The sequence below is a fragment of the Haemaphysalis longicornis genome, unplaced genomic scaffold, assembly GCF_048455015.1.
Source record: "Haemaphysalis longicornis isolate Haplotype H1 unplaced genomic scaffold, Haemaphysalis longicornis Haplotype H1 scaffold_6, whole genome shotgun sequence".
NCBI lineage: Eukaryota > Metazoa > Arthropoda > Arachnida > Ixodida > Ixodidae > Haemaphysalis > Haemaphysalis longicornis.
In genome coordinates, this window is record NW_027526407.1 from 128,633,790 (window position 1) to 128,693,628 (window position 59,839).

General features: G+C 45.5%; 1 protein-coding gene across 1 annotated transcript; it reads left to right on the forward strand.

Moving 5' to 3' along the window:
* Positions 1–15,660: 15,660 nt before the first annotated feature.
* Positions 15,661–51,501, forward strand: LOC144143247 (juvenile hormone acid O-methyltransferase-like). Its single transcript, XM_077675029.1, has 4 exons — positions 15,661–16,195; positions 17,931–18,086; positions 21,185–21,270; positions 51,226–51,501. Exons 1-4 carry the CDS (start codon positions 15,661–15,663, stop codon positions 51,499–51,501), a joined length of 1,053 nt encoding a protein of 350 aa, XP_077531155.1.
* The last annotated feature ends 8,338 nt before the right edge of the window (positions 51,502–59,839 follow it).

Genomic DNA, 59,839 nt, shown 5'->3' on the forward strand with positions numbered 1-59,839 from the left:
AACTTCCCAACTGAGCTACAAAGAGCTAAAGTGACTGTCATACACAAAAGGAAAACCGCAATGCACTATTGAATTATAGGCCAATTTCTATATCGCCAATTTTTTCTAAAGCACTTGAAAATCTCATTCACACGCATTTTACAGCCTTTACCGAGAAACGCAATTTATTAAAAGAATCTCAATATGGGTTCCGAAAAGGTAATTCCAGCGATATTGCTCTTTTAGACCAAGAAGAATTTATAATCAACAATATTGAACAGAAAGAACTTGTGCTGGGAATCTTCATCGACTTCTCAAAAGCGTTTGATTTACTTAACCGCACGTTGCTCTTACAGAAATTACAATGTTACCGAATCCTTGGGACAGCACTTGAAATCATGACGGAACATTGCGCTCACCGTAACCAATATGTAACAATCAATAACCGTGCATCATTAACTAAGCCGGTACTGTATGAAATCCTTCAGGGACGCATACTGGGGACTTATCTATTTAACATATATATCAACGATATAGTGCAAATCGATCAGTCAGTGAAATTTGGTATCTAAGTAGGCGACACCAGCTTATTTCTCACTGATAGTGATTGCAAAAAACTGTTTGAGCGAGGCCACAAAATTTTGGTAAAAGTAGCTGTGCGGTCCTCCGCAAATGGCCTACGTATAAATACAGAAAAAAAGCGGTAATTTTTAGGGTGAAAGTCAAGGGCATAACACCCGATGCACTCTTTATGAAAGGGAGTAGAATCGAGGGAGTAGACAGGATCAAAACGCTAGGTGTAACTTTATCTGAACATTTGCTTTGGGATTTCCAGATTGATCATGTAATGACAAAGCTAGCCCTTACCGTTGACATTTTCTATCGAAGTCGGGACTTGCTTCCTACAAAAAACAAGGTTCTATTATATATTTCACTGTTCTAGTCTTACATATGTGTTTTGTTCCTCGTGTGGGGCACCAGAACTTCTTCAAACATTGCCAAACTCGCACGCCTTCAAAATAAATCAGTTCGCATAATTTCAAATTCCCCTTTCGACAGTTCTTCCGGTCCTCTCCTTAAAAAAGTCAACCTAATTAGTGTAGACAATATTTATGATTACAGCCTGAGCACGGCTTTAAAAAGTGAGGCAAAGCGTAGCGAGAAATTTCTTCTAGTTTTGCGCAATTAATTCTCAATGTACCTGTGTACAACAGTAGACATACTGAACATTGGACAAGTCGCTGTTGCCGAACCAACTATGGCAATCAAATGTCACACACTCACCCCAAACTTCTAAATCAATTTATTCAACGTGGTGTTGACTGTCCCATTCCTGTTTATTTAGCGACGTTTGTTGTAACAACATCTTCTTATTAATATTTTACCGAATGTTACAGGAAAACACTGCCTTATTGAAATTGCACTGTAATAATTATACGCAAACCCTGCAGGATGTATACCGCCAGACTTCCCATACACCCGTACGGGGTGAGAGCTCGTGAAGCTGTCCACAGCAACGTCTTCTCTCGCCTCGTAATGTCTTATAAAGAACATAAAATAAACGTCTATTCTATTCTATTCAATTTTATTGAAGCCATGCGCATTATGATCACAAAGTGCGCTGAACCAACGTGCGCTAAGCGCCCAATAAATTTAATATTTCTTTGAGCTCTTTTAGATGCTAAGCATCTCATGCTCGGGGCTGTGTCCTTAATTTCAATAGTTCTTTGAGCTCTTTTAGATGCGAAGCATCTCATGCACGGGGCTGTGTCCCTCCCCCCCTTGTTGTCGTTGTTGTCCGCCGTCCGCACTCTATTGCGCATGCACATCTCTTCAGCTCCGTCATTGTTTGGCCTGACGCCAGCGCAGTCCACTATAAAAAGAAATAGTTAGGCGGTGCCCGGTTTCGGTCCCACAACTCTCTGGCCGCAACGGGAGGTACGTGGTGCTCTTCCCTCTGTGCTAGAAACTGAGACGGCAGCATGTGCTACGAACGCGCCTTATGTCCTTCACTCAAGAAAACTACGTCAAGAAGCTACTGATACAACGAAGGCACGCGAATCTGAACGTCAACGGAAACACGAACTGAAAACTTTAGAGGAGTATGTTGAACTTCCCGTGGGAAGCTGTGGCGGGAAGCGCCGCGCGCCTTGCAGCTCAACCAGAGAAGAGGACGAAGAGGACTGGCAGGCAGCGGGGTAGGAGCGTGAGCACGCAATAAAGAAAGACGAAAACCAGGAGGTGTTCGATCAGGTAACGCGGGTGTCGGTCTCTTCGCCGTTTGTACATTTCTCTACATTTCTCTACATTTCTCTGTCTCCACATGGGTGTTCACACTATGTTCCCATTCGTGCTCCGATAAATGAAACAACATAACGGAAACACAATGGAACCTAGACGGAGCCCCCATGATGCTTCGCATCCTCCTCATAGTCCCCCACGGGAAGATGGTGTAATTTTTTATGTGCGGATCATTCACATTCTGGGCTGTACAAATGAAAATACATAGAAATGTACCTGGAGTCTATTTGTATGACTGATTGGAAATTTTTGTCCGAACGTGGACAGCGTCAAGGTTGAAACTACGGAGCAATCTGAAAGGGACAGACTGCTTTTTCGCAACTGTTACACCACCAGAGGCCGATCCCAAATGATGCGTCTTTTATAAACATGTACAAAAAGAACTGCGGAATATTCCAGTTTAAATTTTGTGTTTAGGCCGATAACACTCGGTCGCCTTTGACGAAAGATATTTGACACATTATTCAAGAGCTCCTGTGTCTTGTAGTGTGCGTTGTTGAATTTTCAGAATTTTAGTTATTAAAAGGTTGGCTTTGTGCGGGTTGTTTTGTAACGTGAGCATCGCTCACGCTATAATTTGGTAAACCGCAAACAAAAGTGGCGTTTCCTTGCTATCTGTTGCTTGATAATATAAACATTATCCTAGATTGGAAGCCCATTGAAACCTGCAATTAAAATGCCTAAAGGCTGGGCGTGGGGAAACACCTGTAATCAAAACTTTTTGCTGCCTGTAAGAGGGAGTGTCTACAGCCTGAGGTACCTATTGTGCTTGCGATGGCCAGGCGGCAGCTCTAACATTGACTTTTTAGCGGTAATGCATTGAAATGGTACCCACAAATAAAAATTATACAGGGTCCCTGATAGAGTTTTTTGAACTTTTTTCTAAATAATAAATGCTTTCAGAATTGTCAACCAGCACATCCGATACTTAGGTTGCGGAGTCATTAGGTACGTCAGCCAAAACGTGAGACTCTATGGCCAAGAGACAACTTAGAATCTTGCGCAAGCGTTAATTCTCTGGGTCTTGGTCTTGGCTTTCATTTACGTGATTACCCTGGTGAAGCCGCCATTAACCGGCTTTTTTTTCAGTTGCAGCGATAAACCCATTCAATTTCCGCTTCAAAAAAAGCCCCAAAACCAAACCAGAAACGGAAGGCGTGTCTGCGTCGTCGAAGTTCCACTACGTACTTGTGATAACTATAGCATAAGTAATGCATCCACACGTGAGGGAAAGAGTGAAAGCATTAATTGGAAGTGGTGCATAGTCTTTTTATTCTTAAGGCCAGAGTAGGGTATTTTTATGCCGGAGTATTGGCCTAACATACCCACTGAAGTTCATTGGGCGGTAAAAATGACAGCCATTGTATGAAGGTTACCTTTCTGAATACGTTTCTCTTGATGATGGCTTGCTGTAGGCGGTCAATTAAGCGATGATGATATCATCAACGATGCCCTTGGTACCACGTACCAGGCGTGCAATGAAAGGGACCCGTGCGATGTCGTACTCAGGGCGCGTTGTAGAGTAGATGCTGCGGATGCTCGGGCTACTCTCAAAAAACGCCGTGATTATGCTTCAGGCAATATTCCTACTGTGCCCAAATTTTCCCACAATCTAAATATTGTGTATACCGCCGAGATGTCCGCCAAACGACAAACTGGCCACACCGACTTAGCAAAAAGGCCACTGCAACACCCTGCTTGGCAATTTTGGAGTGGTCGGGAGCAAAGCTAAGAAGTGGCTTCCCTGAACGTTGTGAAGACATCCCAATATATGATAGTTTTCAAATGTGAGTAGTACGTCAAGGCATTGCAAGCTGTTCCCAATGGGAACCTAAGAGGTGAAATTTAATCCATTCACTCGGGTGCAGAAAGCATCCAATACGTTTTCTCTAACCATTGTTAAGTTGGGGCGAGTTATCAACTCCAAATATACATCTCCGTACCTAAAAACTTTGATGTCGAAATTTCCGATCTCCCTAATGAGTTCCTTATCCACAGAGGCCAGGAATATTTGGTTTAAGCAGGTGCTACCCTGGATCCAATGCAAACCTACTTTTTTGTAAATACCTTTTCCGTCAAAGCCTAAAACAGTGCTAAGTAAAACTCACCAGTAGTAAAAATGACTCTGTTGACTACAGGAAGTGTTAGAAAAGGCCACTTCGTCATTTTTTTGTTGTGATACATGTTTGGACGCACTTCATCAACTAGGCATGGGGCATTGCATTGTAGAGTGCCTCTACGTCTGCGCTTAACCCCGAACATACTTTGGTGTTCACGACAGACAAGTAAGAAACCACTCCCTCCGAGCTGGTTATCAAGAAAGGGTCGTCTAAAAAAATGAATCCAACATGCATCGCCGGAAACCCTGCAACCATGAGCTGCCACATATGGCGCTCTAATACGATAGCTTGGGGATTATGCCCGGATTTTGTGTTTTCGCAGACGAGAACACATCGAGCGCCCTATCGTTTGGCTTCAGAACTTCACATGCCAAATCCCGCAAGTTATATTTCTTCAGCAGCTCTAACGCTCGTTTTTTTTTTGTTTTTTCAGGAGTGAGCTTCACCTAATTGAAGCATATGTCTAGTGCTTGCAACACTTCGCTTAGAACATATCATCAGGAAGCACTACGAAATGGCCTTCCTTGTCCGATTGCACGACACGGGGGCTGTTTTCGAACAAGTGGCATGCAACGTCTCCAACTTTAGGTTTTGACTGTAGGGCTCTGCTTTAAATTGCACACAAAATCCACACATTCAACAATACATCTCTCCACGTCTTTCTGTGGGGCACGCCTTGCGACGTCTCCGATGAGGGCCAGTTTCACCACAGCGCTAAGGGAAGGCTCGACACCGTAGTGGGGTCCTAATTTTAGGACATTTTGCTGTCGTTCCTACATTGCAGTTTAGTAAAGCATGTTGTTGGGCTAGTTGGTGCCGCATCATGAAAGTGGAAAAAAACTGCGCGTAAAAGACAGGATCGCGACAAGTAGACAGGACTGCGCTTGTCCTGTCTACTTGTCACGGTCCTGTCTTTTACGCGCAGTTTTGTCCACTTTCATGCTACATTCCAGTGTAACCTGGAATCAACAACTTTCCTTCTGCAGCCATTTTCTTCTTTTTGCGTAGTAAGAATGGAGGAACACTGTTTTACAGTGCTTCTGTAATATAGTCAGCTTGTGCTGTCCACACACGGAACAGTTTGTAGGACTTCTTTTCACCGCTGTTCCTCACACAAGCCACACGTAGACTGTCCTTGAAGTGCCCCTGTTGGTTCCAGTACTCCGGTTGAAGGGTATTTGATTTTTCTTCCGTGACCTTCGAAAGAAAGCAGCGAACCAGTCGCCATCTCTACTTCAACAGGAGTAACTTCAACCAGAGTCACTTCGACAGGAGTCTACACAGAGCGACGGCGGCGCACTCTTTTTCGAGCTCGCACCGCAATTTTCATGTTCAGCCGGTAAAAGGCTTGTCTATCACAGAACGTTCGTACTCTCAGCCCTATCCTGCCTCGCCGGAGTGGGATTTGAATAAAACTACTGCGGAATTCTGAAGTCTCAGCCGTTCGCTTTTGCCTCCGACATGTTTGGAACGAGTATGTTTCAGCAGTTTTCGGATGTAGCTGGTTGAAGTTGAAATCGCTGTTATAGACAAGCGTTTTACCGGCGGTACGTGACAATGACAGTGTATGACGATAATGCCTTTTGTTACGTATTTCGTCACCGATAAACTTGTGGCATGCTACGCGTAGCGTTGCCGAGAAAGTGACATATTGGAGTACAACTTGGGCATTTCAGTGATACTGTGTGAGTGGAAACAGTGGAGGTGGTCAGGATTTCCATTTCGTTACTACGTCTCTGACTCGCGTCAAGTAAATGGCAGTAAGGTGGTACGTGCATTTGTGAAGTACCAATAAAAGTTAATAAATGTTATGCCCAGCGCTTCCGTAATTTTGACTATCTGCTGTAAAGCTATCAAGGTCATAGTAGATCGTTTATTTGTCGTGTATGATGGCGACGGCGCGGATACGGCGGCTCACAGAAGGCGGTACCAGGGTGTGTTCAGATAAGGACAGCCAAAGTGGTGCCATGACCATTTTTTGTTTGAGATGAAACTTTAATATTGTGTAGAGCACTGCATTCCCACCGTGGAACTGGCATTAGTTTAGTGAGTAACGACATAGTTGATTTATTAAAAAAATTTTTTAAAACGCGATCGGGTCGGGCTACTTTCCACATTGCTCGATGTGGCATTTTGGGGACCCGTAAAACGAAGCGAAATTTTTTACAAATTTTCATAATTTTTTAAACAAATATTTGCAAACTTTTCTGCTGGATTCATGAACATTGAATTTGCAATATTTATATTTCTTGAGAAAATATTTCTCAAACTTAGTAGCGAGAGCAATGTCGTTCAAAAGTGGCACTTCTAAAAAAACATTTTTTTACACATCACCCTAAAGTCTAAGCTGTCTAGTTTTTTATACGTGTTTACGAGGGGCTGCTGAAAACCTCATACTCTTCTCAATGCTCTACAAAAAAATGTATGAAAATACCGCTTCGTGAAATGCGACAAAAAATGAAAATTTGGACAAAAGGTCCACCTTTCGACGTCATTTAAAAATCATGTATATCAATTTTTGCGATATTTACACAAAATGGCACTCAATTACTCAGTATTCTAGAAAGCTAAACATTTGTTGCATTATGTTTGTTCTAACTCGGAAAAATGAGGTCACATTCAACACATTTTTTTAATGTCCGATCAACGGTTGAGTAGCAGATCGCAGTGAAAAAAGACAAATAATTATGGCCGTTTTTTACATTTTAGAAAAATAAAGCGCCTGATACAAAGAAAACTGATCATGGTATTCATCATTACCCATTGTTCAACTTGTTAGTTGCGGTAGGTATGAAAATAATTGTGAGGAAGCCAGTTGTAGTGAAGAAGTGAAGGGTGGATATCACTTCGTCCACAACAATCAGCCCACGCTGCCGCCGGCGAAGTTGGCCTTGAAGCGGGTCGCACAGCCACTGCACCGTCTTCCTCGAGAGGCGGAATGCTTTTGCAGGCTTAGAACGGGTCAACATCAGTTCGTGCTTTCCTGCTCTGCTGGTAAGCTGGCAAGCGGGGGATGAGTGCTATATTCATAACAGAACTGCCAAAATCGTCTGCTTGAAATGGTCTGCTCTGAGAATCCACGGTACAGTACAGTAGCTCCGCTGTGCTTGCTTTGCAATCCTTCCGGTTATTCTCTTTTAGCCAAGTAGGGCTCCCTAAAAACGAACTCTTTCAAATGGCCACCAAATGCACCAAACTGTATGGTACAGCTCCAAGCAATAGCTTCGGCGAGTCAACGCACACAATTAATCGATTCGCTATTTGCTCGCAGTTACTTTTTACGCATCAAATTTGTTTGGAGTTGTACTATATATTATTTCGAATGGAAGCAATTAGAAGCGCTTTTTCTAACGATACGTAAGCTCTAACATATACGCATTTTTCTCGAAACTATCTGCAGTGCTGGCTTGCACCTCCCGGTAAATTGTTTCTTGTTCACATCGCAGAATCGGCAAACTTCTGTCGCTACCAGGCTACCTATAATGCGATGAACATAGGCGTTCCGACGTGTGCGCATTCTTCCGCGACAGTTTGAAATTTTGTTTTGCACGACCCGGTCTTTTACGACAGCAGGGCCAGCGCCTTGCGGCGGGTCGCCGCTTTTCCTGTTTTTCGCAAGTAATTATCTGACGACCGTATTCGGTTTCATTCAGTGCACTACAAATTATCGGACACTGAACAAATTGAAGAGGTATAAAGCGAAAACACGCAAAGAAAACGACTAACGAATGTGCCGTGTTAATTTGGCTGCTACGGAAGCTTGGCGAAACCTTTCTTTGTCGTGTCGACGTAACGTTAACGGATCGATAGGATAGTCAGCGGGGGAGAAATTTAAATTCAAATTCAAATTCATCTTTATTTTCAAGAAAAAGATTGTCTGGATGGTCGCCAGGGCTAACAGCTGAAAACGAACAGCTTGACTGGGCCCAGGAGACCGTTTCGAGGCCGCGGTATAACAGAAACAAAACATGATAATACTCAAAGTGAGTGCTGCATCAAAAATAGCAAAATTACAAAAAAATATCTGTATAACACCATTATACAGTAATACATAAAGCTACTTACTCACGCTTTACAATGCAACTTACAACAATTGCAGGGATCAAAACAACAGATACGAGAGATTACCCTACAACAACTTACAACAGATCTAAAGAGTTTCGTTTTTAGATTTAAACAAAGATGGCTGCGTAACAAAAGCAAACAAATACAATTGACCATAGGTATTAACACCAGTTTCCGTCATACACACCTGCAACGCAAATCGACACAAATGCTAGTATAAAGTAATACCAGGTAACCGCACAATAAGATTCCATTTACAGCGTGCAGATAAAAAACAGTGACCATATCATAAAATACGTTGGAGTCTAGATGATGCGTTTCTTTTCCAAAAAAAAAACAACAACAACGAAACAACCCATTAATAAGAGAATCTCAAAGGCGAACGAGTCGCAACACAATTTTACCTTTCATTTACATAGAACTACCCGTCACACAAGTCGCCTGTTTCATTTATCGCGTAGCGATATCGGCAGAAACCAGACATACAAACAGAGGTAGACTAATTTTAAAGCTGTATGAAATACGACTCCAATTCCTTGCGGTTTAGGCCTAAAAGCTGAGGGAATTTGTTGAGGTAGTAAGGAATGTTATACGCTAACGCTTGATATTTGTAAAACGTTCGAAACTGAGGGATGGCCCAAGTGTCATTACTTCTGGTATTGACAAGAATATTTCTATGTTGTAGTGAAGCCAAGCCTGTTATCCGGTTGATCACCAAATCAGAAGAAAAAAATAGGAGCTTTATTAGGCGATATTGATACATATTTTTAACATTAATAATTCGAAATAGTTGAAATAAACCTGATGTACTGGCCTGAGGTTCCATATTTCCTATATGTCGAATAATCCTTTTTTGCAAAACTAAAAGCTTATTGAGGTTTGTATGTGTAGTTGTCGACCAGACCAATGAACAGTAGTTTAAATGTGAGCTAAATAGGGCGTTATATATGTTAATTTCTTATTTCTGCGAAAAACAGAAACGACAGCGGGATAAAACACCCGTAATTGAGGATAGTTTCTTAGACAGGTAATTTATATGAGCGTCCCAACTTAAGTGTGAGGAAAAATATACACCAAGAATTTTGAATTCGGAAACAACCTCAACGTCGTTGCAATCTAGGCGGAGGGTTCTAGTTAACATGATATTTTTATTTCTAGCTGTAAAAATAACCGCTTTAGTTTTTGAAGGATTAATTTTGTTTGAAGGATTAATTTAGTTTTTGAAGAAAAGATGGAAGTAAATGTAAGTCGAGAACATAATTCTCGTTATAGCCTAGTCAGTTATCCCAGACGTAGGAAAGGAGAATCAGGCAAAAACAACAGAGCTCAAGAAAGGAGACATGTCGGAGCAGAGCGCAAACAGGTATTTCCAGCAATACGGCTGTAAACGTGCGGTCTCCGTGATCGTCACTGGAGTCTTTTGTGCCACGGCTGTTGCACTCAGCAATAGTTCCTGGAGAAGCGCTGTTGCCGCGGGCGCCAAAGCGTGGATCCAGGGTGCGCTGGTGCTTAGCGAAGGCACAGGTCGATCGCTGCGGGATTCCGCCAAAGGATTGGCTGGTGATGCGTCCACATGGAGGCAAGAGAGCTCAGGAGAAGCCTTGTTTTCCACCGCCACCTAGGGAGAAATGTTGAGGAAGTTACGCGATTTATTACAGTTATCAAAGAAGGCCGCCTCCACGTCCTAGCGAGGGTGCCGAAGGCCGTCCCACGGAGGCCCTACGGCACTGCGCGGCCCACTCGGTAGCCAAAGGTCGCCAGAAGGAGCGAAAGAGGAGCAGGTTGCGCCTGCTCGGAAAATACAAGCAAAACATTTGGCGCCGTTTGCACTAGTGATGCAAAGCTAGAGATTTTGCCAAGCTGACGGCCCCTGTTCTTTCGTTTAGAAATCCGGTGGTTTCACCTGACATGGATTCCCGAACTTGGCCCTGAAAGTTCTCAATAACTGGCAGGCCCCGATCGTTTTAGGCGCATACTTTGAGTTCTCACACAATGTGGAGCGCGATAGCACGACTTAGCAAGCGCTAGAACCGACGGCAACGCACTTTGCAACTTGGGCGTCTCTAGCGCGAACTTGTGTGTGCTACCGACATCAGGCGCCAACGCAGGTGACCTGCCGAAGAAAAGAGCCCGGGAGATCTGCCGCCACAAACGCTGGGCAGAGTGTTCTCGAAGGTAAAGTTGGACGATGCTGGGCAGTCATCACGAAGCGCACGCTCACTCGGGCTTGTTCTTTTTTTAAAGCTCGTCTTGCAAGCTCATACGCAAGCCTGAATGATTCTGGCTGCTCATCACGAGAGGCACGCTTGCGTGAGCTGGGTATTTTCTTCGCTCGTTTTTTTCTCGTTTTTGTCACGTGGTTTGTCACGTGGCGCAAGCACACGCGCAAGTTAGGACTACCCGGGCTGCTCGTTAGGAGACATACGCTTACGTGTACTCGGTATTTTTTTGGCATTTTTAAAGTCATATACCGAGCAACGAAGGGCTTAAAAAGCTCTCTCTCCGAATATGGCGTTTCCAGCTTGAGTAGAGGTGACGCCAAAGATTGTCTAAGCTTTTTCTCCGCCCTGTGCATTATGGAGGCTGCAATCGACGCGCCGTCAGGCCATCCCTGCCCAGGATTGAGTTGTGACTTTAATACCCCGGCAGCGCCAGTCTTGGCTTTGTTCCCCGGAACCTTCACGTGACTTGCTGGCGCACTGTCGAGTTCTGTCCAACTATCTTGAGCTATGAGGCTACATCATCTATTCAGCCCTATTGCGCCATTACTTCATTGGTAATTAGAGCTGCGTGTCTTGATTTGTTTGCGGGGATTGTGCAATTTGTTATGCTACTGGCGCCAGATTTAAATATTTTATCGTAGCCTTCATTTCATGCGCTTCTCTTCGTGCGACGTTTTCTTGGATATATTACTGGGGGATTGCCGCTGACTCATGATAGCGCCCCGGCCACATTGTGGTGGGATGACGGAGAAGACCAGAGATTTAGAGTATTATTCATGGCGCAAGTAGACAATAATAAGACGAAGAGGAAGAGCTGCTTAAGAGTGTCTGTTGTGGTGATTGACTTATGAGAGACAACAAAACCATGCCCTGCACTTGGTTGGAAAAGCTGCGTGCACTTCAGCTAGCCGTGAAGTGTATACAAGCTTTTTTTGCTGTGTCAACACAACATTACCGTAAGTTAGAAATAATGTGTCACTGCTTTGCGACATGTAATTATCACGGCAGTGCCAGCCAGGCAGTTCCTGTGCGATGGAAATATTTATTTGGACATGCGCATAGGCTCCGCTCGGCGCATAAACAAACCTTAAAGATACTAAACCAATCTTTTTTACGGGAAAACGTATAGAAAATTTTCAGTACATTACCCATGAAATAAAAAGAATAACGTTGAATTCCTGGAGGTCGATTCCAGCCCGTATGCGTTAGAACCAGTGACGGTCAACGTCAGGCCACCGTTGCAGAACCGCCTGGTTGATATAACGGATGATAAAGTTTGCAGTATTGCTCAAATTTAACCGCTAGCCAGCGGTACGTATAACTGGAAGTGGCGGGATCGCACTTGATTTGAAAGGAAATGTTGCCACCACTTTAAACTATTTTTAAAATCACAGTAGCTTTCCGAATTATGTAAACGATCCGGATGTATTGCGATACACCGGTACGCACGACATGCGCATGACGCTAGCTGAAGAAGGAGGGAGCCTTGTGACGGTAATTGAAAGACTTCTGGCTTGTTTAGTTCCACGGCTGCTCAGCCCCAACGAAATCACTCGTATGTCCTGTCACTTGCTTAGCTAAGGCGTTCTAGGCTGAAGCTTAGCATAGGGGTTCAAATCGAGCTGTGACGGTATTTTGATGAAATAAACTATCCTAAACATTTGACAACGTGAGGTTTCCAGCTAGTTGGTACTCAATAGTGCAAATTTAAAGAGCAACAAATTTAGACCGAAGACGAATGATACAATGACAAGCGCTTGTCCTCGTGTCGTTCGTCTTCTGTCTAAATTTGTTGCGCTTTAAATTTGCACTAAACATTTGGCTACGAGCTTCAGGTTCAGAGGTAGCATACAATATTTTGTGCTGCTAAATACATGCTTAGCTGATGCATCGCCACAGAAACAAGAAGGGGGTAGAGGAGAAAAGGCTTAGAAGGGAATATTGAATTCCGTGCTCTATTATTCGTCGGCTATTTGCGAGGCACGCGTGGTCATCCGTGAACGCTCGAAATGCAAAGCGGTTCGGGTCTTCCTTGAAGGAAGAAGTTATCGTTGCATTCCATTAAGGGTCCTCGCTAAATCCCGGGTATAAATGCTTGTATGTACTACATCTCGCGTGATACTATGAAGAGCTCTTATAGAACTAACGAACCGCTTTTTGTCATGCACATACACCCTCTCCCAAAGAAAGGGCAGCAGTTAAAACACATTGAAGCGAAAAAGTTTTATTCCAGGGGTCATTGACCAATTGAAAGGGGATTTTTTTTAATCTACCAGCCTTGCGGGTGCTGCAAAACAAATTCTGGCACCACGATAGTGACCCGTGCGTCAACATACTTTCAACTGTACGTGGGATAAAAGAGGTCTTCAGAAACTTGTCCCCAGCTAATAGAATAATAAAGTGCTCTCTTTTTTACTAATATGTTATACGGTTTGAGAATCGCAAACAAACCAAAACAGAGCCTAAACTGACGAACAGTAGTGTTACGTTTAAAGACTACATGACGGAACCTTTGAGATTTCAAGAAGTTCAGTTCGAAATTAATTTTTTTTCCGCCATTTCCCATAAAATGTCTTATGGTGACACCACAATCTAAAACGCTGGCAGATATATTAGCGGGACAACAACCTGTCGATAATGAGCTTTTGCCTGTATGCATAAAAAACTGAATCGTTTGTTTTCTTGCTATTTTGCCGTCAGTTGTTTATTAGGCACGTGTAGTTATTCGGAAGCATTTGACCTAAAAAGCACATCCGTTTTCTTTTTGAGCATATAATATTGTTCTATTACAACAGAAATCATTGTTCAACGCCCTGAGAGTGGTCGTGCGTGCATATATTCAGTCATGGTAGATTTATCTCCCGTTTAGAGCTTCGGCGTAAGGAAACGTTTCCTATGGAAATGAGCGTTTTGGCTTTTCTGCTACAGGCGAAAAGCCAAAACGCTCGTGTGTTCGAGATTTCAGCGCGCGTAAAGAACCTCAGATATTCAAAATAAATTCGGAGCCCTCAACTACTGCGTGCGACATCACCTGTGTAGCGTTGGCACGTGAAGCCTCACAATAAATCAAAGAAACGTTCTGAAGGCGTCTTTTTTTCGGAAAACACGCCCTGTCAAATCTATTGTTTTGTTTTATAGAGCTTCCGGTTTGAAAAACGGCTGCATGGACTGTGTCCTCTAGTACAGAAGGTATATATCGAACGAAAAAAAGCAGTTACAATGCCTATCCGCACAAACAACCTTGCTCTGAACAGCGCGTGTTCTACGTGGGAAGCGGCAACACATGCGAAAGGAGATGAAAAGCTAAATCAGCTACATTTCAAAAACAGCAAACCTACTGCCAACCTTCATTCCCTCGGCCCCAAGCACAACGGAGGCGGAGGCCCCAAACTAAGGTGTAGATTTCAGAGTGCATCTTCTTGCGACTGTTCGCCTTCGATACCAAACGACTCACCGAACTATTATTACCGCGAGGGAATAACATTCATTAGACAGTTGGTAAGCTTGCAAATGTATTTTTTTCCAACAATTACACCATAGTTGTAGTAACCTAATAGTCCTCATTCGTGTGTTCTTGTCTCTCTCTACGCTGGGTTTTCTTATTAAAGAAGTTGGTCTCAGGGTCCATAGTTAGGAATTGTGAGTACCAATGCTAGTTTTTTCTGCAGCAACTTGTTTAGCTGCGATTACTTTACGTAGAGGGCACGCTGTTAATAACCACCAATTATTGCGTTTCTCCAATTACGTTTCTTCATTATATAAGCGTCTTCGCTGCATGTTCTACAGAGACGGCTGGGACAGCAAGGTGTACCCTATGTCATTCCGGCTATGGTGCTCTCAAATCGCTGTGGGATGTTCGCGGACTATTATTACAGTTTGAAAGATTATCTTGCGCTAGCTATATGCAGCCCATGATTATTTTGGGAATATCTCCCGGATTGTAAGAAATTATTCATCCCGTTTCACTGCTTTGAAAGGGTTAAAAATGACCCATATCTTGAAGTTCAGCCGTTGTGTATAGAAAATGCTTGTTCGATGCCATTTCATGCCCGCAAATGTTCGCTTCTAACAGAAAATTACAGGTATGTTTTGTACAGAAGCAAACAATCTCTGACACCTCCAATATCATACACTAAAACTAGGGCCCCACAACTAGACCTCTATTAGGGCATGCGGCTGATTTCTGTTCATGGAAAGGCAGATTTTGGTAGTAAGAGCAACCTAATGGGGTTAATGGTTTCTCACAAGGAAACGACATATACCTTTGTGTCGGTTTCTGTACCCTTCATTAAGAAACGTGGCGTAAACATGGAGCTCATACTATTTGATTGTGTGGATATTAGGGTAAAGCTAGTGGAATGAAAAGATAAACAAGAGAATAAAATACAATGTTCCAGTATATTTATACTAAAACTGCCTTTCTGACAAACGAAACTTTCAATGAAATACTCAGGAACATGGAAAGGACGGATAAATTTGTAATGCGACGAGGAAAGCTCCTGACATAATTTATCTTTTAGCATTCCATGTTACAAAAAATACCTTCCTAATGTCTGCTGACACGACCACTTTTTAGGCGTTGTTTATTGTCTTCAGAGCTGTTGCCAAAATACATCGGATAAAAGCGTTAAGGGGTGCTGATCAAAAAAATATTTTACCCGTGAAGGTAGCGTTAGGACGTTTGCAGGTTTAAAGCTCTTACTTTAGGTTTACAAAAGCCATTTTTATATCACCCAGATGTAGGTACGAAATAAAAAAAAAAACTTCTCAAAATATTTCTTTCCGGAATATTAATACGCATACAAATGTAGGAAAGAATATGAGCAAAATGTGGCACCAGACATTTCAGAAAGCACACCCGAGCTATCTAAAGAACTGAACATGTCTGGTATTAGATTATCCCGTTGTTTTACTGAAAATTTCTGTCAACAGTTTTGCAGCTGTTCAAGTCCGCTGAGACGACCCCGAGAAGAATGACGAGTAGCAGTACGGTGAACAATCCGAGATACAACTCGCGCCTATACGCGGAGAGCAACAGTTGGCAGCGAGCGCTGAATCTCAAGGCCATAGATCTTCTACAAATGGCTTTCAGCCCAAAGGCGACCAAACGGCTACAGTTCTTAGATTTGGGCTGCGGCACAGGCGACTTCACGCGAGATTTCCTTCTGCCGCGTTGTCTCCCTTGCCGCAGAATAGTCGCCGTTGACTCTTCAGAGGATATGTTGTCATATGCACGGCAGAACAGCGCACACACTAACATTGAATTCGACTTTCTGAACATCAGTGAAGACGTAGGGAACTTCGTACAGAAGTACGGCGCCTTCGACCGTGTCTACTCTTTCTTCTGTCTAAACTGGGTCAGTGATCAAAGGGAGGCAATGAAGAACGTCTCCAGACTACTTGCTCCTTCAGGCGAGTGTCTTCTGCTGTTCCCGGCATGGTCACCAACGAAGATGTTTTGGAGAAAATTGGCCCAAATGGACCGCTGGAACAAGTTCTATGAAGTAAGTTTTAAAATCGGTAACGCTTTGTGGTGTACATAAACCCGAAAATCTTTGGTTGCTCGGACGGCTTTTCGGTGTGTACCTTCAAGAATCCACGGTGGGAAAAGTTAACAAAGTGTTTGTACCAAAAGATCGTGTAGAAAAAAATCATTGGATGCCCCTAAATCTGGAAAAATGTTAGCAGAGTTTTGGATTGGGCTATTTGACAGCGTTATTCCCTGACTTCGCGCATTGCAAAAAAACAGGCAAGGACACTGGGAGGAAGTGAGTGTTTGTGCTTCTCGTCTCCCTGTGGCCTTGGCTGTTTTTTGCGCTACACGAAGTCTGGAAACATGGCACATACGTGTCCACATTACTGATCCACAAATTACCGTATTTAGTTCATTTTAGGCGCCTCATTTTTTTTAAATACCTAAGCTGAAGTTGCTTGCTTTCGAAAAATATAAAATGACCCATCCACACACGCACACATGCACATAAATTTTGCGGTGATATCTACACGAGTCAGGCACAAGGGGATGATTTATACAGGCTACATTGAATTGTAGGTACGGAAAGTGAATTCACTGCTTTCTTCTGATAATCAGTCACTCTCACTCCCACTCTTGTGTGTTGCAGGGCTAATGGCAGAGCACAGCGCCGCGGTCAGCTGCCTAGGGAACGCGCTTTTCCTCACAGAAAAGGGTGTGCTTCGATTCGCATGAAAACTGTTCTTTCAATTTGTTGCTGAAATTACGGGAGGGTGCTTAGAATAAACGGAAGGGGAGCTCAGAATCTTTAAAACTGGGAATTAGCATTTGTCAGGGAAAAAGTTTTTACATTACTGGTAGTGGAAGGGTTGCTTTAACATAAAACTTGTATGGGCTTTATTTTGGTGATGTCCCCTAAAAAGCGCCGAAATCAATCTTTTGACACAAAAACAAAAAAAGGCACGTTCCTAAGCCTGAACCTCATGGCCGCTTTCTAAGTACAGTGGAAGGTATCAATGGATCGTGCTTGCGCACTGGAACAGAGAAAAATTGAATGGCTTTACCAAACCGCCTCCGTATTTGACGAGTAGACAGCGTGAGAGGTGCGCTGGGAGGGGGGATGGAAGATGGCGGAGAAGGGACGCGTTTACGTGACAGGTGCGGCAGCAGGATACCGCCTGTCGATGACATGTGCAGTGAAGCGAGTAAATACGTGGTTCATTTTTAACTATTTTGACTAGTTTAACAAGTTTAAATAGTTTAACTAGTTTTAACTGGTTCGCCCCGAGGATTTACCCAGCGACGTAAACTGTACAAATGCGACGACGAGACAGCTGGCGGGTTTTGGTAGGTATGCAGCGAAAACAAAACTTCGCTCTTGATTCTGTTGATATGCTTGTATTATAAAGCAAAAGTGAGCATATATTGGCCTTACAGGCCAAATAAACTTTGATAGCAACGCTAACTGTCGAACAGCTTCCCTTATCTTCAAGCCGGTTCACGTAAGAACTTTTAAATGGAGTGCCTAGTTGCTGTAAAGTTTATAGCAGGACGTCCGGATCCGGCTCTTTGCAAAAAAAAAAAACAAGGAGGTTCACATCAAAAACCAATTCTCCGCATTGTTTGCACCATTGCACCTGCAAAAGAAGCTAGGAAAAATATCTAGGACAACTAGTATCTCAGGGTTTACAGTCTGTGCCTGCATAAAAGTTCCTTGAACGGTGACATATCTGGTTGTGAGCTGCTTTTTGCCCCTTTTTTGTATTTTAGCTTTCGAAGGATATACACCCACAAGCCAGGATCTGGACAACGATAAAGAAAGGTTGTCGTACCTGGGAGACCTTGTAAATGGTGCTGGATTGGTTGCCAGGACTTGCGAAATGCTTTACGTGCAGCATGACTACGATGATTTAGATGAATTTATTGGTGAGTGCAACGCGTATTAAGGTGCATAAGCGTCGAGTTAAACAGTTCAGAGGTCATCACATGAAATAAGTTTATTAGTGTAAATTGTTTTATTCGTATTTATGCACATACCGTTCGTTTTGTAGGAAATTGTGGGTACCCTTTAATTTACGGTTGGTTTTGATATGCATATACACATTTTTGAAGGATATTGAAAACTGGTGTACTCTTTATTGGTTGCCCATTGCAGGTCCAGGTTGGTTGAAGCATAGGGATCGGTTTAACCACTACCACGACGAATAAGGAAGTCTTTCGAAGTAAACTTATTGGGCCATGTCTGGGATACAAATGCATCCCGATGAAGCAGCAGATTTTGTTATCTTAATTAGGGTTTTATTCAAATTAACAAGACAAGATTAAAACAGCTGCGGACGTGAACGTATTTGCATCGAGTTCATCTTTTCTTGTAGATTATACAGAGATTGTTTTAAACACTGAGTTGTTTCAGATAGCTGGTTTTGGAAAGAAATTTTACAGCACAAGTTACAGAACTAATGCTTTACAGCATTAATACTCTACAGCCCTACCTATTTTTACAGCACTTGTTGGAAGAAACTATTCCAATTACTTTTTTAATGATAATTAAGTTGTGCAGAAAGCGTGAAAATGTAATTTATGTTGGATGTTCCACTAAAATATGTTTTGTGGTAGCTGTCTCGGTGGGTTCTGAAAAACTGACTCAGGGTATCCAATGAACAACTCATGGTCGTGGATGTGTACTTACTGTCGATGCTCTGGGTAAACGTTTTCAAGTAATAGGCTGAAATATCGTAGGAAATAGTTGTTGTTGCACTGAAACTGCTCGTTTATCGCAGAAGTAAACAAAAATTCTGTCTGGAATAATACTGCCAGGTACGCACAGCGCTCGAAGCGTAGTTGCTTTGAAGGGATGATATTTTTTATGCATAACCATCTGGCGAAATTGAGCATCACACGCCCACTTTTAACCTCCAACTTTGAAACTCAACCGTGAGGCCGCCAGAGATCAAAATAAATAAATACTACAAATTTTTACTGTTTAATAGTTCAAAAGTAAGTGAAATGTCACGTGGGTATTATTTCTCTGCGTCCATAATTTAAATAAATGGGGTTAAGTCCTCCAAATAAATATAGAGGGTGAAGGTGTAACTCATTAAACAACTCATATTTTCACCACCCAGATATAAGGTCCAGATGTAAGGGCATTGCCCAAACAAAATTTAAATCCTTCAATCACGCCAATTATACTTATGGCTTCTGCTTTGGGTCAACGAAACTGAAGTGGTGTAAAATTAATAAAAAAATAATTTACAGCCAATGGTCGAACTACCTTTAATAAAGGGACAGACAACCAATTTTTGTCGAGTATATATTCTTTATCCCAAATAAAAGGGCATTACATAAAGCACCTTGGCGAGAAAGGGTCTTGCTGATAATGCCCTATAACTTTGTAAATCGAAATTTTTAAATCTACGAGCCGTACGTGTCCCTCCCAAAATAATACTGGCAACCATGACATAGAGTAGCTAGGCAAACTACTTTTGTCTGTATGCGAAATGAAAAACAATATTTAAAAACTTGTCCCCAGCTAAAAAAGTTTGAATCACACGTTTTCCTGTTCCTTTATGTGTTTGTTTAGTGCAACGGTATTTTTGGCACGAATGCGCAATCTGTTGGGATAGACGATAGATAGAATCTTCCTTCACGTTGTGGAGGTGGGAAGTTCGATTCTCCCCGGGCGCGACGTTTTTTATAAGCTGCCGTTGGCGTATTTGGAAGCTGAAATCAAATATTTTGGGAGAAAAAACGCCCCGGACTCCGGCAGAATCGTCAAAGTTCCTTCACTGGGTCTGTTTACTGAACGCTGCCGTTCATTCTGGGCATGGAGGCTCAGTTAGCCACACTGAGAGCCACCCAGCGACGGCGGGCGGTATGTCTTTAAAATTTCACGATAATGTTTTGAAATACATATGCGATTTAACCTTGTAAAATACTTGTGTTAAAAGGTTTTCAAGACGTCGAATAATCGTTTCAGCAGTTACAGTAGGTGCTAGGTTTGCAGGTCACGTGACAGGAACACATACTGTAGTGTCAAGTTTTGACACCACGAACCACCAGCCTTTCGATTTCAGGAAGTTTGCTGCCAAATAAAAATTATTTCCGCCAATTTGTTTCAAAATTGCTTGTGGTTACCGGGCTATGCAAAACGCTGGCTTTCATAGGAGCTACAGAATATATACGCGACAAAAATCGGTTGTCTGTCCCTTTAACCTTTAGTTATGGAAGAGCTTGAGCAAGGTCTGCTTATTTGCCTACTTGACACACGGCTTTGTTCTTCTCATAAGAAGCTTCCTGCAGCTATGGGAAAATACCTGTAAATTTCTGATCTTTTTTCCCAAAGACGGGCCGTAAAATTCCTGTTCTTAAGCACCATTTTCTTGTATTCTGCCTCAATTATATAGGTTGGGCGCATCTTTGTTGGCATCAATCGAAAGTTTGTGAGTGAGACTGGACACAGTGCGCTGTACGTCCTCGCTTTAACAATACTACACAAATGTGCTGAACTTAATAGTCGCACACCTGACGTCGTCCTGAGAGATACTTTGACAAATGTGTTTTCTAAAAGCTTTCCGGCTCCAATCTCAATATTCTCAGAATTTTCAGGATAGTACTGTTAACCAAAAAATACGAGCAAAATATCTATCAGTCCGGACACGACAAGGGTTAGTCAGTATACAATAACCAAAATAAATATGAAAGTGCCAAGGCGGTCTTTATTTCTAGGATTTCTGGTTTTTTGGAAATGAAAATTGTTCATCGTGCATCCACACAACTATTCCGACACAGTGTTTTCAAGACAGTCTTGTGGATTAAATCTTAACTTCTCAGTGACTTCAAATCAACAGTGCAGCTCATTGGTCTGTTATCAAATAAAACATTTTGGTAGGGCTTATATCACTGGCGTTTGAGCACTACTATTGTCCACATGCCATCTTTACATTTCTTGAGACCTTTACTCTCAAAAGTCTTGAATGTAAGCGTCCGGGTTTAGCAACTACGAAATTTGTTGCACTTTTCAGACATGCAGGTAAGCTTGAACCCTGCAGCATCGTTGCTAGAGCCAGCTGACCAGAAATGTCTCAGAAGTGACATCGCCAGGGAAGTTGTATCGTTTCTCTGCAGAGCAAACCATCTGACAGAACCGTCATATATCTTGTACATGCCAAAAAGCAAGAAAAATAAAACGAAATGGATTTTTTCAGTACCCAAATTTTCTTGTTTCCAAGAAGGTTCTACCAGGATGGCAGGTCAGGGACGTGTGTTTAAGTTTTACTCTGATGCTTAAGAAGGTAGTTTATACGTTGACGAGGGAAATGAACATCACTCGGGTTAATTAGGAGCTACGAACTCACCCGGCGACTGAGCGTTTCACTAATGTGTAGAAGTTGTGATTTTTGTTTTAGCGTTGGTGTTCTGTACAAGTCTTTCCAATTCCTATATGAATGGAGAAAATCGGTTGTGGCTTTATCTAGGTATATCAGGATGATAAGAAAGGGGGAACTAAGAAAGACGGCAAAAAAAGAGTATACGGTCGCCTAATCCATGCGATATACGCCGTTCTTTGTTGCTCCGTGTGATTTGATTCTTTCTTGTTGAATAAACAAGCTCATGTTTATAGTAGGAAACTTATTCAAGCCATGCGGGTGGTTTTATATCGAAAGTTTCCTGTGCCCACTCTAATCGCCTACTGATTGTAGTATTTCGATGAGCCCGCCTTACCAAATACTGCAAATTTTTTGGCTGTACAAGCTAAACTACTGTTATTTTAATGACGAAGTAGAAAATCGCTCCCGAAGATGTTCAGTTTCAATGTCGGGATTAGGGAACAAAGTACAACTGGACAGAATGCTGTAACAACAGCTACACCACCAAAGGTGTGATAAAAGATTACTTTGTTCATTGCAAAGTGAAATATGGACCCTGGAAGCTTCGTTTTAGTTGAAATGTTATCTAGGCATGAAGTATTTGGTTATATTATTGCGCGTGATTCAGCTTTATTACACATACTAATCTATCGTTATGTATTAGATTACGATTAATATATATCGTAATATGTCGTAATATATTTAGGTTTCTCGATATGCCCCTGCAGCTCGATTGTGCAATCATATGTGCGACAATAAATGTTTAGGTGGTTTCAATGTGAACTTTACGCAGGCGTCTTTAAAAAGTAAACATCACTCACGCAATGATTTAGTAAACTGGCAAAAAAGCGGTGTGCATGGATCCCCATATTTTAAATGTCACCGATATTTGCATTGCCTGGATGCCGCCATAAATCTTCCGTCAAATTTTTAAAATTCTTGCTTTGGGCAGAAATATGGTTGTAAATGTTTCGCTGGCTGTGAACGTATGTTCACATGATCGTTTACAGAAACCAAAGTGGGGAGTCTGCGTTTTTCGGAGGACTGCATGCTTGCATTCCCACCAAAATTGATTGCTACTTTTGTAACTGAAATAATCGCCCGAGAGCGCTTGATGGATCCATAAGCAGTGTCGGTCGCCGTAGCTATCCATAATCAGCCGCGCTCATGGAGCGTCCGCTGAAAGGTGTTATAACCGCCTACCAAAAGCCATAAGGGGTGCAGTGGTAACAGGAGTCATATTCGCAAATCAAATCAGTTCATTCCAAAAAAATTTACACCATCTTCCCGCGAGGGCAACCATGGGGTAAATGCAAAGCACCGGGGGTTTCCGTTGCGTTTCCGTTGCGTTTCCGTTATGTTATCAATTTCAGCGAGTGCATTGCTGTTGTTGTGTATTCTACTTACGCAGCATGTTCCCCCCCCCCCCCCCGATGCGGCGCATCTACCCCATGGTTTCCCTCGCTGGAAGACGGTGTAAATTTTTAACCGAGCGCAAGCTGCGCGGTAACGCACAGCTGGCACGGCGACGGGAGCGAGCGCAGCCGAGCGCAAGCTGCGCGCTGGCCGCGCTGACGCAGCGCGGCGGAGAGCAGCGGAACGCGCAGCTGCCGCGGCGAGGAGAATAGGGGAGGGATGCGGACTACACCGTGACAATGACGCGGGACAAGGCGAGTTAAAGAGATCCGTTGCATCTAAAAAGTGCTGAGGACCGATGCAAAACGCCTCAGAATGAGATGGGCAGGTTACATGGCTGCTATAGATATGAGATGCAACGGAAGCAGACCTTCAACGTACAAAATAAAAGCTATAAAACAGATGGTTGATTTTCAGTCTTATATAGTTGTTGTTAGACGTCTGGGTCCTCCGGCTGCGGCGCGATGATCAGGAACGGGAGCGACATGTGTGAAGGGGACGAGGCTTTGATGGAACCCAGAAAAAAGCGGCGCGAGCCGACGAAGCCACATGAGCATGCGGCAGCTCGTGACGAGCGTAATGAAACAATTATCATTAGCGTCGTCTGACACAAAGGATGACAAAGAGGATGTCACAAGTCTCCCCCGCCGACAGATGACGCTAAGTGACATACAAAGGGTTGAGTAGCAGTGCTGGACGCTTAACTGTAGTGCCGCAGGAAAAACGTAGACTGCCGGACCGTACCAAGACATTGTGTCCGCCGATGAATTCTTTTCTTTCCGAAAGTACACAGTTGTCCTGGACGCTCGATTCTGCCGAGTGGTCTACTGAGTTTCTTCAATAAGTCTGCGTTTTTTTTGGTTCCAGGTGAAATTTTCAAGCATCTCGGTTCTAGCATCCACAGAGCGCTTTCTCCGCCATCGGTGTTTAGACCGTCGAACTTGTTGCACCTTAGAATGAGGCGCCTGCGTTTTTCAAGCCAGGCTCACCTCGTGGAGTTCGGAGCGACAAGGGTTTCTGGACCAAGGAAGTTCGCTGTAAACGGAAAGTTTTGTTTCCAGGTGTCGAATCGTTAGTAAATGCGGCGTTTTACTTTCTGCTTTTTGGGTTTTGCTTCATGAAGTTTTTTGCGTTTCAACTGCTGTTCTCGTAACCAGGTAGCGAATTCGGCGAGTTGGATTGCATTCGTGGTGGTCAGCGCGAACGGAAACAACACACAATGAAGAGAATAGACGACACAGGCGCTGTTTGTTTTCACTCCCCAGCCTGTTGCCTGCCCGAAAGACGACATTTACGTCGCACTGCCAAGCAATCTTTTTGAGGCGGTGTGAAACAGCGTGTCGACCGGGAATTACGGCGAACCGTTTTCTCCTATCTGAAAGTGGTGCTACCACCTCCTGGCCAGTGTTATGTTCTCGCTTCAAGCGATGAAACAGTGTTTGTGACACAGAAGCAAGAGGCAGGCCAGCGCCTGTGTTGTCTATTCTCTTCTTTGTGTGTTGTTTCCATTCGCGCTGACCGCCATGAATTCTGTTCTCGTGTTCCACTTCCGCAGGCCGAACATTTTCTCTTGACACTTCACTCCGGGATTGCTATGATGTCTGCTGGCTTGCGCTCTCTTCGTTTTGCGTTTGCGTCTTTTCGGTTCAATTGGTTTTATACACGTTCACTCACCAAGATTTCCAGTTTTCTTTGACTCATTTAGGGAGTGCCGGAGCTTCTGGGGCTTGGACGAAAAGGTATCCAAGCGCGTGTTGCCACGAGCTCCCAGCACTGATAGGGTTCCGGGAGGCGAACAGAAGATTTTTTCAAGCCAAATCATTCCTTGTCCCTAGGTGGCAACTACAACCGGGTCATTGCAGGCCTGTTTACAAAAGTTCGTGCAAGCTTCTTGGGCAATGTTTTTTTCTTTATTCTTCTGTATTGTTTCTCCATTAGTGTAGGCTCCTATGACCGGATCGTTCATAGACATCGGATATTGCTGCAATCGGTCTGCCCATGGGTAGCGGGTTTCCCCGGATTGAAAGTGGTGCTTCAAAGTCGCAGTTATGAGAACATGACTCGACGTAGCTCGAAAAGGTATCCAATTATTTTCGATAATGGTTGGTGGGCTTGTGCCGATGTCTGGTTGACTTTAATCGGGGCGCTGCGCTCTCACTTCGGCAGCACCGAATCGCTGTCCATCAGTCATCTCACTCACCTCACACACATCAGTCACAAGTTTCGAGACCCCTTGATCTTCAACGGACGATCGCAGCACGACAGCACTGGCACACTGAATCACGTCGGCTGCTACAGGCAATGAGCCTTGCAATGTCCATCCCAATCTCCTCTCCATGGCTTTCCGCTTTCCGTGCACAGGTTTTACGGTACCAGTTACCAGATCCCAGTAATAATCTGACCCAATGAGGACCACAATCTGGTTATCCTCCCCTACTTGTACTGAAAGGGGCTGCATATCTAGGTGTATCTTGTTCGTTGCCGCTTATCCCTCACTCCTTGTACGGAAAGAGGCTGCGTGTATCCAGGTGTATCTTGGTGATTGCCGCTAAAACTCTCTCCCCTGGTACCGGAATATTTTCACTGCAGATCGTGTCCACTTCCAGCGTTTCGATAGAAATTTGGCTTTTCCTGTTTGCAGCGAGAAAGAGTGCTCACATTTTCTCATTGTTTTCCGCGTATTTTGATCTCCGAACATGGCTACGGTCAACGTTTCCCCGCCCAGCGGTTCGCAACCAAGTTTTTCTGAAGCACTGGCAGTAATGAAGCCCCGCTGGCTTCCTCCATCGAACAGAACTCGGTAGTGCCCTGACGTTTTTACGCCTCCTATTTTGGCAGTGAGAGTCTGCAGCAGCAAGACTGAGCACTCTTGTTTGTAGACCAACTTGACCGGCGCCGAGGTAACGTTGCCCTTGTCGTTCTCAGAACTGTCTGAGGCGCACACGGATATTGCATGCCTGCTCGAGCACTTGCCACATTTACGGTGGCTCCTGCACTGTTTAGCCATGTGGCCCTTCTTGAGGCTGCAAAAGCATCGGCCTTTTTTGGTGAGTATCTCCTTTTTGCGCGAAAGCCGTAGTTGTGTCGAATCGCAGGCCTCGGTAAAATGCTTTCCCGATTTGCAAAAAAGCACTGTTCTGCCTGCTCACGTAGCTTTGTAGAGTAGCTGCCGTGGGAACATCACACGGGTGGTCTGGGTTTCGCGCTTCTTTCTCTGGGGTGTGATGAAGTTTCGTTTCCGCACGTTCAGCAACAGCCTCTCGACACATAAGCTGGTGGTCGAAGAATTGCAGAAGTGTTTGAAGCTCCTGGTCGGGAGAGGGCGTCTTACCGGATGAGTCGCCGTGTGGGTTCGATGAAGCGCAATCTGTGGAAAATAGCGTCTTGCGCCCATCATGGAACCGCAGGACCATGTCTGTTGGTAGTACCTATGATAGGATTTCACGCAGTATAGTGCAGTAGGTCGTGGATCTCGTCCCAAGCGCCTTGAGGCTTCGCATATGAACGTGGACCTGATCGTACAGGTGCCTCAGTTATCGGATGGCGGGTGACAACGACACCGGCTTCAAGTCCACGAGACCTCGCAGGTGATCTTGCCCGATGATGCGGTCATCTCCGAAGCGCTTCTTCATATATCTCCATGGCGTCCTTGTAGCAGTCATCGGTAGCATGCAGTTCGGCTATGGCTGATGCAGCTGCTCCAGTCACGAGGCTGCTCAAATAGTTGAACTTGTCAGCTGTGCTGAGCCCGTCGTTGTTGTGGACGCCTGCGAAAAACTGCGTCCAGAATCGCTGCCATGATCTGCGGTTCTCGTCAGATTTCAGGAGCTCTAGCTGGGGAAGCTTGCATTTGCCTTTTGGTGATGGGTGGACGGTCGTCGGACGTGGCGTTGAAAACCGGTATTCTTGCAACTTGAGATGAAGATTCGCGGTAGTGCTGACAACCTTGTCGCGGTATTTTTCCCGCGTCTGTCGTCTTGCTGTACACTAGGTCATCCGGTGTCTCTTCAAAGATCGCCTCGTCCAACTTCTCTATCTGGCCGTAAAATGCGTTGATTAATTCGAGCAGTACACTCAACACTCCAGCCGTCGCTTCTCTATTTCCACTTATGAGGCCTTCCGCTTACGCTAGAAGGCCACCCAGTTGCGCCCGTAGGATGCGGCATCGTCGAAGCTGTCGTTCCATTCGGTCGCACGCAACTGAGAACTCGCGAAGATCGCAGGCGCGGCGTCTTTTCCTCAGCTTTCGCGGCTTCGTGAGTCGATGGGCTTGGCGTCGTCCAGAAGTCCGGGATCTCGGCATCATGTGTCGGCCTTCTGGGTCCTCCAGCTGCGGCGCGATGCTCTGGAAGGGGAGAGACACGTCTGAAGAGGATGAGGCTTTAATGGAAACTAGAAAAAGCAGCTCGAGCCGACGCAGCCCCATGAGAATGCGGCAGATCGTGACGAGAGTAATAAAATGATGATGATTAGAGTCGTCTGCTACAAAGTATGATAGAGAGGAAGTCACAACAGGTGGCACAACTTTAGCTTCACATACATACAATAGGTGGTAAATTAGCAGTCTTGTATAGACAGTATATTGTTCAAATAAAGTGTCCGTTGACGGCGTAGCATTTTTTTACCGTAATTAGTCCAATCTCTCGGTATTTCCCAGCGTTCACATCGGAGGATGTTGCATGCGGAATTTTTGAACATCAGTTTAAATTGTTGCATTGTACGTTTTTATTTCTGTCTATTTTCAATATTTAGGTTTTGAGCCGCAAGGTTTTTAAAAATGGGACATTGGTAATAAATTCATATCTTCAAAAAAACGCCGTGTGATTTCATTAGGCTGCATTCACAACTTAGCGAACCGCCTTTTTTATGCTTTGTAGAGTTTTACTACGTTTTAAGTGTTGTGGCGCCCCACACCAAGGCACAATAATATAACTGTGGGAAATGCATGGTTCTATATATTACGAGCTTCACACCCTTCGGTAGCCAAACTCCAGTTTAGAAAGAATACCACTTATAGTACGACGTTTTCATAAAACTGATGTACCATGAGCACGAGCATTCCACTAAATGTGTTGCATAGTACGACTCGAAGACATTTGCCTACGTACGATTTCAATATTATTATTGTATAGCAATAATGTGTGCTTTCGTACATTTGTACAGTTTTTGTACCGAACAAAATAGCTTTAGGTTTGCTTACATAAATTGTGAGCGAATTTATTTTTCTCCAGCGTAACAGATTACAAGGCAATTCGTCGGGGATATCAAAGAGTTGTTTTATTATTTGCGTTAAGAAACAAGGTCGTGTCATCCGCGTACATTATAATATATGCAAATAATTTTACACCTGAAAAAATTAGGTTTTTCAGGTGATTCTCTGTGATACTCCGGCGAAAAGAAAACATAAAACTGCAAGCATCATTGTTAATTAGCAGCTGCTGCTTGCATTGCTACATGGGTTTGGGCGTAGCTGCAGAAAGGTACCAAGAAAAGCGTAGTGTTTCCGCTTTCATAACAAAGCGATGTAATCAATGCAGCCGATGTAATCAATGCGTAACAGATGAATATTCCTAGTGTGTAAAAATGTTTCTAATAGGGCCGTGTATGTTAAAAGGGCCTTAATGAACCAAAATGAGCTCTGGGTAAATATTTATGCCTATGAAGGAGTGCTTCATTAGGGGCTTTTGAAAATATATGAAGGATGGCAATCCTTCCCTGATGTGTAAAAACGTTTTTATGTCCTCCTTCGCGCAAAGCGATTACGTCATCCGTCTGCAATGTACCGGAAAATGTGCCGGAAGTAAAAGAAGAATAAAACATAATTCAGGACCGGTCAGGTCCGGTCTAGAACACTCTTTTAATCGGCCATATTTTAAAGCCTTTTAGGCCAGTGCAAGATCTAGTTGTAAGAGAAAAAAAAATTACACCATCTTCCCGTGGGGAACCCTGATGATGATGCGAAGCATCGTGGCGGTTCCGTGTGGTTCCATTGTGTTGCCGTTATGTTGAGTGATCTGATTCTTACTAGCGCCAGAGGGAATTCTGCGTCCGGGTCCACACCGGTGGCAAAGGCACGCAAGTGCTGTTGTGTTACGGTGAGTAGGAGGTGGTTTTCGAGGCGCCGAAACTCGTCCATCATGTTCTTGTCGATGTTGTTTCTGTGGTAGAATCGGTAGTCTCCGTCAGCTTTGGTGAGGTAAAGGTTGTTGACATTGGTGCACCGGCTGAGAGCAATGTACGCGCCCTCCTCTTCGCAGCTTTGTCTTCTCGTTCTTCTTCTTCTTCGGCGGTTCCCCTACGGGAAGATGACGACGGTGGTTGAACGCGAACCTATCTCGTGATGGATTCTTGTTTGACCAATCCCTAGGGGCATCCTGCCACAATCAGCATCAGAGGCGCTGCGGACGAGGCTGGTTGAGCTGCAAGGCGCTTGGCGCTTCCCGCCACAGCTTTCCCACGAAAAATTCAGCATCCCCCTCTAAAGTTTTCAGTTCGTCGTTTCCGTTGACGTTCAGCTTCGCGTGCCGTCGTTGTATCAGTATCTTCTTGACGTAGTTTGAATGAGTCAAGGACATAAGGCGCGTTCGTAGCACTTGCTCCTGTCCCGGATTTGTAGCGTAGTGGGAAGAGCACCGCGTACCTCCCGTTACGGCCAGAGAGTCGTGGAACAGAAACCGGGCGCCGCTAACTATTTCTTTTTTTTATAGTGTAGTATCGCGGAGCTGTGGGTGTAAGGAGGAGAGTTGCGCATGCGCAGTGAGCGTGTGGACGGCGCCGCCATCAACGACGCAGGACCAGGCGAGCCTAAGAAATGCTCCGCATTTAAAAAACGCTGGAACCTTTATTAGGCGAAAGGAGTGAAAGGTTTATTCACTCGTACTTTTGTGTTTAAACTGTGCTTGTAAAGACCGGCACACTGTTTGCGATATATTTAAATTCATTTGTTTATCTTTGCATTTCCTGAAGAATCATTTTTGTGAATAACCTTCTGTGCCATGTCATGGGTATTAGAATTACGATTCAATACCGAGTAAACAGTTTTCCAAGCGATTTCTGGTGTACTCATAACGTCAGTAGCAAATACGTTGGGCATGTAGGGTCATTTCTCGTATTGCCAGAAGGTGATCGGACGAGAACCGGCGTATTCCGCATGGTATGGCCGAAACTCCAAGAAGCAGTGCGCAGTAACAACAAGGAAGTTCAACTTTGGGCCGTCCAGCAGGCCCGGGGTGCGCTCGAAAAACACAGACCAGGCGACCCGGCAACGGGGTGCATTGGCCCTGTGCTGAGTAACAGCAAACCCTAGGTCGACGCCAGGCCCGCGTCGCGGCAAGTAGAAACTGTCGTTCTGCAGGCAACAATAATGTTATAACTAACCTAACCTTGCCAGACAGTATTATGGCTATTATGTTTAACGCAACAAAGTGACCCCTGGGCTGAAAAGCGCTCCGTGGGCGGGGGGTTCCGGTTTAATATAGACGCACTGGGAATTATTAAGGTGGCCCCAAATGTCGAGGCACGACATAGTTCGCTATCGCATCCATCTGGAAAGTAACCACTGCGGCCGGTACCGAAGCCACAGAACCTGCCACGCAGCCATCGTGGCGGCCGGTGACAGGAACCTGGTTATGAGAACAATAATATTTTGCAAGCAACCTGCAGAAGCCTATAGCGAGGGGGATAGCCAGCTCTACTTTGAATGTGCCTTCGCAGCGTCATCCCTACAGGAAAATTAACTTCGCCTGGACTGGCTGCCATTCCTTACTGAGGCCAATAACTGCCAAGTATCAGCCCTCAGCATTGTCAATTCCAGGCTACTAAACAGACCCCATCAATCATCTCTCTTGTTACTTTAAATAGATTACTTTATATTACCGGTTCGAACGAAAACCATTCCCTCTCCTACACGTTAGGCTCTCAAAACTAGCACCACCAATTCTTCACTGACTACAAATTCTTTCCTCACCCTGTTCACTTCCACTGTATGTTCCTACTCATTCCTCCGACGGATGTAAGTTCTGCTTACAAGCCGGGACTCATTCTCGTGTCATAATACAGCGCAAGGACAATCCTATCCTCCCCCGTAATTTATCACTCTTCTCACCTCTGAGGTGTTGGACGACCTGGTGACCAGGAGCAATTTTGTCGTCCATTATATTTGGCCTGCCGAGCGAAGGCTGCCTGCTCACAGAGATTTCTGGAATAGAGAGCCACTCCAAATTAACTGGCTCAATAAATATGTTTTAGTACTTGTAGTATTATAGCAGTAGGACTACTATAAGGACTACTATTTCTAGGGAGCAAGTTAAGAACGGCAATAACTTGCGTACGGTATCACTCCGACTAAGCGGCGGACCGGTATGCCAACGGGCGTGCGCATTTGTAAAGGAGACTTCTATGAATGCGTGATACCGTGTGCATTTTCTCACGTAGGTTGTTCGTCGTCGCGGCAGTTCTTCAGCAGCATATGAAGTTCAAAAATCACGGAAACAACAGGTGCCATCTTCAAACTATTCCAAAGAACACACTACTTGTGCCACGCGGAGTAACATCCGGCTGCGGCGATGAGGCACAGCGGCATCTGCCGTTGCCGTTCTTAACTTGCAGCCGAGTATACTGCCATAACTACGGCAGCAGCGGAAGAAAAGAAAGGTGATTTCAGCAAGTACCTCGTATTGGAGGGAAGTGTTCGTACATGCGTGGTGGTAGGTCGTCGCACCGTGCTCGGCAGATGCGCTCACCAGCCGTCAACGCAACGTACGTCATGAGGCCAAGGCACTGATTTCACCAGAAGTGATGCCGGTGCGCTCATTCTTTCACCTAAAATATGCGGCTACATTTGCGCAGGCTTTCACAAACCAATACAAGGCCTAGAATATATTTAGGGGGTGCTAGCACAGAAACCATTGGAGATGTACACAATCTATTTACAAGTACCTATATTGAACCCAGAAAGCCAGCCGTATTTACTTACACTTCGGGTGATTCTGCCGCTCACCGTAGACAGTGGACGCGAGCGGAAGTGTCACGCTCTTACATGACACAATAAGACCGAATAATCTTCGTCACTCACATCACGCCTCATTGAAGGTGCGGTCGCTGGTCTTCGTCGGACTGTTTACCTTCCAGCGCGGCGTTGGTAGGCCACGCGTGGTTTGCTCCGCAGATGAGCAGGCAGACATTGCAGGAAGTAAACGTTCGCAACAATCGCAAAATAATGATTTAGAAAAACGTATACCAAACATTTCAGTTCGGGTAATGCTCTGAGAAATGAAGGGATTTTGCTTTTGGTGAATCGAGGGGTTTGAGATTCATTTCGAACATAGAGTTTTACGTTTCGCAGAAGTGTTTCGTTTTCGTTTTGCGGTCAATAGTGTCGATTTTGATTGTTTTCGTATTCACTGAGATTATGCTTCCCACGCACCCCTGTTTCAGTCGGGTAAAGGTTCGTTACCTATCTGCTTTTCGCAACGTCTCCTCTAGTTCAGAGGCTTCAATTCCAGTGGAGGTCTCAACAATTCTTATCATGTGATGACGATGAGATATAGATAAACAGTGAAGTCCTTGCCGCTGGTGATGGTTATGGTAGGCTTTGTGACCGCTCGTCTCGGGAAAGCTTCGTCTGCAAGGCCACAAGGAACCGATGAGGCTGCTTTGAACACGAAGACAAGAAGGCTGCAAAACGGAGGCGTTGGTTGGTATCGGCTGCACATTAACCACGGTGGACGTGCTGGGCACGCAGGGTGAAAATGTCACCAAGTTCTGTTCTGCAGCTCTGATAGGGTTTTCCGACATGGCTCACCTACCCCTAACCATTTCGTCCCCTTTAATGCCATGCGAAGCTGGGGACAGAGATGGGGAGGATAACTGCATAGCCAAACTGAACATGTTACACAAGGCCGGCACAAGAACTTTCAAAGATGTGAAGGATGCATTTACAAGTCCAGTAAAAACTCCTTATGTCGAACTGCAAGGGACGGCACCTTAGTTCGAATATACTGAAAGTTAAAAAAAACATGACGTTCACAAGGCATGTTGCATTTTGTTGCGCTGGGCATGTAGGAATATTCGCGATCAAGAAGAGGACGTTACACAAGACAGCCTCGACCGGAAAGAAAAGAAGAAAATGAAAAAGAGAAACTTTGGGACCGGTGCGTTTATTGATGGCGGACCGGACTTCGTTGTTTCGGATGTTATGGTGCCTGGAAATCTGCGAAGGTAGAAGTTCGCGCCACCAAGTTGGCGGAACGGGTCTAACCAAAGTGAAGATATATGAAGAAGTTGGTGTACGTGATGTGAATGAGATCTCGGTAAAATTCGAAGCAAGGGGTCATCAGTCTCTTGAAGGACACCGTGCATGCGGATGGCAGACGGCTGCAATCGGCACAGCCATGGTGGTGGAGCCCAATGGTGACCGACGGGAGAGACAGATGAGAGCTCTAATATACATCATAACCTCTCGCCATTTCTCTCGGTGGGTCCGGGCAGAGATTTTGCGCACGGTGAAAAGGGTGTCGCAGCTTACCACACAACGAAAGATGCAGTACCTTGAGAGCACGAAAGAAGTTTCACTTGCCCTAGAATGCTTCTAGAAAAAGTGAGCGAGGAAAGGAAAAGCGAAAAGATAATCGTTCCAGCACTGTGCTGCGACGCAAGGACAACATTAAGCTTGACCGTAAAGACTACTGGTGAGCGTGCTGCTATGTTGAAGAGTTTTCTCCATGGCTTACAAAAAACTGTGGTTGTGTTCAGACGGTTAAATAACGAAATTGAAAAGTTCATTGAAACCGACTGCATAAATTAGAAATTTACAATCACCGTTAAATATGAAGGCGAGATCATTAACTTTATAAGCCGATTTTGCCATTGACTGAAATATGACAAGGCTGAAACCATGGAACAGTCCAAGACCGTGAACGCATTGCATGGATCAGAAAACTTCAAAGCGTTTTTGTACTACGGAGTGCTACAAATACACTGACTTTGAAGACGCCTCTGAAGGAGTTCACTCGCAAGAAACTTCGTTGCCGTCACATTTTCTAGAGCAAGAAAATGGGAGGCAATGTAGTGTCCGCTTTTTACACTTGATATTCAAACTGAAGATGGCTGTCTTCAAAGGTCTCTTTAAGAGCCTACGGAGATGACGGCGAGCAACATAGTCCACTCATGAGGGAAAGGAAGATCTTTAGAAGCCCCTTACATCGATTCTTCCAAGCATGAGAATACGAGTGCCTTACCTGCGGAATTAGAATAACAAGCATTGACACATATATTTGTTGTGAGTGGGCAGAGTTTGACCAAATATCAAATTCAGTTGCTGTGTCTTAGGTTATGTTTCTACCAAATTCAGGGTGGTCTTCGTGTTGGGTTACAAATCATTAAATAATTAAGTGGTGATGTTTGGCCGGGAAAACGCCTGTAGCAGTAATACTAAGACTGTCAGAGCAGCTCAGAGGCAGAGGAATTTTGCTGCGTAACACCGATTTTATCCCAGTCCCGCCCGTTTTTCTGGTGAAGGCGAAGAACAAAAACGACCATTTGTCGAAACTGTAGCCCTTAAATAATATTGAGGCGGTGTGAATTTACCTGTGCTCATCTAGTGTGCATGATACAACGTATCACCGGTAAACCACCAAAAATTTGAAATTTTATTGGTACTGAAAAAAATGCTTGAAAAATTACAATGTTTTAGTTTTTACAAATAATTTTTTTAGTTTTTATGAATGCAAGGTTAACAGATGCGCGGAAGCTACAGAATTACATACACATTAGCCTGGTCCCTTACCTGATATTAGGCAACATAAATTGTATAAAAATATTGTTGGAGCGCTTGTTTTATGTGCTTTGGACAAAATGTTGTTTCATGCTTTTTTAAACTGTGGAACGTATATGCTTCCAAACGTTTCTCTTAAATAACTTAACCTTTTGCACGTCCTATGCGAGCTGTGATTTTAAATTCAAAATAGGAACTAGCTAAGTTCAACCTGTGACATGTTTGGCACGGTACGTCCTGTATAGTTGTGTACAAACGTAACACAAGTGTCACCACTGTCGGAAAGTAATGGTTATCGTGTCTGAATACCGCGTCGGTAAGCTTACAGTGGTTGGTGCTAGAGGTAGGTGGTGCGGAGAGCGCTTTTAATCCTACTCCTGTGGCTGATTCTCGCGTGGAAACTGTGCTGGTTATGGGACCATTTCTATGTTTTTCTCGCAAGTGCGGTCACGCCTGCGCCAGCAACGCGTGATGTTTTGTTTTGTAGAAAATTGAAATTCCGCACCATCCTGCTCAGCTTGCGCACAGTGAGCGTTTCATTCATAGGGCGCCGCTCTAACGAAAGGTATATTACCAATGTGTGGGTTTTGGAGTGAACTATTATTATGCTGTAGGGTGGTGCTCTAGTGTTTGTAAGGCCTCATGCGTGAGCAAAAGGCGGAGAATCGCCTCCTTAACGAGCCTACGTTGTACGTGGAAATCAGGCACAAGCTAAGCCGGCAAGGAACGTTATGTGTCAGCCATGTCTAGCTATACCTAAGTGTACTCAGCGTTAGCTTTCACTAGACATAAGCTCAGCAGGCAAGGAAATTTGTGTGCCAGCCATGTCTAGATATACCTAAGTATACTCAGCGTTAGCTTTTACTACATGACAATTGCTTTGTTGTAGTATAGTGCTACACCGCGTTCGAGTCAATTTATGATTGCCAGCTTCACGGAGAAATGCAAATTCGGCTGCTTCGCGCTAGAGAGAGCAGTCAAAAAACGTTTCTAGCACTTGCCACCACTGCTACACTTGGGGAAAGAAGCCTACAAAGCACGCACGGTACAAACAGAAAGAACAAAAAAAAAAAACCTGGCAGACGGGCCACGATCATTTTTTGCATGGTGGTGCGACAACTCACCCTTGACGGCTCTGGGGCGTTATGATAGGGCGGGAGAGAGAGAAGGACGGAAGGAGCCGCCAACTGCGCATGAGCGGCTGAAATCACTTTAAGAGGTGTGCGGCGGGAATTTCGCCTTTTTTTGAGGAAAAGCCAACTTGGGAGGGGGGGGGGGGGGCGTGGGGGCACTCCTGCTTTATTGGCCGTTCGAAATATCGGGTTTTGCAGGTATCTTTATTCAATATAGGCGTACGTTTTGCCATATATTCTCCCTGGAACTATACTTTTACCAAAATAGTTCGACATAGAGCATAATTTGATGTAAATGGTTTCTATCAATTGGGTTCGGTTGTACAACTTTAGTTTTCGTAGTTCTCTTTACAGATGCAAAACGTGTCAGCGCTCCTGTTTTGCTACCCTATTTGGTTAAGATAAGAGGGTATGGCATCTTCACGACATCGGTGAGAACAGTGAGCTTCATTTCTGAATTAGATGGCAACATTGGTAAAAGGCAGTTGGCTTGGCTTGTCTTTTGTGTTAGCAATATTTGGGTGCATCCAATCCTAAACTAAAAGAAATGATCTACATGTAAGAGAGCATGTAGGAAAAAAAATCTTTGCACTCTAGAAAGGCTGGATGACGTGTTTAGGTTTAACTTTTATAGTTACTTTGACCACAGGTAGCGGAATAACCTGACACTACTTTTCTGCTTTCGTAAAGGTCATTGCACTCAAAATTTCGGTTTCTTGAAAAACCTAATTTTGTAACTCCGCATAAACAGAAGCCTTAAGGGGAGCTCCAGGCCCTGGGAAGTAACCAGTGCCTTAAGATATTTGCCAGCAAAGTCAAGCTTTGGAAAGATCCACAGTGCGGACGTTGCTAGTGGTTCTTTAACACCTTGAAGTAGCACAGACTAGATACAGACACGAGAAGTAGAAAATGGACAGACGACAGTGCTGTTGTAAATGGTCCGGCGTAACATGGTATTAACTCCAAAAAGATCAGCTTTCTTACCAGTGAACCATGTGATAAAGCTGAGCACAGCGATTGTGCGACAAGAATGCAAATGCTGTGGATGAAGCAGGACATTTCCTGCAGCAGGATATTTGCTGAAGGGAACTGCACGGCTGTTATTGCTGAACAAAGAAGCCACGAATGTAGATGAAAAGGTGCGCGGCAGTATTTATTTAAAAATACTTTACAGGCCCTTGTTGCAGGGCATTGTGTAAGGGGGGTAACAAAGGGTGAGTGTCGCGACAGAACTGTAAGGGAACATCAAACTTTGAATGAACTTTGAAAGAACGGAACAGCAAATAACAGGATATATGTCACTAAAGAGAAAAAGAAGAGAATGTGCAAAAAAAGTCACTTGAAGTGACACATACATGAGAACATTGCAGGTGGGAAGGAATGCAAATATGCGCAATACAACTTAGTAAAAAACACCTACTACACACGTAGTTAAAAATATTCTATAACAAAGCGCAGAAAGCAACTTGTTCTTGTTTCGAAAACACAGGATAATAAAGGCCGATAACAGAGTTTTACTTGTGTGTATAAGGACATTATAAACTACAAAAATGCGGTGGTCACAAAGTGTGAAGCGGTAAGAAAAAAGAAAGAAAAAGAAGAGCGCGATGCTGTTTTACCGAAAACAAGACCTTAATCTGTAAGCGGGCGGAGCCGGAGTAAAAACGAATGGATATAATTACACTGGAGCGATACAGGAGATGGCACAAATACTCGTAAAAAGAACCAGTCGAAGTTTCTATCACTGAAAGAAAGAGTGGAGAAGTTGTCTGAATTTTTCGGGGTCTGATTGATATGCGATGTCATTCGAGAGATCATTCCACAAGCGAATGGCGTGAGGAAGAGCCGATGAGTTAAAGGCGTCGGTTGACCCATATAATCGCGTTAAACTTAAGTTATTATGCAACCTGCGAGATGTAACGGAAGGTATATCGAGTTGAAATGGGAATGGTTTATTACTGTAAACATACTTATGGAAGAGGCATAGAAGAGAAATATCCCGCCGAGTACTCAGCAATTGAAGAGAAAGGCAGAGCTTAATTTCCGTTATGCTGCTATGGTAGTCGTAATTTCTTGAGATAAAACGGGCTGCTCTATTTTGAATCGCTTCAAGCATGTTGATTAGGTAATTTTGGTAAGGGGACCAGATGGATGCGACAAATTCAAGTTGTGGGCGAACGAAGGTCTGATAAGCTAGTTGACGAACATGGGATGGGCAGCTATGCAAGTTTCGGCGTAAGTATGCCAATGATTTTGAAGCTTTTGCACAAATGGTGGTGATATGGTGTGACCAAGAAAGATTTGGTGTGAAATGAATACCTAGGTACTTGTAGGAGGATGCGTGCGACAGAGGGTAATCATCAATGATGTACGAACAACTGGAAATATTTTGCTTGCGTGTGAAAGACATAATTTTGCACTTCTGCTTGTTTAGCGACATCAGCCATTTTTTGCACCAGTCAATAATCTTGTTGAGGTCATTTTGCAGTGTTAGGTGGTCGTCAAACACAGGTTATTGAGCGATATATAATGCAATCATCGGCGAAAATTCGCATGCGAGATGAAATGCTGATTGGCAAATCGTTAATATAAATTAAGAATAGCAGGGGGCCGAGGACGCACCCCTGCGGTACACCTGAGGTTACGTGGGAAAGAGGGGATTGGATATTATTTATTACCGTGAACTGCTGGCGGAGCGAAAGAAAGTTTCGAAGCCAAGATAAAGTGGGCGAGTCTAATCGAAGTGAAGATAATTTAGAAATCAGACGACAGTGGGGTACACAATCAAATGCTTTTGAAAAATCGAGAAAAATACAGTCAGTCTGAAGGTTATTGTTCATGTTGCAATGTAGTTCTGACGTAAATTCCAGCAGCTGTGTTTCGCACGAAAAACCTTTTCTAAATCCATGTTGGTTGACAAAAAAGAAGTGGTTAGATTCTAAGTGCCGGAAAACATGAGAAGCGAGTATATGTTCCAGAAGTTTGCAGCAGATGCACGTTAGAGAGATGGGGCGATAAATTTCGGGTGAATGTTTATCGGCGGTTTTAAACACGGGCACTATTTTACCAATCTTCCAGTCAATGGGAAGCTGGCCTGTTGCTAATGATTGTCTGAAAATGTGATACAGGATATTAACAGAAACAGAAAGGGTGTTTTTCAGAACTTTGGAATTTACATCGTCAATGCCAGCTGAAGTAGATAGCTTAAGATTAGTAACAAGAAGTGCGATACCCTCAGGCGTTATTTTAATAGGTTGCATGTAATCTATGTTGAGATCGGGAACGTTCGGAACATCGGTGTGGCCTTCCCGGGTGAAAACAGATGAAAAGAAGGTGTTAAATGCTGAGGTGAAATGACTGTCTGAGAGGGGAGCATGGTGATCATCTAGCAAGGAAATCTGTGGAGCATCGTGTTCCGGAGATATTTGTTTCCAGAATTTTCTAGGATTTGATTTCAGAAGGGAAGGCAAATCGTTAGAGAAATACTTTTGTTTAGCAGATTTAATTGTGGAACAGTATATTTCCAAACCATTTTTGTATGCCTCCCATGCCGAGGACGTACCAAGTCGTTTTACCGCGCGGTATAGACGTTTCTTTTTATTTCTGAGCTGTCGGATGGATTTTGTAAACCAGGGGTTAGTTTCATCATTTTTGACGGAAACAAGTAGAATATACCGATCTGCTAGCGCGCATAATTTGTTTCTGTAGAGCACCCAGTTATCATTGACGTCACGATTGGAAAAGGATGGCAGGAATATGTCATTGTAAAAGGTTTCTAGTTCAGCGTTGATTTTGCTGTAGTTAGCTTTATTGTAATCACGGATTTTTTTCTGTTCAATGCCAGAGAAAGGTATTCGAATGTGAAGCGTTACTTGAAGAAGACTGTGATCGCTGAATCCATCTATGTTCAGTATGGTATTTACTGTTTCAGGAGCGGTGGTGAGAAGTAGGTCGAGGATGTTAGAACCGCGAGTGGGCTGATTCACGATTTGCGATAAGTTAAAGTCTAAGGTTAGGTTGCTAAATTCTGTAGACATGCGGCAAGGGGAAGACAACTGGTTCCAGTCAATCGCGGGAAACTTGAAATCGCCAAGGATGAATATGGAATCGGTATGGCAGAGATGGACGGCCTCAGTGATGCTGCTGCGCAGTTCTTCCAGAAATGAATGGTTACAGTCAGGAGGTCGGTAACAATTTCCGATGAGCAGTGTGGCGGACTTGGTTAAGCATGCTACCCAGAAAATTTCTATGTTAGAGTGTACTTTGATGGCATACGATTGTAAAGTTTTTGTTACTGCGAGAAGAACTCCTCCGCCCCGCCTATTAGTACGGTCGTTTCGGTAAATGTTGAAATTGCTACGATCAGGGAGAACTTCGTTATCGGTTATGTCAGGGTAAAGCCAGGTTTCGGTGAGGGCAAGAATATCGCAGTCACAATCGTCAAGGAAGGAACATAACAAATGCCGTTTTGGCATTAGGCTGCGGATGTTAGTAGACGATAGCGATAATGTGGTGATGGCTTGAATGGGCGAAGTTATATTCCGATCTTGCCCGCACGTGTTATTTAGCTATCTGCTAGCTAGTACAACACTATCACTGGTGACGTCATAGATGTAAGTCTGCTTGTTAATGTGCAGGCGGTCAACTGAAATTTCGAAAGCCTTGTTCTGAGACTTAGCGAAGCTCACCAACTTGCGTCTTGCCTGTCGTGTTGCCGGGGAAAAGTCTTCACCAATAGAATAGGTAGTTCCTTTTAATTTGCATGCACTGGACAACATCTGCTCTTTGTCCTTATAACATGTTAGTTTTGCTATGATAGGCCTATTTTTTCCTTCAGTGAATTTGCCAAGCCTGTGTACACGCTCGAATTGTGAACTAGTTGTGGTTAATTCAAGTTTTTCAGATCAAAATGCTATTACTTTCTCCTCCGCCGCGGCCCATTCTTCCTCCTCGTTGTCTTCTATCCCAAAAAAGAGAAGGTTTGATCGCCGCTGCCTATTTTCGGCATCGTCGCATCGGGACGAAATGGCTGCCAACTGATCTGAAACTTTCAGGAGGGTGCTGTCAGAGGGACTATCTGCGTTACGCTGCAATGCAATGGTTGCCTCAAGGGCAGCGACTTTAGCATCAAGTAGCTTGATCTGATTTTTAGCAGTTTCTTGCTCCCCACTTACTCGTTTCAGATCAGCTAACATTGTGGCGTGTTCAGCCTCTAGCTTTTTAATTGTTACCAAAGCTGAAGCGAAGGCGTCAGCTTCCGCTTTACTCATCGGCCCCGGATTCGTTTCCACATCGCCCGCGAGCATGAGCAGTAAGTTTCCAACGGAAGAACAAAGATTGTACGAAATGCCCAACAAACGCTTGAATACATCGTAAAACTCTGGTGGGCACGACACCGCAATGAATCAGGAATGACTGCACTTGATACAGGAAGCACCCTTCATGTAACTGACCTGTAACACCAGTGGCCGTAAGTCTCCCATCCCAAATGCGGCGCCGTACCCAAAGCAGGCGGATGAAGACTGAAGCTTATATGCGCCTCTGCTGACGTCATTAGGCGATATTGAAGTTCCAGGTTGCCAGATGGTTGCGCCGATTTCGTCCAAGATTCGTCCTCAGAAGGTCCTCAGAAGGGTTCCATCTGGCCGGGGGAGAGGCAGGCGATCAGGGCTGATCAGCTCGCAGGATCCGGGGAGCCAGGAGCACACAGCCCAGGTGACCGCAGCCTGTAACACCAGTGGCCGTAAGTCACCCATCCCAAATGCGGCGCCGTACCCCTTGTTTAGCGTTTTCTTCGGCCTCTTCAGTTATTTTTATCTTATCATCAAGCTTGAGTATTTCTTGTAGCATTTGTTTGTTGTGGTCAGCGAGAAAAAATAAAAATGGACTCTTTGCGCTGTGTGCACCCTTCACCGCTTGTGAACTAACGAAAAAACAGGCACAAGTGGGTGCAGTCGCAATTCCTTAAAATAATGCAGTGACCGGACTGGGGTAGGAAAGAAACGGGTATAAAAAGAGTGGTGCTACAAATAGACAAGCGGGGCGATAAAAAATAAAAAATGAACATTGTGCGCTCTGTGCACCATTCACTTATTGTGAGCTAATAGAAAAATAGGCACCAACAGCTCCAGTCGCGATTCCTTGAGATAATGCCGGGAGAAGACTGGGGTAGGAAAGAAACGAGTGTAAAAAAGTGGTGCCACAAATAAACAAGCGGGGAGATAGTGCAGTGTTAAAGTAAATGCTGCAAGAAAAGCCGCTTAAAAGGCAGGATATATGAAGGTTTTTTCAAGAAGGGGATTTTATGTTGCGAGTCGGGAATCACAAAACGCTTGCTGTGTGTACTTCTGCGTTATAGAACCTTCATGCGTAGGTTGTAAGGGCAGGTTGCTGCGGCCACAATTAAAATAATAGGAGGCCGGTGCTTGCATAACCGTGGGATGCACTATAACTGAGCTTTCCGTGTAACTTATTGTAGCAAATATTTTCTTTCTCACTCCATGCACCATAGTATAGACAATCATAGTGATAATTTACACATTTTTTTTCCTGTGCACATAAAGTACTTTTTTACAGCAACTCAAGTTCAGCATTATTTGTCTTTTTTATGAAACCCTGATAGGGCATATTCGTACCCGATGCTGGTCTAAACGGGTAGCAGCCAACTTGGAGTTGACTGAATGAAAGTGGTGCGCTAGCATGTCTCCATCGATATTTTCGACTTTACATGGGGATTTGCTCTTCTATTTGCAATGCACTAGGCGTACAACCTCCGATACGTAAAGTCTGCAAAGCAGACTTGACGTATTGGACTCCCCTGTATTGAACCCTTAGCCTGGCCGTTTCGAAGACCTGATGGGACTGCGAAACAGCTCGTGCACAAACATCTTAGTGACAGGGGCAAAGATAATCACTACCTTGAGAGCTTATGCACGGGCAGCCAGCGGGTAACTACTTTTTACATTGCCAGCACACCAAGTGGTGGGTGTTGCGAGAATGAAAACTGACAATGCAGCATTTGTGTATATTTCTGTAAAGTTTTAGAACGAACAAAAAAGTTTTCTTAGGAAACATTTTATTAAATTACCAAGATTGCGAATCTTCGAGAACTATTTTTATATATATATCATTTTAATTTGGCATGAGTATGGTCAAAGTGACCATTTCATTCAGGAAAAAAGAGTTGTATGCATCAATTATGAATGTGTTCAAGTTGACCATTTTATTGAGCAATAATTCTCTGAAGAACTCTTCTTTCTGTAATTTATTGTTCTATTTTCGATTTCTGCGTTGTTTTAAAGTTTGTTCATGTCACATGTCTAAAGTTTTTAAATATTTGTTTAAATATGGTTGTAAGAAAATTTGTGTTTTCATATTCACTTATCCTTTCGTTAAGTAGTTGTAGGTTTGTGTTTTGTAAATGTGAGCTCAAGTGTTATATGCTTGTCTTTTTGAATGTTAGGAGTTTTCGTTATTTGAGACACAAATGTTGTCTAAGGTGATAATTTTCAATCTTGTATTTCACATGTTTCTTCTAGTATATATGTTGTCTAAGACAAACACTCGGGATTTTTATTTCTTATAACATTTTTTTCTTGTCACTGAGCCAATACTTCATAACTGTTGTGGGCTTTACTTAAATAAAGGAGTGGTTTGGGCACTTTGCATTTATGTTTCTTGCTTGTATGCAGGGCTTACCTTATAGGGTCATAGTAGTATACGTATTGTATATTTTATCGTTTCGACTCTGAAGATATTCTCTTTGCTGGAGTCGCAAAATAGTCGACTGGACTTTTTCTTTCCAGATTTTGAGTCTCGGTCACTGTGCAGCGGAGTCCTGCATGCTCTATCTCAGGGGTCACGCGACTCCCTTTCAGAAAGTGACGGTGACTGTTGACTGGGATCATATAGTATTCAAAGCAGCCAGGCGGACTCTCTTTGTTCGCAGATTCGGAGTCAATATGACTACAATATACAGATTCCTGCATACCCTTTTTCGACTGTTAACTAAGTGAGTCAGGAGCAGGAGGCACGTTAAAAAAAAGTCGTTGTGACTACTTTTGCTATTCGCGAAGAAGTCATTAGGACTCTTTTTGTTTGAAAATTAGCAGTCATGGTGACTACGTCTTACGGAGTCCTGCATACTCCTTTTTGACTCTTGATATAACACGGCCACAATACTCCTTTCCAAAAAGAGTTAGGACGACTCTTATTACTGGGGTCATAACGCAGTCAAGCCGAGTGTTTTTGTTTACTATTTTGGAGTGACCTTCACTACTTCTTCAGGAGTCCTGCATACTCACTTTTGACTATTCGTCACGACTCCCTCCCTAAGAGTCCCAGGACTCTGTTTGAAATTGAGTCTGGTGACCCTCTCCATAACAGTCCAAGGGTAGTCAATTCTGTTTCGAGTCAATGTGTCTAAATGGAATCCCTGTGGACTCCCTTTTTTCTCAGAGTGAGCCGCCTAGTCAAAAATACCCCCAGCCAACACCTCCTTCATCAGCTACAGCTCAATGCACTTATCATTACTGATCCCCAAACTTTCCATACATATTGACATTCCACACCCGCCTCAAAGGGCGTCTCCTACCCCAGAATATGTGCCTTCAAATTCACCAGGGCCCCAGAGAGCAACGTGCCGAAGCCCAAGCAGAATCTTACCCAAATATCCAGCCACGGTACATGCAGGTGCTAGCGTGCACCATCGCAAAAACTCTCTCTCAATGGAGATTATTATTTCGCCCAACACACCTTAATCAACACACCCACGATCCGTACCTTGGAATTTGCAACGGCGGAACAAGCGGCAATCACGCTATCCCGGTGGCACCGGCCGTCCCGTGAATTCATGTTATCTCATTCGAAACGGGCAACTAGAAATTTTACTGCGGGCACCATACCACTTCAGCGCCGCAAACGTCTTATGCAAAAAATACCACCACCCTAAAAGGACTGACCTTGATTCGTGCCCAGACAGTGCTTGAGGCCAATCAGGCGGCTCGTGCAAAAGCCCGAGCACTCACCTCGCGCGCTAACCCCAACCCCATTGCTTCCCCTGCAGCCGGGTCAGATATCTACAGCCTCTTGGGCTGTTAGGATATCACCACGTATTAGGCGTGTCTCGCTTCCGATACCCCCCCCCCCAACCCTGCCCCCAGCTAGATGGAAGAACGGCTTTAGAGCCTCCTCCAGACATAGTATTTACCTAACAGAGCCTCCCTTCACCGTATTCACCCCTCTTTATTCTCCTCTTCCATTTGCACACCATGCGGTACGATGGCTACCGTACAGCACCACATGTGAGCTTGCCCTCTGACGACCCCTTACCCCAATCGCCCCCCCCCCCGGAGAAATGGGAGGCGGCGCTGATAGCTGATCTCGCCTGACGACGCCACAAGCCCTGACAGACAAAGAGCCAATGTCGCTGAGCAGCTGGGACTGCTGGCCACCCGCCCGCCTATCAGGGCCCCATATGAATAAAGTGTTTCTCTCTCTCTCTTTGTTTCTCTCTCCATCGTCAGGACTCAAGGATCATTTTCTTTGGAATGATCGCCATCATAGTATCAGAAAAAAAATTGGCCGAGAGAGAGAGAGAGGATAAACATCTTTAATTTGGAGCTTAATGGTGCATGATGGTGAGAGCATCACCGGTGGGGGGCGTCCGCTAGTCCGGGCTGCCCTGATCCTTGCTGGCTGCTCGTGCCCTCTCTATCAGCATGCGCTGGGTCGAGAGGTCCGAGCTGGACAGCCGGTCCACCCACTGCTCGTACGTGGGACGGGGATTGGGTGTGAGGGATGGGGATTGTTGGCACTCCCAGACCAGATGGTACAGGGTGCCTGGTTGGGGGCAAAATTTCCAGGTACTATAATACTGGGGGGGGGTAGATATGGTGAAGGAGGGTACAGTGCGGGTAGGAGTTGGTCTGTAGCCGGTGTAGTGTGGTCGCTTCGGCTCTGGAAAGGTGGGAGTTGGGTGGAGAGAACTGCTGGCGCTCGTGTCTGAAGTGAGCGAGAATGTCCGCGTAGCCATTCAGTGTGTGGGGGGCCTTCTCCGTGTCTTGGCTCTCTTCGGAAATGGCGCGGTGGGTGCGTACGCGGGCAGCGGCGTGTGCCGCCTCATTTTCGTCCAGAGACTCGTGTCCAGGGGCCCAAACGATATGAATGTCGGGTAGCTGCGGGATGGCATTCAGGATCTTGAGGGCGAAGGCTGATATGCGGTTGAGCTGGTAGTTGCGGCATGCTACTTGCGAGTCCGTAATGACTGTAACGTATTCGCTATGTGTTGTGGCTGCTAGGGCGATGGCGATTTCCTCAGCGGCGTTTGCAGAGGTGGTAGATATTGTGGCGGCTGTGACCTCGGTTCCCTGGTGGTCTATAACCGTGACTGCGTAAGCGGGTTTGCGGGTGTAGCGTGCAGCGTCCGTGTAGCGTGTAGTAGGGTTCCCGGCGTGCTTCTTCGTAACTGCATCGACCCGTGCTTTGCGGCGTGCTTTGTTGTAAAGGGGGTGCATATTTCGCGGCAAGGGAGCTACACGAATGTGTTGACGGATGTGGAGGGGGACACGTTGGGGCTGGTCTTCTTTGGGCGGTACCGTGTATCCAAGGCGTGTAAGGGTGTCTCTTCCGGTAGGTGTCAGCTTGAGACGGGTTATTTGGGAACAGCGATAAGCCTCGTGCAATTCTTCCAAAGTGTTGTGTACCCCTAGTTGGAGCAAGTTGCGCGTGCATGTTGAGGGGGGTAGGCCAAGGGCGACTTTGTAGGCTTGGCGGATAAAAGTGTTGAGTTTTTCTTTTTCGACGGATTTGAGAGCTAGGTGTGTTGTGCCGTAATTCAGACGACTGATCAATATTGCTTGAGTTATTCTCAGAGTGTCCTTCTCCTGAAGGCCGTAGCGGCGGTGGGCGATGCGTCGTAGAAGGTGCGTTAGTTGTGTGAGGGTGCGTTTTAATGCAGGTAAGGTTTGAGAGCCGCTTCCATTTTTCGGTATGTTGAGACCGACTATGCGAAGGTGGGGAACTGTAGGTACTGCGAGGTTGTTGATCGTTAATTCCGGATCGGGGATTGGGTCCGTTTGTTTTTTGTAAGTGCGGGCACAGAGCGTGAGGAGGGCGGACTTCTCTGGGGCGCATTCCAGTCCACGAGCTCGGAGGTATGTTTGAGTGACGTGTATTGCTTCCTGAAGTGCGTCTTGTTGGGCGCCGGTGCAGCCGGTGGGAACCCACAAGGTGAGATCGTCAGCGTAAATTGGGGATTGCTGCGAGGAGCGGCGGCAAATCTTTCATAGCTAAGTTGAATCGCAATGGTGAAACGACGGATCCTTGTGGGGTTCCCTTGGGCGCCATTGCAAATGGGTCGGAACGGAGATGCCCAATGCTTATCGTTGCCGTGCGGTTGGTCAGAAAGCAAGCGATGTAGGAAAATGTACGTTCGCCGCAGTTGGTAGAGGCAAGACCTTGCAAGATAGCATGATGCGTTGCGTTATCAAATGCCCCTTTGATATCTAGGGCTAGGATGGATTTTTTGCTCTGTTTGTTCAGGGTGTCTAGAACGTCGTCTTTAATTTGAAGTAGGATGTCCTGGGCCGATAAGTGGGGGCGGAAGCCGTACATTGTATGTGGGAAGTACCCGTTCTCTTCGATGTGGGGTGATAGTCTGTTGTGCACCATGTGCTCAAACAGTTTTCCGACACATGACGTGAGAGAGATGGGACGGAGGTTCTTTGTAATGAGTTGTTTGTTGGGCTTGGGTATGAGGGTGATTTCGGCGTGCTTCCACTGTGGGGGGAGGGTTCCAGCCTGCCAATGGGAGTTGATAAAGTCGAAAAGCTTTTCAAGGGCAATGTAATCAAGGTTGCGGATGAGCTTGCTAGGAATCCGGTCTTTTCCTGGGGCTGTGTTGCGGGTTAGATGGTGAACGGCTGCTTCGATTTCCGCCATAGTAAAAGGTGCGTCCATATCTGGATTGGGTTTTCCCGTGTATGACGGAAGTGTCAGAGTAGTAGCGGTAATGGATGCTTGAAGCGGTTGCTGAAGCGTTCGCAATGTATCTGCTCGTTCTGTTGCAAGTGCCGACAAAAGACTACAGTATTTGCCGACATTTGCCAAGTAAATGCCTCCCTTCGCTTTCCCGTACACCTCTAATGCTGTTCCCCTTCCGGGAGCGCTCGGCTCAAGGTAAACTCGCTAGAGTGTTGCTGAAGTCGATTTAAATTTACTGCGTTCCAGTCCTCCAGGCAGGGTACCTCAAGCCAACACGGAGGCCAACATGAAATACGACGGAGGCGCGCGTGAATTGATGCGCCCTACTTCAATGCAGATAGTGCCGCGTTTCCCTAGTCCACGTGCGTTGCAAGCAGAACGTGGAGACTATCAGGTGGAACATTTTGTAACTTTCGCCGCTTGATGTTTTCAAATGCCGCCAGAAGCTATATTGGCGCACGCGAGAGCAGGAGACGGTAGAGTGAATTTTTTTTCTGCAGTAGATGTAGTATTTTATTGCGCAAAAATCAAGCATCTGTGATTTTTTTATAAAGGAACACTGCAAATATAACTTGTGCATCATTTGGTGTCTTATGTTTGCGTTCTTGTTCAACAATGTTGACAAGTATGATCAGTACACCGGACTTAGACGGGCAGATTTAGCTATGAATATATAAGACTATTGCAGGCCTTTTTTCTACTTTGGCCGGGTGGCTGAATCGAGTCACAGACAGACAGACAGACAAACAGTCATACAGACAGACAGACCAAAATTTCTTGGTTTAAGTAGCACAAGAAAGATTATCGTCTTTAATAAAATGCGGTCATGGCTTTCACCTCCACTCGGCGTCACACCCCATGCTGGCTCAGTGGCTATGGCGTTTCGCTGCTTAGCCAAGATACGCTGGTTCGACCCCAGCGGCAGTGGCTGCTTTCAGATGCAGGCTTAAACTTAAAACGTCCTTGGGTCGAGGTGTCAACAAAATATCGAAAAGCAGACAAAAGGCATCGACGTGCGGACAAATATCCGGAGCCGTCAACTACGGCGTGCCCCTTACCGCAGGTGTTGCTTCGGTGGGCTAAATTCAACAGTTTTATACAAGTTATTCTGCGTAGCCTCTATGCCTTCTGCTCGAAACCTCGTTGGTGATCTACTTTCAGGGAATGGAATGGATAATGGTTCTGCTTGAGCGGTTTTGTGCAGTCTAAAACAGCAACGTTAGTGTCGCCTCACTCAGTGTAAAGAAGGCGGCACATGACTATTTGTAAACTCTGTGCAAACAACTATAAGTGCTGAACACGTATATAAGGACTGTCAGGCAACTCACCTGCTTTGGAACCTGTCATGCGGATAAATATATTTTAGTGACAATATAATTATGTGCAAAAAAGTTAAAGGTGTTGTTTACAGATTTACTGTAGAAGAACGTTGAACAAGCAAGAGCGTTGAACACTCAAATGTACTTGAAATGACAGCACTGCGGGCTGTGTTGCTTATCAGTGGAGTGGCAGGGTCGCATAGGATGCGCCTAAAACCGATAATTTTAAAAGACCTCGTGCAATCAGGATTCAATGAATTGATAGGGCATATTGGAATTATTTGCGAGAGGGATGAAAGCAGATAAATAAGGCAAAGCCAAGACATAATTCTATCACTTCCCGTTCTTACAAAACGTTTTAAAAGTACTGCCGCCGAACAATCTCGGAATAAATGTCGAAAATGAAATCTCAAAATAATATGCGTGCAGAATTGTCGAAACAACTAGCCTTGGTGAAGGTGTCTCTATAGTTAAAAGGCATGTAGCAACCAGAAAACATTTCGTTCTTTTTCTTTCTTTCTTTCTTTCTTTCTTTCTTTCTTTCTTTCTTACGTTCAGTCTTTCTTTCGTTGTGTCTTTGTTTGTTTCTCCCGTATTTGTTTCTTCACCTGGGGCTAACTGAAGCTAAACATCAATAGATAGACCTTAATAGTAATGTTCTTTCATTTCAAATAAAATGCATATCAGTTATAAGCACAATTAGGTCCCTTGCAGAGAAGGTTTGTAGCCCACGACAGAGAGGTGATGCCACAGTTACGCCAAACGTAAGAGCAAATTTTGTTTTTATTTATTTTTGACGCGGTCGTTCGTAAGGAAATGATTTTCACTCATACACAATATACACGTGTAGGCGCAGCCATACAAGTCTCCTTGTTGAACGCGGCTGCTCTAAGTACGTCGGGCAAACGCTCGCTTGCACGACGCGAGGGCGCGCAGTGAACACGTACACATCTGCACGGCATGACAAAACACAGGCTTTTGCTTTGGGCCGCCGCAGCGCTAAGACAAACCCGCAGTTAAATTTGATGCGACTAGCGCCTTTTTGTGTTCGTTTCTTACGGCATGATGGTTACTCTGAGCCATCGGTGGAGCCTGCTGTTTGGTCGGGGGTAGAATCTTGATCGGTGGCAATTCAGTCAGCGCTGCAGGATCGTAGAGGAATTTGTTGACTTTGCTGGGATTGAATTGAAGTAGGACACTACCAGATGTTCTCTGGATATGTACCAGGAGCAATGGACCTAAAAGTAAAATTGCTGTATGAAAAGGAGAAAATTTCTGGAACAAAGGCGAACTAAATGCGCTAAACACAAAAAGAGCTGTCGCGGTCCGTAGGAAGGAGCAGTGCTGCAGACTAGGCTTACTCGACTCCCCCGCAAGAAATGCTCGACCGCTCCACAAGGCGCTGCACAGCTGAATGAGCAGTTAAGGGTTCCCACAACACGGATCTGACGTATAAGAATTTACAGCTCAAAAGCTGCAGCAGTGATAACATTAGGGAGCACATTGCATGGTTCCCGCTCCTTGTATTCATGCTCAATGCGACCCAAGTTTAGTGCGAAGCTTGTTTGGCTTCTCAAGCCTGCCTATCCGGCCATATGGTATCAGGCCATAAATGCGGCGAATACGTCATACCCACTTCTAGTAAACTAAAAAACACCACTGGTGTCCGCTGTGATGGTGAATGGACGTTCGTCACGATTTCGTGTGCTGTCGGACGAGAAAGCAGGCGACAGAGACGTAGTGAAGAGAGAAAATTAAAACCAGATGTTTATCTCTTCCACAAGTCCTGAGTTACGGGAGCCGGAAAACAAAGTACATCGTCATTTCGCGTCAGTATCACTTGACAAGTGACGCCAAAATACAGTTCGGCAATTCTCGAGCTATTATCTGTTCTGTCCCACACCAACGTCCCTCGCGAGTAGGGTTCGGGATAATTAAAGGCGTCGTTTCACAGACAGGTCCCGACGCCTTCTCGTAGTCAGTTGATGTGGCCGTCGAAGCGAGCGAGGGCAGGGGTGGCACGACTGCTGCGGCTGGATCGTCGCCGGCACAAGGTGGCTCTACCATGTGCAGCGCTTGCCACGGGACAGCGCGCCGATGTCTGATCCCAGCTCAGCTCGCGATGACCACTTCCCGCGAAAGATCCCGGAGATGAGCACTCCGGTAGCGTCGGCCAAGGCCCGCACTCAGCAACTGCACCCTGGCAGGAGCCGCTCGACGGGCCGCTCCTTGGTCCTGGAACAAGCCACCAGGACCGAAAGAGGTAGGCACGCCCTAAGTGAAGGCCCGCAGCAGGAACGATGGCAGGAGCTCTTCCTCTGGAACGTCGCCCAGCCCGTGGTTCCGTAGAACAAGCCTCTTCGCACGTCCCACTCGTAGCCCTTCTGGCTTCTTTCTCCTCTTCCCTCAATTTTTGCCCAGCTGCCGTGCCACCTGCCCACCGCCCGTCGTCTTCTCTTCCGGTTTGCACTTCTAGCTAGAGTCCACTCACGGCCCATGTCACAGTGTATTAATTTAAAAGAAAAACACAACACACAGGGAAAAGCAAACGAAACTTGGGTCTTTTCCTCACAATATCCCCCTGCTCAAGAAAGTTGTTTGGAAAAAACAACTTGTCCACAAGCGCACGGAGTACGAATGCACACACACATTCCGAAGTAGATAAAAAAATTGGTCACAGAAGTCCGTTCAGTACAGGACAAATGTGACCCATCCAGGAAACCAAAATTGTGCACACCAGTTCGTTTTGAAACGGTGGTATGAGGCGATGAAAGGGTAGGTGGAAGACAAATGCGGCTGAGGTAGTCGGCCCCTATGTTGTCGGATCCCTGAATGTATTCCACCACGAAGTCATACTCAGTGAGTAACAGATTCCAGCGGAGACCCAGCTATTTGTTTGTTTCGGAGAGTTTGTGGAAGCGAGAGGCTGATGGTCAGTTCGCGGCAGGAATCTCTTTCCAAACAGATAAACATGAAACTTTGAATGGCCCACACAAGTGCCAGTGCTTCTTTTTCGAACGTGAAGTCGCGAGCTTCTCGCTCGAGGAGCTTTCGACTTGCGTAGGCTACTGGATGTAAGACCCCTTCGTGGCGCTGCAATAAAACAGCTCCAACAGTAGACGATGATGCATCCGTGCGTAGGATGAAAGGCTCCTGCAGGTGCGCTGACCGTAATACTGGGCTCGATGATAGGAGTCGTTGTAGTGCAACAAACGCTTGCTCGTGACATTCTTCCCAGGTGACCTTGTTAGGACCTCGTTTTCTGGTGAGTTCCGTAAGAGGGGCGACCACAGTGGAGTAATTGGGTACGAAGTCCTGGTAATATCCAGTTAAGCCAAGAAATGAGCGAACTTCTTTCTTCGTCTGTGTTCTTTTTTCCTCCTGGATTTTCTCTAACGTCTCAATCTGGGGCCTCAGAAGATTGTTCCCCACAATGTGCCCCAAAAACGTTAGTTCAGCGAAAGCCACCTCACTTTTGGAAGGCTTTATCGTCAAATGAGCAACCCTAACACGTTCCAGAAACAGGGTGAGCGGGGTAAAGTGCTCTTCCCAGGTTTTGGTAGCTATTAGCACATCGTCAAAATAGTGATAGATGTTTGGTATTCCATCTACAACTCGTCTCATCAGTCGGGTAAAGACCGCAGGTGCAGTCTTGATGCCGAACGGCATGAATCTGAACTGATAGAGACCAGAAGAAGCTTGAAACGCGGTTAAGGGTTTCGATGCGTCTTGCATGGGCACCTGCCAGTACCCTTTCGTGAAATCAAACTTCGAGAAGTAGCGGCTTTGGCCCAGTATGGCAAACGTCATGTCCACTCGAGGTATCGGTTCCTTGTCCGTCACTACGACTCGGTTTAGCTGCCTGAAGTCAATACAGAGCCGAATGCTCCCGTCTTTCTTCTTCACCACGACGATTGGTGCTTGATAAGGTGAATCCGATGGTTCAAGTATTCCTTGCACTAACATGTCCTGAACTTCCTGCTCTACAGCTTCTTGGATAGCAAATGGTATGGGGTACGGACGTACCTTTACCGGCGTTTCAGTGGTTAGGCGCAACTTGCACTCGACAACGTTTGTTTTTCCCGGTACATTCGAAAACACGCCGGAAAACTCTTCCAGCAGTTTATTAATCTGGTTTTTCTGCTCATCGCTCAAGGTCGTTGCTACTTCTAGATTTCGGTATGTTTCTAGTTGATGTAGCGCAGCAAAGGGCATGTCCTGGTCATCAGTAGTATCTGTCTGAACAGTAACGGCGGCGTGTTGCAGTACTGCAGTCTCGGACTCTCTTTCCACGTACTTCTTTGGAAGGTTAATGTGAAATAGGCTCCTCCGGGCTCCAAGGTCTACCAGGTAGTCATATTCACTGTCTTTGGAGACGATCGTGAAGGGTCCCTTCCATGTTAATATCAGCTTGTTCTTATCTGCAGGTAGAAGCAGCAGTACCTTGTCCTATGGTGCTAGTTGTCGAACTTTTGCTCTTCTGTCGTAATACTTCTTTTGTGTCATTTTCGCCTTCTGGATTTCTTCATGTGCCACCTTGCAGGTGTTCTGCAGTCGCTCCTTAAGCTGTACGACATATCCGTATGTTGTCTTCGTATCGCAATCATTGTTGACCCCTGTCCACAGTTCCTTAAGAATTGACATCGGGCCCCGTACGAAGCGACCATAGAGGAGATCGAATGGGGAGAATCCCAGATTTCTTTGTGAAACTTCACGGTATGCGAAGAGCAATGGAGCTCGGTATGTATCCCATTGTTTCGGCTTTTCCTGACATATACGGTGGATCATTTGTTTTAGAGTTCCATTAAACCTTTCCACCAGCCCGTTGGCCATGGGTGATAGGGAGTTTTGGGTAGTTGCCGAAATGAGTGCAGTCACCCGAGTTCCGGTATAAGCTTCGAGATGAACGACTTGCCACGGTCGCTCACTATTTCTCGCAGGACTCCGACACGGGAAAACATTTCTACAAGCGCTTCCGCTACCCGCTTGGTCTCAATACTTGGTAGTGCTACCGCATCCGGGTAACACGTAGCCAAGTCTACCATCGATAATATGCATCGGTTTCCCTTAGATGAAGTTGGGGACAGAGGGCCGATAATGTCAATTGCGACCCTCTCAAATGGCGTGTCAATGATGGGCATACTTCCCGAAGGAAGTCTACCGACGAGGTGTTTGGTACCGTCCTTTGGGAGATGTCGCACGACTTTACAAAACGTATAACATTGGCCTGTACACGCGGCCAAAAAAATTCTTCAAGGACCCGGTCTGCAGTCCTTCGTTGCCCCTGGTGACCAGCCAGAAGACCTCATGAGCCATCTTCATCACGCTGTTCCGGAGATTCTTGGGGACTACAACTTGCTCCAAGGCTCCCCGTTCTGCCATGTGGTGGCGTCGGAAAAGAACGTCTCGTATCAGCACAACCTCAATGACTGCCGAATTTTTGGATGTGATTTTCCTTCCCACAGCCGTGAAACACGTTTCCAGCATGGGGTCTGCGCGCTGCAATTTCAGTAATTCTTCAGGGCTGATATCTAAGGGGTTGATCAGTGGCACAAGCAGTCCACTTGGCTTTTTCCCTTCTTTCCCTGCAGCCGCTGACACGTCCCCTTGTCGTTCTCTATTCAAAGCGGTTGTGTCTTCAGGTTCTTCTTTACGGCCAACATGCTCATGGTCAATCTGAGAACGACTCGGTCGATGTTCCGACTTTGCGATATGCTGTGGGTCCGAACGTACTCCCGAAACGTTTCCCAGCACTACTTCGTACAACGGGTTCTCCATGCAAAAAGCCAGCACCTCTCCCTTAAAGAGCGGCGAATCAACGTACACCCTAGCCTCTGGTAAGCTTTTTGCAGACGGTCTAGTAAGTGGATGGTACGTGTGCTACCGGTCAGTTTGCAGTCTGAAACCAGTGAACGTTTCAATACTATTGTAATACATCCAGTATCCCATAATACAGTAACAGGTCTTCCTTCCAGATAGCCCTGAACTGTCGGTAATGGCTTCGAACCTCCATCGCAAGTTGTACTGTGTTGGGTACCATCGCACATGTCATGACTATGATTGACCTGTTGCTCCTCATCCCCAGGTTCCATCGTTTCGTCATGCAGCGCTTTGTGGGGTCGTAGGACAGCGCATGATGCTTCCCCACGTTTTCCAGAATTTGCAAGGCAATTCTCTGGTCGGTGTCCTGTCCTCTTACACTTCCAGCACGGTGGTGACTTCTGTGCTCGTGATGTTGACCAACACTCCGAAGCTCGGTGACCCGGCTTGTTGCACAGAAAGCAAAGCGACTTTGCTTTCGTTCGCGGTGCCAGCTTTGGCAGCAACCATCGGTTTCCCCTTTTCTTCCTTTCCTCGAGCGAGATTCACGATTCCTTGGGTTTCCAAGTACTGATCTGCTGTTATAGCCAACATGCCCAAGTTATTACTTCCCCGCTCCTTCAGAAAGATCGCCAACCTCTCATCGCACCGCCTGAGAAATTGCTCGGAGATAATCTTGTCTCCTGGTGCGTCGTAAGTCTTCGGAGTCTTTGCCAGCTCTTGCCAATGGTCGAAGTACCCAGAGAGACGTCCTGCGAACTGTCGACCCGTCTCAGCATTCTCAGGTCGCGCATCCCTAAACGTCAAGCGGTATCCCTCTTCCGTGTATCGGAACCGTTGGAGCAGCGTTTGCTTGAGCTTTGTGTAGTCCGTGCTGTCTTCAGCAGAAATCCACCCGATTACGGTCAAGGCTTCTCCCGACAGGCATAAGCTCAAGGACAAAGCCGACTTGTCGGTTGGCCACCCTTGGCTTGTGGGAACCCTTTGAAATCTCTGGATGTATGCGTCCAGTTCATCCGTACCCTCGTTATAGGAAGGAATCAGCTTGTGCGGGCTTTGAAAACTCTGAAAGGAGCCTACACTCTCATCCACCGAACTCGCGCTCGGACGCTGCGTCTCCGAAACTTGGCGTCGTTTCTCAAGGAGGAGTCGCTCAGCCTCCATGCGAGCCATTTCTCGCTCGTGCTCAGCCTGTGCTGCTATGCGTGCCTCTTCCCTTTTTTTTGCTCGTTGCGCATTCATATCTTTTTGTTTATCGGTCACCCATGCCCGCAACGCCTCTCCACTCAGACCCATCTCCTTTCCGAGCTCCACTAACATTCTCTTCTTTTCCATTCTCGTCCTTACACATGAACACCGTAAAGCTCTCAGATGTAGCCAGAGAGATTAGCCCTGTCGCGGATGCCAGAAATTGTGATGGTGAATGGACGTTCGCCATGCTTTCGTGTGCTGTCGGACGAGAAAGGAGGTGACGGAGACGTTGTGAAGAGGGAGAAAGAAAATCAGATGTTTATCTCTTCCACAAGTCCTGAGTTAAGGGAGCAGGAAAACAAAGTACATCGTCATTTCGCGTCAGTCTCACATGAGAAGTGACCTCAAAATACAGTTCGGCAATTCTCCCGCTATCTGGTCTGCCCCAAACCAACGTCCCTCGCGAGTAGGGTTCGGGATAATTAAAGGCATCGTCTCACAGACAGGTCCCGACGCCTTCTCGTCGTCAGTTGATGTAGCCGTCGAAGCGAGCGAGAGCAGGGGTGGGACGACTGCTGCGGCTGGATCGTCGTTGGCACAAGGTGGCTCTACAGTGTGCAGCGCTTGCCACGGGACAGCGCGCCGATGTCTGATCCCAGCTAAGCTCGCGATGACCCCTTCCCGCGAACGACCCCAGAGATGAGCACTCCGGTAGCGTCGGCCAAGGTCCGCACTTCGCAACTGCACCCTTGCAGGAGCCGCTCGACGGGCCGCCCCTTGGTCCTGGAACAAGTCACCAGGACCGGATGAGGTAGGCCCGCCCTGAGTAAAGGCCCGCCGCAGGAACGACGGCAGGAGCTCTTCCTCTGGAACGTCGCCCAGCCCGTGGTTCCGTGGCATGAGCCTCTTCGCACGTCCCACTCGTAGCCCTTGTGACTTCGTTCTCCTCTTCCCTCAATTTTTGCCCAGCTGCCGTGCCACCTGCCCACCGCCCGTCGTCTTCTCTTCCGGTTTTCACTTGTAGCTAGAGTCCACTCAGGGCCCATGTCACAGTGTATTAATTTATATAAAACACAACACACAGGGAAAAGAAAATGAAACTTGGGTCTTTTACTCACATCCGCATTTTCAATATAGGTAACCATGCGTTGAATGCTTTGTAACAGCTTCAAATTGGCGTACACGACGCGATACCAACACGCAGTGACGCACAAGTGGACGCACTCAACTTGTTTTGGAAGCGACGTGAGCACACATACAGCACGTTACAATCGTTTCCTACGCAACAACGTAAAACTTGATTACATTCTCGCATAGCAACTCAGTACTTAGACTAGAGCTACACCACATCATTGACGTTCCTGCTTATTTTGAAGAGCCTTAAAATTATGATAGTGACAATAGTTTGTGTTTTTTCGTGGAGGGCCAGTTAGAGCAAACATTGAGTTTTACCTCCAAAGGAGCAGCTTCACGATTTACGCTTCAAACGCTTACACTAAAAGAATGTTGAAATTACGCTGAGACGACAGCAGTTCACTTTTAAAGTAGGACTGGTCGGCGGAGTGATCGAAGCGATGATCCAATGAAACGATGATTGCTGGCTTGTTGGCCGAAGTCACAGCCGACGGCGCCCCACTCCAAGTAAACTGAAAATGTAGAATATGTAAACTTTATTTACACTACGTATTTACAACTCATAGCTCGTGGTCGCAAACGAGAGGTAGGGCAAGCACCGTGGCAAGCGGGGCTCACCACTCTCCAGCTCTCATCTCTGTTCTCCCTCAAAACATCAAACTCCTCGGTTTCACCAATAAAAACGGCCCACAAAAGGAGCGTCACAACTTGAGAGGGAGGATGACTCATTGATTAAACTACACTAGGCCATTGATTGGCCACCGTGGCAAACAAAGGTAGCTGGGTTCAAAATACTCGCGTGACCCACCTCTCTCACTCTCATACAGAAACCCAAAGGTATTCTGCAAAACACAATTATAACAGGAATGAAAACCAACCAACTAAAAGTAGACCTAACGACGGGACTCGGCTCTCGGGCCGCACGTCTTAAAGTGGTGTCAACCGTGCACGCCTATGTTTGTGCTCTGCGCCGCCAGAATTCCTAAACACGTGGGGAGCCTAGCAAAGCCTGGTCGCCTACCTCTTGACGCGTCCCAGCCGCCGAGTCGCCAGGCTCAGACGTGGGACGAACGGCAACTTCGCCCAGTATCTTTGAGCAGTGCAACTTTCGCAGACAGAACGTCTGGTGGCCTCTTCCTATGTTTGAACCAAGGTTTGACCGTGTGACCGACCTTCAGCTCCTCTCGGTTTCGGGGATTCTCGTTGCGGTAATCGCGGTAGTTAAAACGTCAACGGTCCCCCTCGGAGGCTCCTCAAACGAACGCAAGAAAATACTCCTTCTTCGAAAGCTTACATCGCTTTCAGCTATTATGGAGTGACCTACGCGTTTGTATGCGTCATCTCTAGGCCCGCTCTTCGGGTGGAGGCAAAAGCAAAGAGGATGACAAAGAAGCCCCGCTGTTTCTCCTCACGCCCCTCACGCTCAAGTCAGCTCGGCTGGCGGGAAACAAAGACAATAAAGGTAAACAAGCTAACCCCAGCGGAAGATATCTAGTTTTCCGGGCGGTTTTAACTATTGAGTGAGGGGGCACAACTTAACACCTCCCCACCAAGAATGTTGTCCATACACTAGCTGTTCGTAGAACATAAACTCTGGCTGTGGGTTCTAAAAATTCAATATAGGAGTATCAGAACAGTGACTTAAAAAACTCGCTGCCTAATACACAGCATGCAACAATCCCAGACTCACTGTAGCTTAAACGCTAGGCACGAATAAAATGTGAAGTGTTAATTGTCCAAAAAGACACTTTTAACAAAGAAAGGCAAATACAACAAAAAACTCGTCATTATCCTCCCGTAAGCAGGTGTGCCTTCCGGAAACTCCAACACTAAAAGACAGCGCTCTACCACACAGAATGTAAACTTCGAACTGTGCCAGAGGACAATAATTACGAAGAAAAAAAACATCAGCGAACTCTCCACTAGCCTCCCAAAAAAGGAGACAGCTTTAAACAACTTGAAACACGAAAGCGTCTTCGCTTTATAATCGGAACACGTGGGCAGCACTGCCCTTGGCACCCAAAGGCTACCAGTCGCACGAAGGCTGTAAACACTGAAAAATACAACTCAGGTAATATTACAAAACGCAATACATTTAGCTACAAACGCATGCATGATCATTCTTTCACACTAACAAGAGAAAAAGGCACTCAAACACTCCAAAAAGCAATTAATAGAGCTACTGCTGTAGCAATGAGAACATGTTAAAGAAAGTTCACATCGTATCATTCCGCACTCGCTGATCAATGTTCTTTACGAATGCGAGACAAAGATAGTTCATACCTGCTGCAGTTCACTTTCTGTGTGCTTGCGGTGAGTTCACTTCGTTCCCCGCGCAAAGCATTCAAGGTACTGTCTCCCGCACAAACACCGCACATGCTCCCCTCTCTCCTGCACCTCGATGCGAACCCAGCTGTCCCAATCGAACCCCGATGCGAACCCAGCGTAAGAAATCCCAAATGGGGCGTCTATCCGAACGGTGACGTTTTAAGCCAGGGCAAGGAAAAGGAGATGCCGACGTCTGAACGATGCTGCGCTCTAT

What these genes read in the sequence shown, in the direction of transcription:
- LOC144143247 (XM_077675029.1), top strand. Translation starts at nt 15,661, where the DNA reads ATGACGAGTAGCAGTACGGTGAACAATCCGAGATACAACTCGCGCCTA. An exon ending in GAACAAGTTCTATGAAGTAA is followed by an intron (nt 16,196 to 17,930) that starts GTTTTAAAATCG and finishes TTTGTATTTTAG; the next exon opens with CTTTCGAAGGATATACACCC. An exon ending in TGATTTAGATGAATTTATTG is followed by an intron (nt 18,087 to 21,184) that starts GTGAGTGCAACG and finishes TGCACTTTTCAG; the next exon opens with ACATGCAGGTAAGCTTGAAC.